We start from the raw sequence: 72,089 nt of genomic DNA, 5'->3' as shown, positions 1-72,089 counted from the left end.
GAAAGTATAAGGAAAGTGCCATATACTAACCCTGTGAAACAACACTGTGGAGGAACCATATGTCAATTAACGTCTTGTTTCACCATGTAGAAGTGTTTGAAAACCTATTCTGGGCACTATAAGGAAAGTGCTACACACCAACTCTGTGCTCAACACTGTTGGTGAAAACATCTTTCAATTGATGTCTTATTTCACTAAGTTAGAGGTGGTTGAAAACCTAGGCTTAGAACTATAGCAAAACTGTTATATACTGAACTCTGAGAAACAAAACTCTGGAGAAACCTTAATAACATCTTGTTTACCTAAGTTTGAAGTGTTTGAAAATCTGTTGTGGGGAAATATACAAAGTGCTATATTCTAAATTCTGTGAAACAACATTGTGGAGAGACAGTCTTTCAAATAACATCTTGTTTCACTGTGATATGTTTTGGAAACCCTAGGCCAAGAAGTATAATGAAAATGCCATACACTCAACGCTGTGATACAACAGTGTGGAGAAACCATCTTTCAACTAACTACTTGTTTCACTAAGTTAGAAGTGTTTGAAAACCTACACGAGGAACTGTATAGAGCGTGCCATATGCAGAACTCTGTGAAACAACACTGTAGAGAAACCATGTTTCAACTAACATCTTGTATCATTAAGTTAGAAGTGTTTGAAAACCTATGTGGGGAACTGTAAGGAACCTAAGTATCACACGTTCACCTCTGTGAAACAACACTGTAGAGAAACCATGTTTCAACTAACATCTTGTTTCACTAAGTTAGAAGTGTTTGAAAACCTATGTGAGGAAACTATGGAAAATGCCCAATATTCAACTCTGTGAAACAGCGCTGTAGAGAAACCATATTTCAGCTAACAACTTGTTGATGCAAGTTAGAAGTGTTTGAAAATCTAGGCCTAGAAGTATAATGAAAATGTTGTACACTTATTTCTGTGAAGTAACACTGTGGAGCAACCATCTTACAACTAACATCTTGTTTCACTAAGTTAGAAGTGTCTGAAAACCTATGCAGGGAATTATAAGGAAAGTGCTATATGCTCAATTATGTTGAAACAACACTGAGTAGAAACCATCCTTAAAGTTTTGTTTCACTAAGTTAGAAATGTTTGAAAACCAAGGCCTAGAAGTATAATGAAAGTGCCATATACTCAACTGTGTGAAACAACACTTTGTAGAAACAATCTTTCAAGTAACATCTTGTTTCACTAAGTTAGAAGTGTTTGAAAACCTGTGCATGGAACTATAAGGCACTGCCATACACTGAACCCTGTGAAAGAACACTGGAGAAACCATCTTTAAACTAACATACCAAATTAACGTTAATCTTGTTTCACATACAGCATACAATAACCAACATATAGCCAACACTCACCAAAAACACACCACACATATCCCACTTGTACACCACACATAAACCTCACCCAATGCCTATGTAATACATAAACACTAAACATATAGCACACATGAAACAAACCACAACATACCTAAAGTACCATACACATTCACACCTCATGTAGAACACCCATGTGCTCTTTCTCATACTGCTTATAAATCACATAGACATATACCACATTTGCACTACACCAATTTACTTGTAACATACATAACACACATACATCACATACACCAAATATAAATCACAGACCAAACACCACACATATACTACACTACAAACACAGTACACATATTCCACACAGATGCTTCACCTATACCACACACAGAAATACACTACTCATACACCAGGAATTTAGTGCTTATGAACCACATAAATACACACATTTGACCCATACACCACACACCTAACCAACACAACCCCCACACTCCACATATACAATTCTGAACTACATATGTATACGCAGCACAGACACCACAAATACAGAATCCACATATACACCACACATGTAACATGTGTCACGTGTCACACCCACAACACATACACAATTATATGGCATGCCAGCAAACACACCACACCTTCACCACTGGAACTACACAGAAACCACACAAATATCACACAAATATTAGACATATCACATATATGCCACATGTACACCCCACATATACTACATATACACCTACAACACACATGCCACCAAACTGATACTTCACATACTCACTGGATACACACTACACACACACCACATACACCATCACACACACACCAAAATTACATAAACCAACAACCATACATATAGCAATTGCACACACACAACACATTTGCTACACACAAACACCACTCAAACACTATTCACACACCACACATATCATGCACACACATTACACACAGACATCAAACATACCCACCACACATATATCAAACAAAAACGTAACACAGACATTATGCACATACATATTGCACATACTACACCTATAGCACACACACATGTCACACACAAAACACATATAAAACAGACTAACACCATAATACACTATAGATATATGTCATACACACACCAAATATACCCCTGAAATGCATGATATATAATCACAATTTTATTGCACATACCACACACACACCCTACATGCATCGCACATAGAAAGCTTAATTCACAAACACAGCATAAGCACACAACAGACAACATATATACCATACAGATAACAGTGTCACCAAACATCACACATATTCTTCAAACACATACATCACATGCGCCACACATATAACACATACACCACACATACCTCACATACCATTCACGTATACCACACCAACAAACACACCACATATTCACTGCATATGCTCTCCACACACCTCACATTTATTACAGACACACAACACATTCAGTAAGCATATAATACATGTACACATATAGCACATAATGCCACAATCCTCATACCACACACACCAGAAACATGCACACACACAAAATGAAGAACACATACTGCATATATACTGCACCTCACACACACAAAACATGTAATTCTAACACCAAACACAAACCACATATATGCAGAACACATACATAATACAAGCCACACACAGACCACATATACTATATACACTCACAGATATCCCAGAAACACCACTCACACACTATACAAATATCACATACACATCACACATATAACAACCACCAACCACACTTATTCCAAACACATGTATAGCACACACACACCACACTAATACATCACCCACACCATAGCTATACCACCACACTACACATTTGCCACACACATGCTACACAAAACACACACACATAAACTTCATTACACCACCATACAGCATAGATACATCACACACACTCCACACATATACCTTCCAATACATGCCAAATAAATACCACAAATATACATCATATTTTCACTGCACACACACCACATACATGTCACATTCACCATACATTAAGCACAAATTTACAAATGCACACTGCACACACAACAGACACAAAACCTACACATCATACACACCCTAACTTAAACCATTCACATACACACATATACCACACTCACATACTCCATACAACAGACACAAAACCTACACATCATACACATCCTAACTTAAACCATTCACATACACACATATACCACACTCACATACTCCATACATTCACAGCTCATACACTATGCACACAGCATAGGAACAACACATATACATTACACACACACACACACACCACACAAAACACCCATACCACACCTACAACAAGCACATACCACACATGACATACAAACCAGGCATACACAACCACACGTACATTGCACAGGTACCACACACAAAAACTCCACATGTACACCACCCACACTCCACACATATACCAACACACAACATGCAATACCCCTCACACATTACACATATGCCCCCAGCACCATACATATATGACACACCACATATGCCACAAATACACCACACATATACCACACAAACAAGGTGTATATTAAGCAAACATATATGACATACCCAAAACAGACAACACACACCATAGACAGCACACACTCGCCACACACTGTCAGTACCACACACATACATACACCAATCATAATCATGCATATACTACACATGTACACAGTACCCACAACATGTACTACCCACGTGACACACACATACCACACATATACATACCACACACATGATGCATATACCACAAAATAACCACACATGTCCCACACACATGTAAAGACTCCACATACAACCTCTACAGCGAAAACACACCAACACAACATATTCTTCCACACCCACATAAACCACAAAAACGCCACTCACATAACACATATACCACATGCACAGAAACAAAACACTTAAACGAAACATACAACATGCAAAACACACCACACATAATACATGACACACTTGCATCACACACCAGACAACACACATATGACACAGACATGCCACACATACACCATAGATATGCCTCCCACACACCTCATATATACCACACCCATGCCAAATATACACCACACACAACATATCCACCACAGTTCCATGCTACACACACCACACATCGCACATGTACCATATATAGAAAACATTTCACTAAAACACCTTGTGTACACAATTCCACAGCACATACATTACACAGACACTGTAATGTCACCGCACCTTAAACATGTACCACAAACACACATACCACACATATGCCACTCACTGTCACACATATAACACACACACATACTCACACTGCACAGGCCACACACCACATATACTCCACATATATACCACACTCACAATTTGTATATACCACACAGTTAACATATACTGCACAATAACCAACATATAGTAAACACTAAGATCTACACATACACTGCACTCACACCACAGATGTACCACATACACATACACATGCACAATACACACAAAGCAAGCCCTACACATACACTGCAGACATTGAACATATTCAACACACACACTCAAATACACCACACAAATACCACTCACAGGAGCACATACATCACACACACACCTTCACCACAAATACACAACACATATACCTCACACACGCTCAGCAAATGCACACCACACACAACACACATTCCATACCCACATAACAGATTCCACTTATTTTCCATCCATACAACACACACAGAAAATCCATGCACCATACACAACACACCACTCACACCCCACACATACACCATACTTACACATCAGTACACACACACCATATATACCCCACACAACCGTCAAATAGACACCACATACACAACATGTACATCACAATTTCACCACACACACTACACATACCTCACATGCACCACACATTTGGCATTCATATTTCACAGATCCCACACACAAGACACCTAACATATACACCACAACACATATTCACCACAATGTCACAGCACATACATTAAACACATACCACACACACACCACACATACACCATTCATTATGATGCATATAACAATGTATAATATACACACAGCATGCATATGCCACACACACTACACCTACAGCATTACCACACATATGCTTGTACAAGCATGCTACACACAGAACATATATGCCACACACAACATATATACCACACACACAAACAGTATACACATCACGCAATAACCACCCATATGGCACACACAAACTACGAATACACCACATTCACACCACAGATACACCATGCACACAAATATCACACATACAATACACACACACCAAAAAACCATACAGACATAATATACATATGCCACATATATGCCACACACATACCACACACACTACTTACACAGAAACACACTTTATGCACAGGCCAAACACACACTACACATATGCAACACATACATTACACATACACCACAAATATACCACACACACAGCACATGCACCCCAACACACCACCTACACACATTATACATACACACACACCACACATGGAAACACGCACACATACGTCACAACCACCATACATTCACCACACATGTGACACATAAACCAAAGATACCACAGTTCACATACACCACACAACATACATACCATGTACAAAATACACCATATACAAAATACACTTACGTTACACAAACACTACACATATTGCACAGACACCTGACATACACCATATATATGACATGCATATATTACACAAACCACTCCCTCAACACACAAAAGCACATAACTACACACCACACACACACCACACACACGACATGTGTACCACCACATTCACATCAGACACTTCAAACAAGCATTGTACATACCACACACAAAACGCATACAACAAAACCCAACCAGATACCACACACCACATGCACCGCACACACACCACATATAAATCAAAAGCACCCAACTTAAAACACACACAATATACATACACCACACACACTAAACATGCACCACAAACACACCACACAAAGCAAACACATACCACACAAACAGCACAGGTGTAATGTAGATTTACACCATACATACACAATGGGTAAACCATACACAGCACACATATTCCCTATACACGTGACAAATATGCACAACTCACATATTCACTATAATTTCACTGCACGCACAAATGCACACAACACACTGCACATAAATCATACCTAATCCACACACACACAAGACATATATCTCACACACAAACACCAGATACACACCACACAACTACCACATATATGCCATACACACCAATGCCCACACATCAAAAAATCAAAAAATCTACAGATACAATACAAATTCCACAGATAAACCAAAAACACACCACACATAGAAACTCGACACACACATCACAAACACTATGCATGCACAACACATACAACACATGTTAACCACACATACGACACACCACAAATACACTACACATCAAACACCACATATAAGCCACAAGTGCATACATATACCAAAACCACACCATAAACCACACATATATCACATGTGACACACAAACTAAACACACTACAAACAGCAAACATAGACCACACACAACACATACACCACTTACAGGATTCATATAACCCATATGTCATATTTGTACCATACACAAACTGCACCAACAACACACATATAACATATACAGATATATACCACACATGCACCATAGTTACACCACAAACACACCACATTTATACCAAACCACATGCTAAATATACACCACACAACATATACAATATAATTTCACCACTCACACACAAAATACACACACATTGCACACATACACCATACCTCATCCACACATATACAACACATATACCTGATAGATGCACACCACACACACACACCAGACATATGCCACACACAAACTGTGCACACCAAAACAACAGATACAGCACACACATTACATACATACACCACACATCAAAAACACACCACAAATAACACAACATTACATAAATACAATACATACACCACACTTGATGCACATACACAATACTCATACACACATCATGCACACCACATATACCACCTACACACACCACACATAAGAAACATAATATGCCCACATATACTGTAAGCACAATCAGATACATGACACATACACCACATACACCATGCAGATGCCACACACACAAACTCCACATATACTTCATACACACTTCATATATACCACAGCTCATACCACACATACATCCACACATCACAGTCATAACATGCATATACTACACACACAAGGACAACCAAAATTCACTGCACACATACCACACTTATACCACACACACATCAAATACACACCATGCACACCACAAGACACTTCACAACCCACACGTACACCACTTCCACTCTATCCCATCACCCATAGGAAGCATACCACCACAAATATATATTACCTACATCACACATAAAATGCCAAAACACCACACAAAGACCACACACTGCACATAAACTACACATACACTACATATACACAACACCCATACCACTCATGTACTGCATATGAAAGACATACACAGCATGTCATGTCACTTACACTAAACACACAAAATACGTGCACAACATACAAAACATATAAATTACACACACAATACATACACCACCCCCACACACACACCACAAATATACCACATGCACACCACGCACACCACAGACACTCCATATATACCAAATACACACCACACATGCACTGCCCAAACCATACATATGCCACATGGAAACACACATACACCACACCCACACCAGACATATACCTCACATACATCACACCTATACCGCACATATGCGCCACATACGTGTCACACACACCTCACATATCAAACATACATCACATATACACCACACATACATTACACACTCTCACTCATACACAGCACATGCATGGCATACACATAGGCATACCATACATATACCAGCAACACACCAATGTATACCACGCACACCCTCCACAATATACCACACATACACCACAAACAGACCAACACTATTCCACACACACACTCCACAGATATACCACCCTCTAAACACATACAACACACGCACACACCATACATATACCACACACACACACCGTACATACCACAGACACCCCAAACAGCACATATACAGCCCACATATACCACACATAAGCACTCATTCCAAACACAAACACACCATATACTTACAATCACACCAAACATACACCACGCCCCTCAAACATATCCTCTGAACACACACCCATGCCACACAGAAAGCACACACATGATACATACACCACACACAACTGCATGTACCACACTTCCACGAGAAAAATATACCACACACATTTACCACATGCAAATCAATACACAACACATGAAGCACTCACACACCACCCATATAACACAGGCATCACCCATATAGCATTCACAGACCACAGCTATAACACACACAACAAATACATGACACACGCACTGCACAACCCCCACACATAAAATAACAATACACTAGGGGCACTGGTGTGGCTCAGTTAAGCATCTGGCTTTGGCTCAGGTCATGATCTCATGGTTTGTTAGTTCGAGCCCCGCATTGGGCTCTGTGTTGACAGCTCAGAGCCTGGAGTCTGTTTTGGATTCTGTGTCTCCCTCTCTCTCTGCTCCTCCCCTGCTTGTGCTCTCTCTCTCTCTCAAAAATAAACATTGAAAAAAATAATACATGCAACACAACCCACACTGGACAAATACACCACACACACCACTTACACACACATGAGAAACACAACACATGCAATATACACAGCACAGAGACTGTATGTACTCACCACACACATGCAACACAAACCAGAAACAACACCACAAAACACAAATCAAATCCATACCATGGGGACAACCACAATTATGCAAATGCCACACTCAGTGTACACACACATACTACACCCAACACACATGTGCAAATGTATACCACACATATACACACAACAGATATACTACACATTTTATACACAGACCACATGTTTACCACACACACAAACTACACATACACCACACACAGGCAACATATATACCTCACAAACACAAAGACTTCCACAAAACACAGGCCCACACAGACACCACAGACACACTACACATATTCCACACACATGTACACCATACAAATACCACTTACATACCACACACATATAACACTCACACAGATGATACATGTCCCAGCACAGCATAGCTACACTATTCATACGCAGTGCATGCATCACACACATGCACTCCACACACACATAGAACTATAATAATGTATACACTACATATATGTCACACACACAACCTGAACCTACACACCAGGTAACACTGAACATGTAGGACACACATACTCCACACACACTGCACACAAACCACACATAGACAACATACTTACATGCAACACATGGAGCACACACACTGCACATATACCACACACACAATACACAAACAACATACATGTACCATGCACACACAAGCCAAACACACACCACACATACATTGTACATATAAGACACATTTCAGAAACACACACCACACACACAAAAGACATGAAACACACCACACATACCAAATGAGCCACAATTTCAGTACATGCATATTACACTAATACATCACACACACATACCTCACATGCACCAATCCTTACCATAAGATACCACACACACGACATGCACACACCACACATAAACCACACAGATGACATGCAAACCATACTTACCACATGCAGCACACATATTCTACACAAACTTCCACACGTATTTGCCACACACAAAACAAAACCACACAAACACTATACATACACCACATGGACACCACACACACACCACGCATATATTACCCACATGCATGACACACAACACACAAAATGTACATACACTACAGACTCACCGTACACACCACCCTCACAACATATGCAACACGTAGAAGACACACCAAAAACATCACGCATATACTGCACCCATGTGTATACCACACACAAAACATAGATCAGCTATTAACCAAAAATATACTACATCCAAACATGCACACACCTCATATATATCACAAAGATTGCACATGTCAAACACCCCACACACAACACACATATACCACACACTGAACACACATATACCTAATACATGCCACATATTTGCCAAACACTACACATACATGAGAGACAAACCACACATGTATCTCACAAATACCACACACACACATCACACACACATAACACATGACCCACGCCTATATTACTCACACACTACACACACACACACCACACAACCCATACAGCACATGGAAATAATGTACTCTCCACACACACCACCCCCTCACAATGCATACCGCACATACACAAGCACTAACCACACATATAACACATACGTCATGCACACTTCACACCCACACACCACACAAACACCACACCCATCACAAAAATACCAAGCAACACACACACCAGATATACACCACACACACATACACCACACACAACCACACATACATCTCTCACACTCACACAACACATATAGCACACACACCAAAGACACAAACCACACATACAACACACACACACACACACACACACACCATGCCACAAATATACCAACACAAACAACACTTACACAAATACCACATGTAAATCAAAAGGAAAACAACACACACACCACACATATACCAAATACATACCGTACATACCACACACACTTACACAAAGAATATTCAACCCACAAACTCCACACATACACCATACTCACAACACACATTCACCCCAACACGACATACCATATACATACATACCAAAGGTATATCACACAAACACACACCATAGATATACCAATACACACCAAACATATACCACACACAGACATCAAACACCATATATACACCATTATACACAGCACAGATATAACACACACATGTAATACATGCAACACACAGCATACAAATTACACACAAACACCACACATTTACCACACGTACCACGTTACACAAACACAACACACAAACACAAAACATTTATCAAAAATATACCACACGACCACACATACAACATACTCAAGACACTTCAAACTCATATACACACACCCTGCACTACCACACACACATTAGCCACACGAATACTACATACACACCTACATCACACATATATGATGCACACCATGCATACATTACACACACCACATATGCATATACACCACATATGCAATACACCACACACTCATTATGTATATACCACAAATATATCCAACACAGATCATATGTGCCCAATATACCCAGTTATATCCCCTCAAACAGTATTACCACACTCAACATATATATAACACACAATTACCAAACAAACCACCACACATATACCATATACACACACACTCCATATATACACCACACACACCAAACATACACCACATATACAGACGATACATGCCACCTCCTTCACATATAAACTACATGTATGCCACACACACTGCACATATAGACAGAAGCATAACACATATACCACACAACTACACCACATCTGCACTGAACACACAGCACACATATAGTACAAACACCTCATATGATACATGATTACCACACAAACACATCACACATATGTCACATACACACCAGACAGATATCTTCCACAATTTACTACACACTATACACATACAACACAAACACAAATACACCCCACACATATACCACACAAATGCACTCTATACGTACACTACATACACACCAAACATATACCACACAAAACACACTTATAGTACACAGATACCACATATACAACAGACACACCATGATAATCCTTACATACATGACATACAGACATCACAAACACCACACACATCACACTTATATTACACAAACTCCACCCCTATGCCACACCACAAAAGCACACATACACCACATATACAACACACATGCCATACAAAGACCACACACGAGCATATATTTTATGTAGAGCATACACACATGACACATATACCACAATCACAAGATGCATACCACACTTATAGCACACACAAAGACACATATACCACCTAAAAACCACTGACACACCATACACACACCACACAAATGCCACACACAGACACAAACCACATATACACCATGCATACCATACATACAGAACAGACAAATGCACTCAACCACAATCACCCCAAATGTATACCACACCACACATGTACCTCCTGACACACATTGTAGACACCATACACACCTTGTGGTTAACCGCCCAAGACTACACTGTTCAAGTGCCTTTCATGTAGCCTTTCACATCTATCTTATAGAAATTTTGTTGAAACATTCTTTATTAGTGTGTGTTGGGAGAGCTAATATGGAAGCAGTGTAGTCTTGTCCCTTGAACATAGCTAATAACTAGGAAATCATTCTAAATATTCCAGAAACCAATGTGAAGACTGAAAGAACAAAGTACACAAGTACACAACACGGGGAAAAAAGAAGCTACATCAAAGAAGGTAGAAAGTACAGAAAGGTAGTTTGGGGGAGGAACAGATCAAGGGTGCTGCAGAGGAGAGGGAGCCCTCACTGGGGAAAAGGGTGAGAGGAAAAGGAGCACGCAGGGGAACACACAAGGTGAGCATTTCCCCAAATACACATGAAAAGATGCTCAACATCACTCATCATCAGGGAAATACAAATCAACTACAATGAGACATCAACTCACACCTGTCAGAAGGGCTACAACACAAGAAACAACAGGTGTTGGCAAGGATGGGAAGAAAGGAAAACACTCTTACACTGTTGGTGGGAATGCGAACTGGTACAGTCACTCTGAAAAACAGTATGAAGTTTCCTCAAATGTTAAAAACATGGACTTCTCAGAGTCATGTGTTTGAGCCATTGTTGGGCTCTGCACTAGCAGTGTGGAGCTTACTTGGGATTCTCTCTCCCTCCCTCTCTCTGACCCCCCCCATCTCAAATAAATTAATTTACAACAATTGCCATTTAAAAAGTAGAACTCCCCTATGATCCAGCAATTGCACTACCTGGTATTTACCCAAAGGATTCAAAAATACCAATTCAAATGGATATATGCACCCTGATGTTTTTTTGCAGCATTATGAACAATAGCCAATTATGGAAAGGGCTCAAATGTCCATTTAATGATGAATGGATATATGGCACAAAAACAGACACATAGACCAATGGAATAGAATAGAAACCCCAGAACTAGACCCACAAACGTATGGCCAACTCATCTTTGACAAAGCAGGAAAGAACATCCAATGGAAAAAAGACAGCCTCTTTAACAAATGGTGCTGGGAGAACTGGACAGCAACATGCAGAAGGTTGAAACTAGACCACTTTCTCACACCATTCACAAAAATAAACTCAAAATGGATTAAGGACCTGAATGTGAGACAGGAAACCATCAAAACCTTAGAGGAGAAAGCAGGAAAAGACCTCTCTGACCTCAGCCGCAGCAATCTCTTACTCGACACATCACCAAAGGCAAGGGAATTAAAAGCAAAAGTGAATTACTGGGACCTTATGAAGATAAAAAGCTTCTGCACAGCAAAGGAAACAACCAACAAAACTAAAAGGCAACCAATGGAATGGGAAAAGATATTTGCAAATGACATATCAGACAAAGGGCTAGTATCCAAAATCTATAAAGAGCTCACCAAACTCCACACCCGAAAAACAACCCAGTGAAGAAATGGGCAGAAAACATGAATAGACACTTCTCTAAAGAAGACATCCGGATGGCCAACAGGCACATGAAAAGATGTTCAGCGTCGCTCCTTATCAGGGAAATACAAATCAAAACCACACTCAGGTATCACCTCACGCCAGTCAGAGTGGCCAAAATGAACAAATCAGGAGACTCTAGATGCTGGAGAGGATGTGGAGAAATGGGAACCCTCTTGCACTGTTGGTGGGAATGCAAATTGGTGCAGCCACTCTGGAAAGCAGTGTGGAGGTTCCTCAGAAAATTAAAAATAGACCTACCCTATGATCCAGCAATAGCACTGCTAGGAATTTATCCAAGGGATACAGGAGTACTGATGCATAGGGGCACTTGTACCCCAATGTTCATAGCAGCACTCTCAACAATAGCCAAATTATGGAAAGAGCCTAAATGTCCATCAACTGATGAATGGATAAAGAAATTGTGGTTTATATACACAATGGAATATTACGTGGCAATGAGAAAAAATGAAATATGGCCTTTTGTAGCAACGTGGATGGAACTGGAGAGTGTGATGCTAAGTGAAATAAGCCATACAGAGAAAGACAGATACCATATGGTTTCACTCTTATGTGGATCCTGAGAAACTTGACAGGAAACCATGGGGGAGGGGGAGGAAAAAAGAAAAAAAAAAAAAAAGAGGTTAGAGTGGGAGAGAGCCAAAGCATAAGAGACTTAAAAACTGAGAACAAACTGAGGGTTGATGGGGGTGGGAGGGAGGGGAGGGTGGGTGGTGGGTATTGAGGAGGGCACCTTTTGGGATGAGCACTGGGTGTTGTATGGAAACCAATTTGACAATAAATTTCATATATTAAAAAAAATGATGAATGGATATAGATGTGATACACACACACACACATACACTCACAGTGGAATATTACTCAGCCATGAAAGAGAATGAAATCTTGTCCTTTGCAATGATGTGGATGGAGCTAGAGTATTATGCTAAGCAGTATAAGTCAGTCAGGGAAGACTTATACCATATGATTTCACTCATGTGTGGAATGTAAGAATCAAAACAAATAAATGATCATGGGCGAAAAAAGAGATCAGCAAACCAAGAAATATACTCTTAACTCTAGAGAACAAACGTGGTTATCAGAGGAGACATGGGTGGGGATTGGGTTATACAGGGGATGGGGATTATAGAGTGCGCTTTGTGATGTGCACTGGGTGTGGTATGGAAGGGTGGATGGAATTACTGAATTCTACACCCGAAACTAATATTACACTATATGTTAACTAACTGGAATTTAAAACTTTAAAAAATATTCTACATAAGCCATAGGGAAAGGCCCCGTGCTTAAGATCAAAGCATCACTGTGCTTCAAGTGACAATCCTGTCCCTCATAGACATACATAGTAACACTTTCCCCACAACCTCTCTGTATAAACACTTGGGTTTTACTGTTGAAAAGTACCCTATACCCCAAGAGGGTTTTCAAAAGCCTTTGGGAAGTGTAGTTAGAAGTATTCTTAAACCCTTGTGTAGAAGCACTAGGAAATGGCTTACCATTAGGTGCCTAAAAGCACAGTGTAATTAAGCATTCTTAATGTAGCTTTAAGTGTATATCTAGGAGTAACTTTTGTTTAAACCCTCTATATTCATATGAGGGAATGTCCATGTTCTTAATTCCCAGAAAAAAGCTTTTCTTAACACATTTGCGAATTAGCTTCTCATAAACATCCAGTAAGAAGTGTGCTTACATCCATTTGTATGAACATGGGAATACCCATGTGCTGAACTGCTTGAAATATCTGTGTTGTAAATGAGAATTTCAAATTCCTTTTAAATACCTGTAATCACAAGTGTTCTTAAACTTATTTGTATAAACGCTATGGAAGGGACTAACTATACAGTGCTTGATATGTCTTTCATTTGGCTTTTAAAGTCAAATGGGTATTTGTTTAAAATCTCTTTATTATCAAAAGGGAATGGCCATGCACTTAATTGCCACAAACACCATTGTGGCTAAGGCATCTTTGAGTTAGCTCCTTAGATTTATCCAATAAGAAGTGTGCTTATATCCTTCTGTATAATCACTAGGAAATGTACAGGTGCTTAACTGCCTGAAACAGCCATGTGCTCCGTAAAATATCCAAATATTTTTTAAAATACATGAAGTAACCAGTGTTCTCAAATTTCTTTGTATAAACACTTATCCTTAACAGCTTAAAACTACCCTATTTCAAGACTGGTTAATGACTTTCAAATAAACTCATTGAAACACTCTGAGGAATAGGAAAAGGCCAAGTGTTTAACTGATTAAAAGTACAGCCCTTTCCAGGATAGGGAACGAAGTCCTTGTTCCACACTCCTGAGCTAGTGCCAGCAGAACCCAATAGCTACAGCTGAACTGTTGCTGCCTCCCTCAACTGATGCAAAATGTGGGAGGGACACAGAACATCAGGAATTTCTGGCTCCTGAAGAAAGAATGCAAGCTTATTGCTGATGGGGCTCTCTGGTATAGTCCTTCAGAGGACTACCCTTGCCTAAGCCCACAGGTATTTCTTATTCTGGAACAAAAATGTTGATAGGAATCTGTGCTGAATACTCCATTGTCAACAATCTCTAAATCTCAGGTCTGATGAGGAATTCTGGCAGTCTGTGTCTCCATTTCCATCACTTAGCCTTTAAAAAAATTTTTTTAACATTTATTTATTATTGAGAGGCAGAGACAGAACATGAGCAGGAGAGGGGCAGAGAGAGGAGGAGACACAGAATCCGAAGCAGGTTCCAGGCTCTGAGCTGTCAGCACAGAGCCCGACGCGGGGCTCGAACTCACGAACTGTGAGATCATGACCTGAGCCGAAGTCAGACGCTTAACTGACTGAGCCACCCAGGCACCCCAAGCTTATTTTTTTTTTAAGTAATTCTGCCTGGAATCTATTCAAATTCAGTGTCTTAGAGTAATATCTTCATCTTTCAGTTTGTCAGTCAGGTCATGTCCTTGTGATGGTGATACAGTTACTGCATTTGGCCCTTTTCAATTTGGTTTCTGTATTATGTGGTAATATATAAATGTAGGGACTGTGAAGGTGCCCAGGGAGTACACTTGTAGGTAGGCTAAGCCAGAGGTTGGGGGAGGATCCCACCTCCTGTGTGGGAAGAGGAAGGGAAGACAGATACCTCCTTACTATATTTGACCCGTGTCCCATTAAATGTAGAACTTTGACTCACTTTGTAGTCATTTCTATCCCATTGCTGATTTTCTAACTTGGTCTCAGTTCACACTCCAAGACCATGGGGCTGTTTCATACACAACCAAGGTTCAAGGATTGGAAGCGAGTTTTCAGGAAGTTCCTGAGTCAATAGAGGCCTCTCAGAGTCTGATATCCCAGAGGACAGCTAGCCCTCCTGTCCCTGAGCCCTTGGTGCTTAGCAGGCTACAGTAATCCTGGGAGTGGGTAGCCTCATGGCTCCTGCTCCTTTTCTCTCTTTCTGAAGAAGAGACAGTTTATGCATGTGCAGTATGCTCCATGACCTGATCTGCGCACAAAAAGCCCTTTGAATAAATAGTGTAGCAAGGCCTCATTCCCACCTCTTGATCATCACATGGAAGCACATTCTTCATATCTCACAGCACTGCCGTCCTTATCTACTGATATCATGGGCAGAAGCACACTGAAATCCAGACTTTCCCTTTATTTCTTAGGATAGAATGTGGGTCTCTTGCTCACAGGGCTCTAAGGGGCATCCTTTGGAGTACTCCTGTAGCCTAATTCCACAAATGGTTCTTTTTTTTTTTTTTTTCAACGTTTATTTATTTTTGGGACAGAGAGAGACAGAACACGAACGGGGGAGGGGCAGAGAGAGAGGGAGACACAGAATCGGAAACAGGCTCCAGGCTCTGAGCCATCAGCCCAGAGCCCGACGCGGGGCTCGAACCCACGGACCGCGAGATCGTGACCTGGCTGAAGTCAGACGCCCAACCGACTGCGCCACCCAGGCGCCCCCACAAATGGTTCTTCTGATTCCTGAGCAGACCAGCTTGCTAATATATCGTGGTAGTCAATTTATTCTAGACATCCAACTCTCATCCTTCATGAAGAACCCAGGCCCTCTGTATATCAATTTTGACCACATTGCTTTATTATCCATCAAATTCCTGTTGGGTTCCATACAAATTCTGTCCTTCAGAGTAATATCTCCTGTTTGCAAATGTCCACTCTGGACCAACCCCTGTGACTGTAGGACAGGTTGACCTAAAGGTGCCCTGGCATTTTGTTTCATGACTATATGGACATCCAGAGCCCTAAGGCATTGGAAGGGATCTAGCTGAGAACTGTTTGTATGGAGGCTGGGCCAGAGGTATTAAGGGGGAGCTGGTCTTCTTGATAGGCCTAGGGGGAAATACGTTAAATATCTCATTTTTACATTGATCGCATTCCCATTGGATGGAAATATGAATGAAGTTTTGTTCTCTCTGTAACCATTCCCTTTCCCTTACCGTATTTCTGACTATGTGGTTATTCCCTCATAGGAGCCATGGAGCTGGCAGTCACTTAACAAGCAGCAAGGGATGGGCATTGGGTTCCTACTATGTCCTACACTCAGGTACAGCCATCAGCATCTGATATCATGAAGGAGAAAATAGCCCTCCTAGCCCAGACCTTGGTGCTTGGCTATTTGTAGCAACGGGTGGCAAAGGGAGGCATTTGCCTCATTGCCCTGCCTGATTGAGGTGCCTTCCTTCTGAAAAGCAGACACTTCACAGAGGAGCAGTAGGCTTCAGAAGCTGGTCAGCACAGAAAGAGCCCTTTACAGGAAGATGGCATCAATGCCCGTTTCCACACTTTTGAGGAACAGCGGGGGGCACCTCACAGCTATAGCACAGTCACTGCTCACTCCAGTCCTAGGTACTTCCTTCTTCACGTAATTCCCCTTCTAATTTCTGAAGATCTCTGGCTCTCCTTATACACCTTTATACATCTTTACTCTTTCGTAGAAACAAGGTTCTTACCAGAATCCATTCAGAGTTAGTGTCTCAGAGTCATAGTCTCTGTGTTCCACCTGGGAGTCTAGTCCAGTCTTTGTGACTGTGGGAGATATTTTGCTACAGGGGTCCCTCTTAGTTAATTGGGTTTCAGAAGTCTGTAGCCATCTAGAGGCCCAGGGAATTTTTAGGTGCCCAGCAGATGTTTGTATGTAGGCTGGGACAGAGATTTGGGGAAGGGAGCTGGCTTCCTTCTGGGCAATGGAGGAAATGAATTAAGGTATCTTTTTTTCATTTTGATCCCAATTCCCATTGGAAATGTTGAGCTTTGGCCCTTCTTTCATCAATTCCTTTCATCTTGCTGTATTTTTCACTCTGTTTTTTTCTCCCTTAGGATTATGAAGCCATCACTCACTCAGCTGGCACCCCAGGGTATGCTGCAAACTCCCACTCTGGTTCTGTGCTCAGTGAGACCTATCAGTGTCTGCTATACCAAAGGAATGATGGCCTTTAGTCCCTGAGTGCTTGGTGCTTGGCCTGTTGTGGTATGGAAGGTGAAGGGTGCCAGCTTCCCTCACTCACCTGGATGATTGAGTGACCTTCATTGTGAGATGCAGTTTGTACATGGGCAGTATGGACCAGGAGGTCATCAGCACAGGCTGAGCTTTTTCCAGGAATAGGAAACAAATTTCTTGTTCCAGACTCCCTAAGTAAGAGCCATCAGAACCCAATAGTTACAGTTCAACAATTGCTGCCTCCATCAACTGGTGGAAATAGTGGGAGGGACAGACAAAGCCAGACATCTCTGGCTCCTAATAAAAGAATGCAGGTTCTTGCTGACAGGGCTCCTAGGTGTAGTCTTTCAGAGGGCTTCCTTTGCCTAAGCCCACAAGCATTTTTTATTCCAGGTGCAACCATGTTTATAGGAGACTGCGCTGGGTACTTCATTCTCAACACTATCCAAATCCCATGTGTGATGACGAACTCTGGCAATGTGTGTCTCCATTTCCATTACTTATCCCTTTTGTCAAAAAAAAAAAAATGGTTCTGCTTGGAATCTATTCAAAGTCAGTGTCTTAGAGTAATATCTTCATCTTTCAGCTGGGAGTCTGGTTGTGCCCTTGCAGTGGTGATATGGGTATTGCAGTGGGCCCTTCTCAATTTGGTTTCAGAATTATGTGGTCATCCTCAAACCTAGAGTCTGTGGTGAAGGTGCCCATGGAGAATGCTTGTGGATAGCCTAAGTCAGAGGTTAGGCGAGACCCTACATTCTGTGTGGAACAAGAGGAGGGCAAGATAGATATGTCCTTCCTCAATTTGACTTTGACCATTTGATGCAGGACTTCTACTCACCTTGTACTCAGTCATTCACATCCCTTTGCTGCTTTTCTACCTTTGTCACGGTTCACACTCCAAGACCACGGGGCTGTCTGAACACAACCCATGTTCAAGTTTTGAAGGCAAGTTTTTAGGCAGTTCCTGAGGAAATAAAGGGATCTCAGAGTCTGATATCCCAGAGGACTGCTGGTCCTACTGTCCTTGAGCTCTTGTAGTTTAGCAGGCTACTATAGCATTTGTAAATAATTGCCCTTGCTTGTAAACAAGGTTCTCCCTGGAATCCTGTCAGAGCCAGTGACTCAGAGTCATAGCTTCTATTTTTTAAAATGTTTATTTGTTTTTGATAGAGAGGGAGAGATAGAGCATGAATGGGGGGAGGAGCAGAGAGAGAGAGAGAGAGAAGCTGAAGTAGGCTCCAGGCTCTGAGCTGTCAGCACAGAGCCCAGTGTGGGGCTCAAACCCATGAACACTGAGATCATGATTGGAGGTGAAGTCAGATGCTTAACCAACTGAGCCACACAGGCTCCCCTCATATCCTTCCTATTAAGTGGGGAATCTGGTACAATCGTGGTGAGTGGGTGGGAGGTTTGGCCACAGGACCCCTGCAATTTGGTTTCAGAATTTGTGGACATCACCAGGCCTAGGGCATCTGCAGGTGCCCAGTGGAGAATGCTTGTGTGTAGGCTAAACCAGAGGTTTTAGGAAGGGAGATGGCCTCCTGTCTGGGTGAGAGGAAATTAAGAGAGATATATCCTTCCCAGGTGGATCCCAGTCCCATTAGAGATGCAGAACTTTGGCACTGCTTGTACTCTTCCCCATCCCATTGCTGCTTTTCTAGCTAGGTCTCAGTTCATATTCCAGAAGCATGGAGTCACTTACACAGCCATGTCTGTATGAATGGTGGTGGTTTCCGAGTCCATTCCTAAGAAAATTGAAGGTTCTCTGAGTCTGATAGTTCATAGAGAGGTGGCCCTTCAGTTCCATAGTACATGTTCTTGCTTAGCTGGCCAGGGTATGCATGAACATGGGTAGCCTGTTGGCCTCCCTACCCTCAATAATGGAGATCCCTTCATTCTGAAGAGCAGCAGGTTTTCATGTGGGCAGGATGTTCCAGGATCTGCTCATCACAGAAAGAACCTTTAGATGGAATACTGCACCAAGTCCCACTTCCAAATACTTGCCCATCAGCCACAAGCACACTGTGCTACTACTGTATCACTGCTGCCCCTATGTACTGAGGGAAAGGTCAGGACACATACCCAAAGCCAGGGATTTCCCTCTGATTCTGAAGGAAAATCTGAGAAGACTTCTTGCTGTCTGGGCTCCCAGGTGGAACTTATAGTGGGCACCCTTGGTCAAGTCCACAGCTGTTTCTCATTCCTGAGTCAGCGATCTGGGGAAGACTGTGCTAATTATAGTCACTCTCCACATTATCTCATTCTTATCCCTGATGCAGAACTCTAGCCCTCCCTGTATCCATTTGCACCCCTTTGCTCTCTGAGCCCTCCCTGGGGTTCATTCCATGTGATTGTCTCAGAGTCATACCATTGGCCCTCAACTGGGGATTCTGGTCCATTCCTTATGACTGTGGCATGTTTGCCCAAAGGGCTCCTGGTTCTTCAGCAGGATATTTTCCCCTATATGATTGCTCATCTCTGCATGAGTCTTGCATAGCTCAGATTTATGGCCAAGTAGGCCTTTGTTTTGTTTTTGTTTTTGTTTTTCCAGGGACATATCCACAGATCCTCCCAGGTTTTCAAGCATCTTGAAAAGACAAGAATAACTGTAAAATGGGAAGTTGTTATAATATCTGAAAGATGCTCAAGGAAAGATCTATTTATTTTAAACCAATGCAACCTTAATGATATAGGGATAGACAAGGCAGCCCTGTTGTAGAGCCTCCTCTCTGAATTTCTTCCAGGCATATTGGACACTAGCCAGCATCTTTACTCGGCACATCCTCATTATACGTTATTTTTGGCTTTGTTCAACACATCACATTATTCCCATTTCATGTGAGGGTAAACATGTGAAGGCACCATAATCCTACAAATGTGGGCTGGGAGAAGTGAATGGGTAAGGAGGCAAACACCAGGTGCTACTCTATATGCCAGTCCCTGCCTTCTGCCATTGTCCTTAGGGCTGTTGTGGAACTGGTCCTGCAAGCCAGAACTGTCACTGTTGCTACTGTTGAGTATGCTGAAGGAAGACAGTACTACACAGGCCAATGCCATGGTTGCCACACCATGGCCACAGAGTGGCTTTGCTGGGCCACTGAGGCTGCTATGGAACTGCCTGATGCACAGGGCTTTTCATGCCTTGGCACCTGACACAGAAAACTCCTTGTAGCTATGACCTGTACCCACCACAGATGCCTGTGGTCCCCCTGTCCCCTCTGTGCCCCAGCTGGAAGGCTAATCCAAGTCTGAGTAAGTGCAAGTGCTGCCATTAGTAGTGGCTGTCCTGCCTTGGTTGCTTCCCACCTCCAACATGCACAGGCTTGTGTGAAAAACTATCCCTGGGCCCTGGCTGAGTGAGTGACACCCCCATTGTCCTAAGTCTGAACAGGGACATCATTAGACATTGAGCCATGGGAAGGGAATGGTCATAGGGAGGGCCAAAGTTCAATATTTCCAATAGGAATGGGACCATTCTGGAAAGGGCTATGTAACTTATGTCCCTTCAGCCAGGAAAGGAGGACAGCTCCCTTCCCAGCCCTCTCACCCAGCCTAAGGGCAAATGCTGCCTTCTGGGTCGATCAAGTGCCCTAGACCTCTAGATACCTGCATAGTTTTTAACACCAACCTGACAGGGGCCCTGTGGCCAAACCTATCACACAGTTGCAAAGACTGGACTAGGATCCCCAGCTACTGAGAGACTACATGGAATGGACCCCAGAGAAGACCTAGTTTGAAAATAGAGCAAAGGGGTGAAAAAGATCCAGAGGGGGCCAGAGTTCTTCATTAGTTATAAAAATGGGATGATGTGGAGAATGAAGTGACTAGTGCCATCTCCCAGCAAGCCGGCTGTCTCAGGAAGAAGCAACACCTGTGGGCTTTGGTGAAGGAAGCCCCATAGAGGCTACATCTGGGAGCCCTGTCAGCAAGGGGCCTGCATTCTTCCTCCAGAAAGGGAGGAAAAGCCCTAGCTTTGGGTATGTATCTCGCCCTTCCCATTAGTAGACAGGGGTGGCAGTGATTCAGTTGTGGCTGTTTGGGGCTCCTGGCTGATGGTCAAGTGGTTAGAACCCAGTCTAGGTGCAGTATTTCATTCAAAGTCCCTTTGTGCACTGATCATGGCCTGGAGCAGAGTGCACATGCATGAACCATCTACTCTGCAGGATAAAGGCACCTCTGTTAGCCAGGGGAGGGAGGCCAGCTGGTTACCCATCTCCAAAATTACCTTAGCTGGCTAATAGCCACTCCCCCAGGGACAGAGGGGTCTGCTTTCCTCTGGGATGCCAGACACTGACTGTGAACTGACTGGGATTTCCACATTGGTTTTTGGACATGGGTTGTGTAGCTGACACAGCCCCATGGATGCTGGAATGTTCTAATTTAAACACAGTATATAGCTCTGAATGGCTCCCAGGTAGAACTTTGTTTTTGTTATTTTGGTTTAGTTAGTTAGTTTGTTTATTTATTTATTAAATATGAAATTCATTGTCAAATTGGTTTCCATACAACACCCAGTGCTCATCCCAACAGGTGCCCTCCTCAATACTCATCACCCACCCTCCCCTCCCTCCCACCCATCAACCCTCAGTTTGTTCTCAGTTTTTAAGACTCTCTTATGTTTTGGCTCCCTCCCTTTCTAACTTTTTTTCCCCTTACTCTCCCCATGGTCTTCTGTTAAGTTTCTCAGGATCCACATAAGAGTGAAAACATATGGTATCTATCTTTCTCTGTATGACTTATTTCACTTAGCATAACACTCTCCAGTTCCATCCATGTTGCTACAAAAGGCCATGTTTCATTCTTTCTCATTGCCACATAGTATTCCATTGTATATATAAACCACATCTTCTTTATCCATTCGTCAGTTGATGGATATTTAGGCTTTTTCCATAATTTGGCTATTGTTGAAAGTGCTGCTATAAACATTGGGGTACAAGTGCCCTTATGCATCAGCACTCCTGTATCCCTTGGGTAAATTCCTAGCAGTGCTATTGCTGGGTCATAGGATAGATCTATTTTTAATTTTTTGAGGAACCTCCACACTGTTTTCCAGAGAGGCTGTACCAGTTTGCATTCCCACCAACAGGACAAGAGTGTTCCCGTTTCTACACATCCTCGCGAGCATCTATGGTCTCCTGATTTGTTCATTTTAGCAACTCTAACTGGCGTGAGGTGGTATGTGAGTGTGGTTTTGATCTGTATTTCCCTGGTGAGGAGTGACGTTGAGCATCTTTTCATGTGTCTGTTGGCCATCTGGATGTCTTCTTTAGAGAAGTGTCTATTCACGTCTTCTGCCCATTTCTTCACTGGATTATTTGTTTTTTGGGTGTGGAGTTTGGTGAGCTCTTTATAGATTTTGGATACTAGCCCTTTGTCCGATATGTCATTTGCAAATATCTTTTCCCATTCTGTCAGTTGCCTTTTAGTTTTGTTGATTGTTTCTTTGTCAGTGCAGAAGCTTTTTATCTTCATGAGGTCCCAACAGTTCATTTTTGCTTTTAATTCCCTTGCTTTTAGGGATGTGTCAAGTAAGAAATTGCTGTGGCTAAGGTCAGAGAGGTTTTTTCCTGCTTTCTCCTCTAGGGTTTTGATGATTTCCTGTCTCACGTTTAGGTCCTTCATCCATTTTGAGTTTTTTTTTTGTTTGTTTGTTTTTGTTTTTTGTTTTTTTGTTTTTTTTTTTTTTTTTGTGAATGGTGTAAGAAAGTGGTGTAGTTTCATCCTTCTGCATGTTGCTGTCCAGTTCTCCCAGCACCATTTGTTAAAGAGACTGTCTTTTTTTCCATTGGATATTCTTTCCTGTTCTGTCAAAGATTAGTTGGCCATACTTTTATGGGTCCAATTCTGGAGACTCTATTCTATTCCATTGGTCTATGTGTCTGTTTTTGTGCCAATACCATGCCGTCTTGATTATAGCTTTGTAGTAGAGGCTAAAGTCTGGGATTGTGATGCCTCCCACTTTGGTCTTCTTCAAAATTACTTTGGCTATTTGGGGTCTTTTGTGGTTCCATACAAATTTTAGGATTACTTGTTCTAGCTTCAAGAAGAATGCTGGTGCAATTTTGATTGGGATTGCATTGAATGTGTAGATAGCTTTGGGTAGTATTGACATTTTAATATTTATTCTTCCAATCCATGAGCATGGAATGTTTTTCCATTTCTTTGTATATTCTTCAATTTCCTTCATAATATTTCTACAGTTTTCAGCATACAGATCTTTTACATCTTTGGTTAGGTTTATTCCTAGGTATTTTATGCTTCTTGGTGCAATTGTGAATGGGATCAGTTTCTTTATTTGTCTTTCTGTTGCTTCATTGTTAGTGTATAAGAATGCAACTGATTTCTGTACATTGGTTTTGTATCCTGCGACTTTGCTTAATTCATTTATCAGTTCTAGCAGACTTTTGGTGGAGTCTATCGGATTTTCCATGTATAATATCATGTCATCTGCAAAACGTGAAAGCTTGACTTCATCTTTGCCAATTTGGATGCCTTTGATTTCCTTTTGTTGTCTGCTGATGCTAGCACTTCCAACACTATGTGAAACAACAGCAGTGAGAGTGGACATCCCTGTCGTGTTCCTGATCTCAGGGGGAAAGCTCTCAGTTTTTCCCCATTGAGGATGATATTAGCTGTGGGCTTTTCATAAATGGCTTTTATGATGTTTAAGTATGTTCCTTCTATCCCGACTTTCTTGAGGGTTTTTAGTAAGAAATGATGCTGAATTTTGTCAAATGCTTTTTCTGCATCGATTGACAGGATCATATAGTTCTTTTCTTTTCTTTATTAATGTGATGTATCACATTGATTGATTTGTGAATGTTGAACCAGGCCTGCAGCCCAGGAATGAATCCCACTTGATCATGGTGAATAATTCTTTTTATATGCTCTTGAATTCGATTTTCTAGTATCAAAGTAAAATAGAATTTGAAAACATTTACATAAAAGCAAAAAATATAGTAATAAAAATTAAATAAAAATATTTTTAATAGAAATTGAAAGTAAAAATGAAGTTTTTCTCTTTCTGCATTCAAGAAAAAGAAAAGAAATGAAAAAGAAAAAAAGAAAAAGAAAACAGGAAATTGAAAATCTGAAAAGGTGAATACACTGAAGTAGACTAAAATAAAATGATGAAAGTAATGTAGAATTTGAAAAAATTTACACAAAACTAAAAAATATAGTAATAAAAATTAAAGGAAGATATTTTTAATAAAAACTGAAAATAAAAATGAATTTTTTCTCTTTCTGTATCCAAGAAAAAGAAAAGAATTGTAAAAGAGAAAAATAAAAAAGAAAGAAAATTGAATAGATGAAACTGCTAACAGATTGAAGTAGGACTGAAATTGCTTCGTTTCCCCCTAGAAGTCGGTCTATGTAGCTTTTTATAGTCCATAAATTAAGCCAGGAGTGAGACTTGTGTTCTTGACGAGCGAAGTTGGCCCAGTTGGGCGGGGCTCAGTGTAACAGCTCTGCTCTCCACTAGGTGGTGCTGCTAGTCTACTGGGGTGGATTGTTGAGGCTCTGGTAGGTGCGTATGCACATGCGCGGGAGCAGTGAAAATGGCGCCACCCAGCTACCCAGTCTGTTCTCTGGATCAGCAATTGCACACCCATCCTCTGTCTTCAGCTCTTGTCCACTTCCCACTTTTTCACTCTCCATGACCAGGTCTCAGGCAGTACCTCTCTCCCAAGTTTTGTTTTTTTTTCCCCTGGCCCCTTAATTCTGAAGGACTGTGGCTTTGACCTGTTCTGCCCCTCTGCAGGAGGGTCTCACCAAGTAATGGCCAAATGAGCAATGGCTGAATATTGGCTGCACCAAGGAATGCCCTCTGGACCCTGTTGTTGCCAGTGCCCCGAGACTGTGGCCAGGTGCCAGCCTGTCCCAGAAAATGTTTGAGAGACAGTGTAGCAGCAGTGTTTCAGGGACTATGGAAAATCACAGCACACATCTGGCACCAGGCTTCACCCTTAACGACTTGACCCAGCACCAGCGAATGTGGCTGCCTTCTGGGGTATGCTGGGACCAGGTGGCTTCAACAGTCTCTACCAAATGTCCTTCCAGCAGTGGAACCGCTTTTTCCTGTGTGGCCCAAGAACCTCGTGGACCCCACTCTGTTCCTGGGGATTCACCCTTCCCACCAGATCACCACCAGGTATCAAGCTGTGGATTTGCAGCCTTTGTGCTCCTCTTGTTTACAGTCTTAATGGAATTTAAACCCTCTCCTTTCTCCCTTTTTAGTTTAGTCCCTGCGGCTGTTTCCAATTCTCCATTTTCTCTCCAGCTGCTTTTGGGGAGGGGTGCTTTTCCCATACTCTCCCCGCCCCCCCAGTCTCTGCCCTCTCTCTGCCGCAAAAGTTCCCTACCTTTCACGGCTTCTCGATCCCCAAGTTCAGCTCTCTGCATCATGTGCCTGCTGAATTTTGTGGTTCAGATTGTGTAGATTGTTGTGTTAATACTCCAGTAAGTTTTCTAGGTGTGTAGGATGGTTTAGTGTTGGTCTGGCTAGATTTCATGGACATGAGACACACAAAAACTTCCATGCTGTTCCGCCATCTTGGCTCCTCCCCGAATCTCCAGAAAAATACTTCTGAAATGATGAAGATAATTATTGCATACCACAAGCCCTTTTGAACAATAGGTGTATGGGGGCCTTGAAATGTGCTTTCTTGGACAATATCCTGTCACCACTGATATATGTTAGCAGGTTGGTTATCAGTCCTAGAGTTAATAATGATGTTGAGTTGAAGTGAAATCATATTGCCAGTCCTGAAGTTATTAGTAGGTCTGAGAGAGCTCCCATGAGTTGTCATGGGCTTGGGTTAACTATGTGATATGTGTGGGTTTGGTGGATCATTAGGTGTTGTCATGTAGGTATAGGCTTACTAACAGGGTAAAGACATAGGCTTGAATAAGGGCCATAGCAAATTCAAGAATTGTTAGTAAGACAAGAATAATAAAGGTAATGAGAGTGATAGTGGTGCTGATATTTATTAGGGCTAGAGTAGCCCGTCCAACTCAGTGAATTAACAGGTGATCTGTTGTGATATTAGCTGTGAGTTGTACGGCCAAAGCTATTGGCTGGATAAGGAGACTAATGGTGTTGATGACTACAAGTATAGGGATTAGGGGAAAGGTGTTCCCTGAAGTAGATAGTGAGCTAAGGGTGCTTTCGTTTTATATCGGAACCTGGTGACTACGGTGCCAGCTCACAGAAAAATGGCTATTCCTAGGTTTATTGATAGTTGGGTGGTAGGTGTGAATGAGTGTGGTGATAGGCCTAGTAAATTTGTTGAGCCAATGAATAGGATTAGGGATGTTAATATTAGAGCTCAGTTTTGTCCTTTGTAGCTATGGATAGCTAGTATTTGTTTTGATGTCAGTTGAACTAATCATTGTTGTAATGAAATCAGATGGTAATTGACTAGTCAATTAGGTGAGGAAATAGAATGCCTGGGAATAGAATAATTAGGATAACAATAGGTAGTCCTATTATTATTGGGGTAATGAAAGAGGTGAATAGATTTTTATTCATTTTTTTTTTCTCAAGGGTTAGGTTGTTTTAGTGTTACTGAAGATTCGGGTCCTAAATTTCTTGGGTGTGAATGTTTTGAGATTTTTAGTTGAAATATAATAAATAGCATTATGAATATTGATATGATAGTGATGAATCAAGCTGATGTATCTAGTTGTGGCATATCATTAAGAGATTTAAACTCCCAATCTTTAACTTAAATGGTTAATACTTATTTAACTTCTTAATAATTTTATAGTATAGATGCTGATCATTTTTTGAAGTATGTTAATGGAGCCAATTCAAGAACAATAGGTATAAAGCTGTGGTTTGAGTCACAGATTTCAGAGCATTGGCCATAATATAGTCCAGGTTGTTGCCCATTAGTGTTGTTTGATTTAGTCAGCCTGGGATGGCATCAGGTTTTAGATCTAGGGATGGGAGGGCCATGAGTGCAGGACATTTTCTGATGAGATTAGTATATGAACGGTTATTTTTGTTGGAAGTACTACTTGATTGTCAACTTCTAGCAGTCGCAGTTCTCCAGGTTTTAATCCTTGAGTGGGGATTATGTAGGAATCAAAATTTAGGTCTTCGTAATCTGTATACTCATAACTTTAGTATCATTGATGCCCTACAGTTTTTAAGGTTAGAGAAGGGTTGTTGATTTTGTCTATTATGTAAAGGATTTTTAGAGAGGGTAGGGCAATAAGAATTAAAATAATAGCCAGCAGGATTGTTCAGACAGTTTCTACTTTTTGGGCATCTATTGTGCTTGTATGTGTAAGTTTGGTTGTTAGTATTAGTGAAATGATGTAGAGAACTAGGGAGCTAATTAGAAATACAATTATTAATGTGTGATCATGAAAGTGCAGAAGTTCTTCTATACTAGGGGATGTAGCATCTTGAAAACTTAGTTGAAAGGGATATGGCATGGAGACACAAAGGATTTAAACCTATAATTTAACTTTTACAAAGTTATGTAATCTTTTTACTAATGTCTCTTTATTGAGAAAGACATAGTGGTTATGACATTGGCTTGAAACCAGTTCTAGAGGGTTCAATTCCTTCCTTTCTTATTTTAAGGACATGTAGGTTGGGTCTTCAAATATATGGTATGGAGGGGGACATCCATGTAATCATTTGAGATTAGTTTAGTTAATTCTACTATTGCTACTTCTCGTTTGAATGCAAAGGCTTCTCAAACTATAAATATTATTAATATTACTGCTGTTAGTGAAACCAAAGAGCCTATTGAGGAGATTGTGTTTCAAGTTGTGTATGCGTCTGGATAATCAGAATAACGAGGTATTTCAGATAATCCAAGGAAATGTTGAGCGGAAAACATTTGTTTCCGTTATATTAACGCCTACAAATATAATTGTGAAATGAATTTTTGCTCAGGTATTATCAACAGTATATCCTGAGAATAGGGGGAATTAGTGAACAAAACCTCCTATAATAGTGAATACTGCTTCTATTGATAATACATAATGGAAATGGGCTACTACATGGTACATATCATGAAGAAAAATGTCTAATGAAGAGTTTGCAAGACTGTTAGGCCCCCTACGGTAAATAGGAAGATAAAGCCCAGGACTCATAATATAGCAGGGGATCATTCAATGTTTCCTCCATGAAGAGTAGCAAGTCAGATAAATACTTTTACTCCAGTAAGAATGGCAATAATTATGGTGGCTGATGTAAAGTATGCTCATATGTCAATGTCTATTCCTACAGTAAATGTATGATGGGCTGATACAATAAAACCTAGGAAACCAATAGATATTTCTGCTCATACTATTCCCATATAACCAAAGGGTTCCTTCTTGCCTGAATAGTAAGTAACAATATGTGAAATTATTCCGAAGCCTAGTAAAATTGGAATATAAACCTCTGGGTGTCTGAAGAATCACAATAAGTGTCGATATAAGATGCAACATCCTCCTCCAGCAGGATCAAAGGAAGTGGTATTTAGGTTTTGATCTGTTAGTAATATGGTAATTCCAGCCGCTAATACTGGCAATGATAGGAGTAACAGGACAGCAGTAATTAAGATGGATCAGACAAAAAGGGGTGTCTGATATTGAGATATGGCAGGGGTTTTTATATTAATGATTGTAGTAATGAAGTTAATAGCACCTAAGCCTGAAAAGACACTTACAAGATGTAAGGAAAAAATTGTTAGATCCACGGATGCTCCTTCATGGGCTAGGTTGACAGCTAGAGGGGGATATACAATTCACCAGGTTCCTGAGCTGGCCTCTACTATCAATGATGTGAGCAGGAGTAGGAAGGATGGAGGGAGAAGTCAGAAGCTTGTGTTATTTTTGGGGGGGAGTGCCATATCAGGTGCTCCAATTATTAATGGTACTCATCAATTCCCAAAGCCTCCAATCATGCTTGGTATTACCATAAAGAAGATTATTACGAATGCATGGGCAGTGACAATTACATTATAGATTTGATCATCTCCCAATAGAGTGCCCGGTGCCAAGTCCAGCTTGAATTAGAAGCCTAAGGGTGGTTCCTACTTATGCCAGCTTAGGCACCAAATAGGAGATAGAGAGTGCCAATATCTTTGTGGTTAGTGGAAAATAGCGGTTTATAAACTTAGGTAAAATGGCCTAGTAAAGCATTAGACTATAAATCTAAGAACAGAGTTTTAAGTCCTCTTTTTGCCAAGCTCTTTGGTAAAGTATCATATTGAATTGAAAATTCAAAGCAGCAGCTTCAATGCTGCCGGGACTTCTCCTGCCTTTTTTCCCTAGGTGGTGGGAGAAGTAGATTGAAGCCAGTTGATTAGGGTATTTAGCTGTTAACTAAAATTCCAAGGGATGGAAGCCCACCAATCTAGTAAGGGCTTAGCTTAATTAAAGTGTTTGATTTGAAATCAATTGATGTAATATAGATTCTTGCAGTCCTTAGAATAAGGTGTGCAGGAGTTAAATCGATATGACTTACTTAGGGCTTTGGAGGCTCTTGGTCTGTTTGGACCTAAACTCCTAATCCAGGATGGATAATATTGGTGTGAATGGGAGTAGTATGGTTGAGGTTATGATGACAGGGGATAAAAAAGTTATTTTTTTGTACTTTCAAATTGTCATTTTATTTGTGTATTGTTCGTTGAGGGGAATATGGTTAGTGCTGTGGTGTATGTTAGTTGTATATAGAAGTATAGGTTGAGTAATGCTGTGATAGCTAGTAGTGTGGGTATAATAATTATCCCATTTTTTGTTAATTCTTGGATAATTATTCATTTGGGGATCAATCCTGAGAGTGGCGGGAGACCTCCTAAAGATAATATTAGTATCAGAATGAGTGAGGTGATCAGGGGTGTTTTACTTCCTGTTTGTCATAGGGATAGTGTTGTTGTGGTGGAGCTGTGTATGAATAGTATGAAGCTGGTGGGTGTTATAATGATGTAAATAGCTAGGTTTAGAATTGTTATTGTAGGGATGTATAGTATGATAGCTGTTATTCAATCTATATGGGCGATTGAGGAGTATGCTAGGATTTTTTGTAGTCGTGTTTGGTTGAGTCCCCCTCATCCTCCGATTAGGACTGGTATGATAGCTCTTGTTAATGGTAAATTGGGGTTAATGGCAGGTGAGATTTGGTAGAGGACGGATAGTGGTGTGATTTTTTTGTCATGTCAATAGAATTAGGCCTGAAGATAGGGAGATTCCTTGTGTAACTTCAGGAACTCAGAAGTAAAATGGAGCCAAGCCCAGTTTTACTGCCAAAGCAGTGGTTTTTATAATTGATGCTATGGGGTTGAGTTTTTTTTTATATTATTCATTGTCCTAAATATAGAACATTGATAATTATTCCTGTCATTAGGAGTATAGATGCAGTTGTTTGTGTTAGGAAACATTTTGTAGATGCTTCTATGGCTCATGGGTTAAATATTTTTTTTATGAGAATAGGGATAGTGGCTAGTATATTTATTTCAAAGCCAATTCAGATTATTAGTCAGTGAGAACTTGTTATTGTGATTATGGTTCCTGAGATGACAGTTGAATCATAATAATGAGAATGGGGGTTTAATTAGTATGGGAAGGATATAAACCAACATTTTCAGGGTATGGGCCTGATAGATTATTTAGCTGACCTTACTGTAGAATATGGTGTAATATGGTGGCACGAAGATTTTTGAATTCTTAGGATTAGGTTCAAGTCCTGTAATTCTAGAAATAAGATTTAAACCTCTAGTATTTACTCTATCAAAGTAACTCTTTTATCAGACATATGTCTTATGTTTGAGGTGAAATGCTTGCTGTGATGATGGGCAAGGATATATGTCACATGCATAGGGCTAGGGTGAGGGGTAGGAAGTTTTTTCATAAAAGGTGTATCAGTTGGTTATATCAGAATCGTGGGTAGGATGCTCAAATTCATAGGAATGCCATTGTTAGGAGTAGAGTTTTAATGGTGAAATTGATGGTATATAGTTCTGGTATATATGGGTTGTGGGATACTCCAAAGAATAGAATTGTGAGAATATTCATTATGATGATGTTAGCATATTCCGCTAGGAAAAATAGGGCAAGGGGACCTGTTGCATATTCTATGTTGAATCTGGAAACAAGCTCTGATTCTCCTGTTAGATCGAATGGGGCTCAGTTGGTTTCTGCTAATGTTGAGATGAATCATATTATGGCTAGGGGCCATGTGGGAAGAATTAGTCATATGTGTTCTTGGGTAGTAATTAGTGTGGCTAGTGTGAAAGACCCATTTATTAGTAATACTAATAGGAGAATAATGGCTAGTGTAACTTTGTATGAAATTGTTTGGGCTATGGCTTGTAGGGCCCCAATTAAAGCATACTTAGAATTTGAGGTTCATCCTGACCATAGTATTGAGTAGACAACGAGGCTTGACATAGCTAATATGAATAGTACTCCTAAATTTATGTTGAGTGCGTATGGCATGGGGAGAGGAATTCACATGGTTAGGGCTAATGAGAGAGCCAGGATAGGTGCTATGATTAATATAGATATAGAGGATGTAAGCGTTCTTTGGTGAAGAGTTTTATGGCATCTGCAATGGGTTGGAGCAGACCATGTGACCCCACAATGTTTGGTCCTTTGCGAAGTTGTATATACATTAGTACCTTACGTTCGACTAATGTTAGGAAAGCTATGGTGAGGAGAACAGGGATAATTAATGAAAGAATATTGATTATAAACATGTTATTAGGGAGAGGAGTTGAACATCTGATTATAAAGGTTTAAGTTTTAGGCAATTACCGGGCTCTGCCTCCCTAACAAACCCAAACTCTCCGGAGATGTAAATAGATAAACTTTGGAGGTTAAGATTATATCATCTATTGGGTTGAAGGTGCTTTGGTAAAGTAGGCCTCATTTCTCTTGTCCTTTTGTACTGGGAGAAATTGTTTAATAGATAGAAACCACCTGGATTTCTCCAGTCTGAACTCAGATCACATTGAACTTTAATCATTGAACAAACGAATCTTTGATAGCTGCTGCACCATCGGGATGTCCTGATCCAACATTGAGGTCATAAACCCTGTTGTCAATATAGACTCTAAAATAGGATTGCGCTGTTATCCCTAGGGTAACTTGTTCCATTTATCAAATAGTTTGGATCAATAAGTGATGTTATACTTTTGACTGGTTAGTCTAGATCTGAATCACTTGGAGGTTGTTTTATTCTACGAGGTCACCCCAACCTAAATTGTTGGCTCATGTGGAGGTTTGTTGTTTCTGTCAGCTGTGTTGGTGTAGTCTCCTTAGCCAATTAATTAAAGCCCCATAGGGTCTTCTCATCTTATTGTTGTATTTCCGCCTCTTCACAGGAAGTCAATTTCACGGATTGGAAGTAAGAGAGTAAAACCCTTGTGTGGCTGTTCATACAAGTCCCTATTTAGGGCACAAGTGATTATGATACCTTTGTACAGTCAGGATACTGCAGCCATTTAATGAATGTCACTGGGCAGGCAGTGCCTCTAATACTAGAAGTGCTAGAGGTGATGTTTTTAGTAAGCAGGCAGGGTTTATGTTTGCCAGGTTCCTTTTACTTCTTCTAATCTTTCCTTGGTTGCATGCCTGTGTTGGATCAACAATTGGTTTGATATTTAGTTTATAGGCTAGATTATTTTTATCTTGTTGTTAGCTACCAGTGGTTATCTGCTCTGGCATAAGGAGCAGGGGAAATATTTCTTTTTATTCATATTAGCATTATTGCTTCTATTGCTAGATAGATTAACCCAGTATTGAGTTAGGAGTTGATTGCATATTTTTGATATTAAGATGTTTTAATTATTGAGTTTGAATGCTTTCTTAATTGATGGCTGCTTTTAAGCCAACTATGGTTATGTTTATGCTTACTCTCTAAAAATGGTTGTATCCTAGTTCTAAAAAGCTGTACCTTTTAAGATTATATTTTAAACTTACATTAGAATTTTTGGGGTTTTGGGGCACCTGGGTGGCTCAGCCGGTTAGGTGTCTGACTTCAGCTCGGGTCATGATCTCATGGTCTGTGAGTTCGAGCCCCACATCGGGCTCTGTGCTGACAGTTTAGAGCCTGAAGCCTGCTTCAGAGTGTCTCCCTCTTGCTCTCTGCCCCTCCCCCACTCACACTCTGTCTCTCTCTGTCTCTAAGATTGAATAAATGTTAAAAAATTTAAGAAAAAAAGAATTTTTGGTGTTTTTAGGTAAGTTTAAAGTTGAACCAGGGGCGCCTGGGTGGCTCAGTCAGTTAAGTGTCCGACTTCGGCCCAGGTCATGATCTCACAGTTTGTGGGTTCAAGCCCCGCATCGGACTCTGTGCTGATGGCTCAGAGCCTGCAGCCTGTTTCGGATTCTGTGTCTCCCTCTCTCTCTGCCCCTCCCCCACTCTCTCCCCTTCAAAAATAAACGTTAAAAAAAATTAAAGTTGAACTAAAATTCTGTTCTGGGTAACCAGCTATCACCAGGCCTGTTAGGCTTTTCACTTCTACCTACAAATCTTCTCACTATTTTGCAACATAGCTGAGTTCATCTTGTAAGGATTGTTCATAGGCAGCTTATCTGGTTTTGGGGAGCCTAGCTTAAGTTCTCTTTGTTAGGTTATTCTAGATAATTCATTATGCAAAAGGTACAAGGGGTAATCTTTGCTGTATAGTGCTCTCAATTTTTCTTTCATCTTTCCCTTATGGTATTTTCTATTTAGCCTCAACTTAACTTTCTATCTCCTATACTTTTAAGAATTAACTAAATGTTTTGATTTAGTGTTTTATGTTAGTTGAATTTATGGTTGTTTGGGCTAGTTTTGGCTCAAGATGGTCAGTTTGATATGAAATATTCTGGGTGTAAACAAGATGCTTTATTTAAGCTACATCTTGTTTATCCAAGCACACTTTCCAGTATGCTTGCCCTGTTATGACTTGTCTCCTCTTGTGTTTTTTATAATTTGAATAGATTGCCTTTGAGTTTTTTCACTTGAGGAGGGTGATGAGAGGGGTGTGCGTGCTTCATGACCCAGTTCAATTGAGCTCTCTATTCTAAATTTACTACTGAATCCTCCCTTCGTTCTTAATTTCATAAGAACTTTCGCTGAAAAGTGTTCTAATATAGAAAATGTAGCCCTTTACTTCCCACCTCATAAGTTATACCTTGACCTAACTTTTTTAGGTTAAGATACTTGTGCTTACTTTTCTTTTTTTTTAGGGTTTGCTGAAGATGGTGGTATATAGACTGGATTAGCAAGGGGTGATGAGGCGCATCAGGGTTTATCAATTATAGAACAGATTTCTGTAGAGGGATACAAAGTTCTTTGAGTTTTAAGCTGTTGCTAGTAGTTCTCTGGTGGATAGATTTATTTAGTTAGCTAAGTTTAGGGATAAGCATGGTGGGGTATCTAATCCCAGTTTGGGTCTTAGCTATCGTGTGGTCGAAGGTGTTACAGTTACTTTCGTGCTATATTTTTATGTTAACTGTAGCTTTTTACTGCCTAGTTAACATTTAACTTTAGCGTGGAATGCCTCTATAACACACTTTACGCCGTAGGTCTGTTAGATCGGGTTAATCATATGACCTTGGAGGCTGGTACGAAATTTACCAACGCTTGTTTAATATGACTTAGTCGACCTTTCATTCATGGTTTAATTTTTATCACTGCTGTATCCTGTGGGAGGGGTGGCTAAGCAAGTATCATGAGCTACATTGTTGTGTACTTGATACCCGGTCTTTTAGATCATTAACGATTTAGAGGGCATTTCACCAGGGTGAGGAGGCTTGCATGTGTAATCCTATTAATACCTAATAGAAAGGCTAGGGCAAAACTTTTGTGTTTATGGAGTCTGACAACTCATCTAGGCATTTTCAGTGCTTTGCTTTGTGTGTTTAAGTTACATTAACAAGGGATATATTGGGTTAGTTAATTGGTTTAATGGAATTAGTTGTGAGAGAATATTGCTCAATAAGGACGAATTAGAGCTTAAGGTTTTGTATATATAGATAGCTGTGAATTGATGTGTAACACTGGTATTTTTAGCTAATGTTTAGTTGGGATTTTTTTTGGTGTATTTATAAAGACTTATACTTAGGCCTTATGTTTGGATGCGAATTTAGTCTTGTTTTTGGGGTTTGGCAGGACAATAATAAATATGTATTCTCACCATAGGGTTACTGGGCATAAGTGGGGTTGGTTAAACTAATTGCTTATCTGTTGGATAAATACGTGTATATGTGTGTATGTGTACATGTACAAATGTGTGTGTATGTGTACGTGTGTGTATGTGTATACATGTGTATGTGCATGTGTATGTTTACATCCATGTGTGTACATATGTGTGTGCGTGTGTGTGCATCCCACTGAAACGTTGAAGTTAAAGTGTATGTTCAGTAACCATTGCCTGAATTGCACCTTATTTGTGTGAGCATGGAGACACAGCATAGTGAATAAACCCAGCTACAAGTTATTTGACTGCATCAAGACCTTTACGGTCATAGCTGAGTCATAGCAATATCCCCTCCTAAAAATTAAAAGATACCAAATGCATGACACCACAGTTATGTGTGAAATTGGCTAATTAGTCATTAGTCAATTGAGATGTCCTATTTGAGATGGCTGTAGGATTAAAGAATTAGAATGGCCCTGAGGTAAGAACCAGATGCCAGTATAGGTCCAGAATAGAAACCCCCACGTTGAAATGGACCCTGACTGAGAAGAGGTACATGTTCAAGCAAGGATTGCTAGTTTCTCAAGCTAGGTGATTAAGCTTTTTTGGACAGTTGAGATCCATAGAGAGACTGCTCATAAAGCTGGCTAATGCACGATTATACATAGTATGTCTTATGTAATATTAATAGATGCATTGTACATGCTTCGGTTTGCATCATAATGGGAAAATGACATACTGGACAAGCACAGAATGAAAGTATGCAATATATGAATTATGAAAGTTGTGGGGTCGATTTATGGTATTGCAAGGAATAGTTTAAAAAGAATTTAAGAGTTTAAGAGTTTAATAAAAGAGTTTAAGAAGACCATGGAGGAGAGGAAGGGGGGAAAAAAGTTACAGAGAGAGAGGGAAGCAAACCATAAGATACTCTTAAAAACTGAGAATAAACTGAGGGTTGATGGGGGGTGGGAGGGACGAGAGGGTGGGTGATTAGTATTGATGAGGGCACCTGTTGGGATGAGCACTGGGTGTTGTATGAAACCAATTGGACAATAAATTTCATATTAAAAATTTTTTTCTCAAGATCCACATATGAGTGAAAACATGGTATACATCTTTCTCTGACTGACTTATTTCACTTAGCATAATACTCTCCAGTTCCATCCTCATTGCTAAAAATGGCCAGATTTCATTCTCATTGCCAGGTAGTATTCTATTGTATATATAAACCACATCTTCTTTATCCATTCAGCAGTTGATGGACATTTAGGCTCTTTCCATAATTTGGCTATTGTTGAAAGCACTGCTATAAACATTGGGGGTAGAGGAGACCTTGTTTCTACAAAAGAGAAAAGATGTGTTAAGATGTATAAGTAAGGCCAGAGTTCTTCAGTGAATGGAAGGGGAATTATTTGGAGAAGTATCTTCCCAGCTCCAGGTCCTGGAACCTAGCTGTGTGAAGAAAAAGAAGAAACACCTGAGGGCTTAGCACAAGAGCCCTCTACAGTCTCCACCTGGGAGCCCTGTCAGCAACAGGCCTGCCTTCTTCCTTCAGAAGGACCTAGAGAGCCCTGGAGCTTTGCCTGATTTTCTTGCTTTTCCCATCAGGGAAACAAGTGAGCAGTGACTGTGTTGAATCTTTAAGGTGCACCAACCTGTTACTCAAAAGTGTGGAAATGGGTGTTGGTGTCATCTTCTTGTAAAGGAGAAAATTGGAGACTACTGCTCCTGTGTGCACTGCTTTTCAGAAGGAACGCACCTCGCTTCGCCTGGGTGGCTCAGTTAAGTGGTCAACTTTAGCTCAGTTCATGATCCAGAGGCTTGTGAGTTTGAGCCCCTCATCAGGTTCTGTGTTGACAGCTCAGAGTCTGAAACCTGCTTCAGATTCTGTGTCTCCCTCTCTCTGTGCCACTCCCCCACTCATGGTTTGTCTCAAAAAATGAAAACAAATTTTAAAACACAAAAAAAATTTTTAAAGAAGGAATGTAACTCAGGCAGGGAAATGAGGCAAGCTGTCTCCCCCCTCCTCCCCTTACTACAAACAGCCAGCATCAAGCTCAGGGATAGGATGGCTGTTCTCCTTTGGGATATATGATGCTGATGGTTGTCACTGAACACAGGACAGAGTGGGAACATCACGCCCATCCCTTGGTGCCTGCTGAATGAGTACCAGCTCCATGACTTCTAAGGGTGAAGAGATACATAGTCAGAAATACAGGAATGTAAAGTGAATGGCTGCATGGAGGACCAAAGTTCATTCAATATTTCCATCCAATAGGAATGTGATCAATGTGGACAGGAGATGTTTAACTTCATTTCCACTAGGCCCAGCAAGGAGGCCAGCTCCCATCTAATACCCATCAGAACCCTGCCTCCACACAAGTAGTTTTCGATTGGATACCTTCCAATGCCTTAGGGCTCTGGATGTCCATGTAGCCATGAAACCAAAATCCCCTTTGGCCCAACCTGTCCCACAGTCACAAGAGTTGGTCCAGATGGGACATTTGGAAGCTGGAGATATTACTCTGAAAGACTGAATTTGGATGGAACCAAAGAGGATTCTTGATGGATAAATAGCAATGTGGTGAAAATTGATGCACGTAAGGCCAGAGTTCTTCACTAAGGATGAAAATTCGATAACGTTTAGAATGAATGGACTAGCATAATATACTAGCAATCTGGCTTGCTCAGGAATCAGAAGAACTTTTTGTGGGCTTTGGCTACAGGAGAACTCCAAAGGATGCTGCTTGGAGCCCTGTAGGCAAGAGACTCACATTCTACCTTAAGGAATAGAGGGAAACTTTAGCCTTTGCAGTGCTTCTACCCATCTTATCAGTAGATAGGGGCATCAGTGACACTGAGATACGAAAAATGAATGACGTCTTTGTGCACTATTTATTCAAAGGGTTTTTTGTGCACTGATCATGTCATGGAGCATACTACACATGCACAGACTACCTGTTCTTCAAAATGAGGGTATATCCTACAATTAGGGATGGGATTCCATGTGTCTACCTATTCCCACAATTACTGGAGCCTGCTAAGTACTTAGGGCTCAGGGACAGGAGGGCTAGCTGTTTTCTGGAAAATCAGTCTCTGAGAGCCCTCCATTGGCTAGGGAACAGCCTGAAAATTCACCTCCAATCCTTGGACATTGGTCATGTAAGAGATAGCCCTATGGTTTTGGAGTGTAAACTGAAACCTTGTTATAAATGTAGCAATGGGAAAGGAATTACAAGGTGAGTGAAAGTTCTGCATTCAAATGGGCACGGGTCCAGTCAAGGAAGGAGATATCTATCTTCCCTTCCTCTTTTCCCACATAGGAGGTGGGATCCTTACAAAATTTTGGTTTAACCCACCCACAAGCATTTCCCCTTGGCACCTTCACACACTCTAGGTTTGGGGGATGGCCACAGAATTCTGAAACCAAATAGAGAAAGACCCGATGCAATACCTATAGCACCATCACAAGGACACCAGCAGACTCCTAATCAGAAAGAAGAGGATAGTACTCTAATACACTGGTTCTGAAAAGATTCAGGCAGATACAATTTTCCAAAAAAGGGCTAAGTGATGGAAATGGAGATACACACTGCCAGAGTTCCTCATCACACATGAAATTTGGAGAACATTGACAATGAAATACCCAGCACAGTCTCCTATCAACCTGGTTGTATCCGAAATAAGAAATCCCTGTGGGCTTAGGCAAAGGGAGCCCTCTGAAGGACCACACCTGAGAGCCCTGTCAGTGAGAAGCCTCCATTCTTTCTTTAGGAGCCAGATACATCTGGCTTTGTCTATCTCTCCCACTTTTTCCATCAGTTGGAGGCAGCAATGGTTGAGCTGAAGTTATTGGTTTCTGCTGGCTCTTTCTCAGGAGTCTGGAAAAAACTTAATTCCCTATTCCTGCAAAGGGCTCATGCTTTGCTGACAATCTCCTGGTCCATACTGCCCATGTGCAAACTGTCTCCTACTCTAAATGAAGGCAACTCACTCATATTGGTGAGTCAAGCTGCCTCCCCTTCACCTTCCATACTACACCAGGCCAAGAACGAAGCATTCAGGGACTAAGGGCCATATTTCCTTCGTTAGAGCAGACACTGATAGTTCTTACTGAGCAAAGGGCCAGAGTGGGAGTTGCGGCCTATGCAGGAGGGACTGCCAACTGTGTGAGTGATGGCTCCATGTTTCCTAAGGCAGAAAAAAATCCATAGACAAAACTTCAGCAAGGGGAATGGAATGAATACAAAGAGGACCAAAGATCAACATTTCAAGTGGGAATTAGGATAAACTTGATGAGGGCATGTCTTCATTTCCCCTCAGACCAGAAGGAGGCCAGTTCCCTCCCCAAATCTCTCCCCAACCTACACACAAAAATTTTCTGCAGGACACCTTCAAATGCCCTGGGCCTCTGGATGTTCACATACTTCTGAAACGCAGTTAAATAATTATGAGGGGGCTCTGTGGCAAAATATCTCCCACAGTTACAAGGACTAGACCAGACTCCCAGGTGGAAGGCAGTGGGTGTGACTCTGAGACATGACTCCTAATGAATTCTGGGAAGACCTTGTTTCTAAAAAAAGAAAAAATATGTGTAAAAATGTATAAGGAAGGCCAGAGCTCTTCAGTGAAATTATGTGGAGAAGGAACTGCCCAGCCACAGCTCCTGGCAACCTGGCTGTGTGAAGGATAAACACCTGTGTGCTTAGCAAAAGAGGCCTCTACAGTCTCCATCTGGGAGCCCTGTCATCAAAGCCTTCCTTTTTCCTTCAGAAGGACCTGGAGAATCCTGAGGCTTTGTCCATTTTTCTTGTTTTTCCCATCTGGGAATGGAGTGAGCAGTGAGTGTGTGGTGACTGTGAGGTGCCACCATCTGCTGCTCAAAGGGTGGATATGAGGGACTCCTGGGTGGTTCAGTCAGTTAAGTGGCTGACAGGCTCAGGTCATGATCTCACAGCTTGTGAGTTCAAGCCACGTGTCTGTCCTGAGAGGTCAGAGCTTGGAGCCTGCTTTGAATTCTGTGTCTCCCTCTCTCTATGCCTCTCCTTCACTCGTGCTTGGTTTCTCTGTCTCTTTTTAAAAAGTGTGGAAATGAGCATTTGTGCAATCTTCAGTAATCTTTCTGTGCTGACTAGCTTCTGAAGCGTACTGCTGTGTGAAATGTCTGCTTTTCAGAATGAAGGCACCTCAATCAAGTAGGGCAATGAGGCAAGCTGGCTCCCTTTCCCCCAACTCTTGCTGCAAATAACCAAGAACCAATCTCAAGGATAGGAGGGCTGTTCTCCTTTGAGATATTGGATGCTGATAGCTGTCATGGAGTGTGGGGAGAGTGGGAACCCAATGGCCATTCCTTGGTGCCCACTGAGTGAGTGCCAGCTCCATGGCTCCCAAGCATATAGACACACATAATCATAAATACAATAAGAGAAAGTTAATGGCTGAAGGGAGAAGCAACGTTTGCTCAATATTTCCATCCCATGGGAATGTGATCTGTGTGGAAAGGAGATGTTTAACATCATTTCTCCTAGGCCCAGCAAAGAAGCCATATCTCCCCTTAATACCTCTGGCCCAGCCTCCACATAAACAGTTCTCAGATGGACACCTTCCAATACCCTAAGGTTCTAGATTTTCATGTAGTCATGAAACCAAGATGCCACGTCCCCTTTGGCACAACCTTTCTCACAGTCTCAAGGGCTGGTCCAGATTGGATATTATTTGAAATACTGAATTGGTATGTATACCAAGAGGATTTTTGATAGATGAAAATGAAATTGGTGAAAATTGATATGCAGAGGGCCAGAGTTCTTCATTAAGGATGAGAATTGGATAATGTTTACAATAAACTGACCACCACAATATATTAGCAAGCTGGCTTTCTCAGGAACAGAAGAATTTTTTGTGGGCTTTGTCTACAGGAGTACTCCAAAGGATGCTGTTTAGAGCCTTGTAGGCAAGAGACCCACATTCTACCTTAAGGAATAGAGTGAAACTTTGGCTTTCACAGTGCTTATGCCCATTGTATCAGTATATCTACTGTGACATCAATGATAGAGATATGAAGAGTGTGCTTCCATGTGATGATCAAAAGACAGGAATGAGGCCTTTGTGCACTATTTATTCAAAGGGATTTTTGTGCGCTGATCAGGTCATGGAGAATACTATACTTGCACAAATGGTATGTTCTTCAAAATGAGGGTATCTTCATTTATTAAGGGTCAGGAATCCATGTGGCTACCCATTCCCACAAGTACTGTAGCCTGCTAAGCACTGAAGGCTCTTCTGGGATATCAGACTCTGAGATGACTCCATTGGTTCAGGAACTGCCTGAAAACTTGACTCCAATCCGTGGACCTTGGTTGTGTAAGGGATAGCCCCATGGTCTTGGAGTGTGAAGTGACACCAAGTCAGAAAAGCAGCAATTGGATAGGAATGACTACAAGGTGAGTCAAGTTCTGCATTTCAATGAGCATAGGTCAAATTGAGATAGGAGATATCTATCTTCTTTTCCTCTTGCCCCACCCAGGATGCAGGATCCCCCCCTCACCTCTGGTTTAGCTCACCCATGAGGATTCTACCTGGGCACCTTCATACACCCTAGGTTTGGGAATGGCCATATAATTCTGAATTCAAATTATGAAGGGCCCAATGCAATGCCTATAGCACCATCACAAGGACACCACCAGACTCCCAAGTTAAAAGAAGACTATAGTACTCTAAAACACAGTCTCTGAATACATTTCATGCAGAACCATTTTTCAAAAAAGGGATAAGGGGTGGAAACAAAGACACACAGTGTGAGTTCTTCATCACACATGAGATTTGGATAATGTGGAGAATGAAGTATTCAGGACATTCTCCTATCAACTTAGTTATATCTGGGATGAGAAATGCATGTAGCCTTCAGCAAAGGGAGTCCTTTACAGGGCCACACCTGGGAGCCCTATAAGCAAGGAGCCTTCATTCTGTTAGAAGCCAGGAATTATGGCTGTCTCTGCCCCACTTTTTCTATCAGTTGATGGAAACAGTAGTGGTTGAGATGTAGCTATTGGGTTCTGCTTCTTAGAAGTCTGATACAAGAACTTCCTTCCCTATTCCTGGAAAGGGCTCTTTCATGTGCCGACCCCCTCCTGGTCCATACTGCCTATGGGCAAACTGTCTGCTTTGCAGAATGAAGGCAACTCCATCAACCAGGTGAGTAAAATAAGCTGACTCCCTTTCACCTTCCATACCATAGAATGGCAAGCAGCAATCACTTGTGGACTAAAGGCCATCTTTCCTTTGTATAGCAGATGCTACTAGCTCTCAGTGATCACAGAACCGGAATGAGAGCACTCCACCTACCCCAAGGTGTCAGCTGAGTGACTGACAGTTCCATGGCTTTTGAGGGAGGAAAAACATATTAAGAAATAAAACAAGGCCAAAGCTTGAAATTTCCAATGGAAATTGGGATCAACTTGGAAAGGAGCTGTCTAACTACATTTCCCCTCAGCCCAGAGGGGAGGCCAACTATCTCCCCCAAGATCTGGCCCAGCCTACACACAACTTGCTTGGCAAGTTGAAAATGCCTTGAGCATCTGGATATCCACATAGTTTTGAAATCAAATTAATTAGTTAAGAGTGGGCCCTGTGGCAAAACCTCTCCCACAGTCACAAGGACTGGACCCAACTCCTAGGTTGAAGGCAGAGGATATGACTCTGAGACACTCCCTCTCAATGGATTCAGGGAAGGACTTTATGCTTCAAAAAGTGCAAAGAAATGTAAAGGTGTATATGGAAGGAAAGAGCTCTTCAGAGATTGGAAAGGAGTTGTGTGGAGCCAGTGCCCAACACAAGCTCCCAACAACCTGGCTGTGTGAAGACGAAGAAGAAACACCAGTGGGCTTAGGGGAAAAAGTCCTCTACAGTCTCCATGTGGGTGTCCTGTCAGCAACTGACCTGTATTCACTCAGAAAGGCCTGGAGAGCACTGGAGCTTTGTCTGTTTTCTTGCTTTTCCCATCAGGGAGTGGAGTGAGCAGTGACTGTGCTGCACCTGTGAGTTGAGTCCAGCTGCTGATCCAAAGTGTGAAAATGGGCATTGGTGCCATCTCCTTCTAAAGAGCTTTCTTTGCTGACCAGGTCCTGAGCTTACAACTCCTGTGTGAACTGTCTGCTATCAGGATGAAGTCACTGCAATCAGACAAAGTAATGAGGCAAGCTGGCTCCCCTTCCCTACCCCCAGCCCCATTCCAGAGAGAGCCTACCACCAAGCTCAGGGATAGGAGGGTCATTTTCATTTGGGATTAAGACAGTGATGGCTGTCACCAAGTGCAGAACAGAGTGGGAAAAATCCGCCCATCCCTTGGTGCTGGGTAATTGAGTGTCAGCTTCTTGGCTCCAAAGGGCAAAGAAAGATATAGCCACAAGTGTAGTAAGGGGAAGAGAATGGCTGCACAGGGGACAAAAGTTTGTTTGCCATTTCCTTCCAATGGGAATGTGAACAATGTAGAAAGGAGAAGTTTAACTTCATTCCCCCTCATCCTAGAAAATGGGCCACCTCCCACCTAATACCCTTGGCTCAGTCTCCACACAAAAAGATCTCAGCTAGATCTCTTCTAATGCCTAGGGCTCTGAATGTCCATGTAGTCATGAAAGTAAAATGCCAGGGGCACTTCAACTCAACCTATCTCACAGTCACAAGGGCTGGGCCAGGATTGACATTTGCAAGCAGAAGATATTACTCTAAAAGCCTGAATTTATGCACCCCAAGAAAAACCTAGATTGATAATAAAGCAATGTGGTAAAAATGGATATATGCAGGTCCAGAGTTCTTCATTATGGGTGAGAATTAGCTAATGAGAATAAAGTGACTAGCAGAATGTATTAGCAAGGTGGCTGGCTCAGGAATCAGAAGAACCTTTGGTGGGCTTTGGCTAAAGAGTCTTCTACGGACTGTCTCTTGGCTCCCTGTGAGCAAGAGGCCTACATTCTACCTTAAGAAAGAGGGAAACCTTTGGGTGTTGGCATGCTTCTGTTCATCAGATCAGCAGTGATTATGGGGTATTAAAGTATGTGCTTCCATCTGATGACCAAGTGGTGGGGATTAGGCCTTGGTGCACTATTTCTTCAAAAGGCAATTTGTGTGCTGATCAGGTCCTGGAGAATACTGCATATGCACAGAGTGTCTGTTCTTCTGAATGAGGGTATCTCCATCAGTTATGGGCAGGAGTTAATGTGACTAACCATTCCCACGATGACTGTAGCCTGCTAAGCACTGAGAGGTCAGGGCTGGGAGGGTCAACTGTCCTCTGGGATATTAGACTCCAAGAGCCCTCTAGCTCAGGAACTGACTGAAATGTCGCCACCAATACTTGGACCCTGGATGTGTATGTGACAGCCTCCATGGTCTTGGAGTGTGAACTGACACCAAGTTAGAACAGCAGAAATGGGATAGGAATGACTATGAGGTGAGTCATAGTTCTGCATTTCAAACTGGCATGGGTAAATCTAGGAAGGAGATAGCTATAGTTCCTTTCTCTTGTCCCACAAGGGAGGCGGGATCCTCCTCTAACCTCTGGCTTAGGCTGCCCACAAACATTCTCCCTGGGACCTTCAAATACCCTAGGTGTTTGGATGGCCACAAGCCTCTAGAACCAAGTTGAGAAGGGCCCAATGCAAAACCTATATCACCATCACGTGGACATCACCAGACTCCCAAATTGAAAAAAGGTGATATTACTCTCAGACACTGGATCTGAACAGATTCCAGGCAGAGCCTTTTCTCCAAAAAAAGAGCAAATTTGTGTAAATGGAGACCCAGAGTGCTAGTGTTCTTCTTTAGAGTTGACACATGGGGAATGTTGAGATTGAAGTACCCAGCACAATGTCCTACCAACCTGGTTGTCTCAGGAGTAAGAAATGCCTAGGCTTAGGCAAAGGATCCCTCTACAGAGCTACACCAGGGAGCATTGTCAGCAAGAAACCACTATTCTTTCTTCTGGAGCCACAATTTTCTAATTTTGTCTGTCCTTCCCACTATTTCCTTCAATTTTCAGAGGCAGCAGTGCTTGAGCTGTAGTTATCGGGTTTTCCTGGCTCTTGCTCAGAAGACTGGAACAAGGACTTCATTCCCTGTTCCTAAAATGGGCCTTTCCTGTGCCAATCCTCTCCTGGTTCATACAGCCCATGTACAAACAGTCTGCTTCTCAGGATGAAAGCAACTCAGTCAACCAGGTGAGTGAATAAAGCTGGCTTCCCTTCACCTTCTATACCAGAGCAGGCCAAGCGCCATACACTCAGGGACTAAAGGCCATCATTCCTTTGGTTGAGCAGACACTGATGGCTCTCACTGGGCACAAGATCAAAGTGGGAGCTCATGGCCTACCCCAGGGTGCCAGCTCAGTGAGTGACAGTTCTATGGCTTCTATGTGTGAACGAAATTTTTTTAGACACACAGCCATGGTAAGGAAATGGCTAGGAGGAGGACTAAAGCTCGACACTTCAAGTTGGAATAGGATCAGTCTGGAAAGGAGATGACTCACTTCATTTCCTCTCAGTCCATAAAGGAGGCCAGTTCTCCCCAGAAACCTCTGGTCCAGCATACATAGAAACATTCTCTACTGGGCATCTTCCAATGACTCAGGCCTCTGGATGTCCATATACTTCTGAAACCAAATTAAGGGGCTGTCCTGTTACAATACCTATTCCACAGTCACAAGGACTTCACCACTTGAGAAGCAGAGGATATTATTCTGAGAAACTCACTAGGAAGGAACTCCAAGGAGATGCTACTTTGAAAATAGAGTACAGGGGTTCAAAATTATTGCCAGCAGCTAGAGTTCTTCATTAGAGACTAGAATGGAGACTGTTGTTAATGAAGCGACTAGTACAACCTTTTAGCAAGTTGACTCTCTCAAGAAATAGAAACTCCTATGGCCTTTGGTAAAGTGCCATATACAGAACTTTTCGAAACAAGACAGTACAATATCTTTTCACTAATATCTTGCTTTTTACTAAGATAGATGATTTCGAAAATCTTTGGCTGGAAGTATAACAAAAGTTCCATGGACTCAAGGTTGTAAAAGAACACTGTAAAGAAAACATCTTTCAACTAATGTAAGCCAGGCTACGTTTTAGGAAAGTAGTTGTCCCAATGTTCTTGACAGAGAGAAAAAGGACCTTTATGGCATCTAGGAATGAGGCTCTGCTCTAGGAATTCTGGGTTTTACCTGGGGCCCTCCCATCGGTGCCCTGGATTTCATGATTTTTGGTCTGAGATCCCATGATTTTACAACAAGGTCACTCAGTGTTTGAAAAATTGGAGGCCAGGCTGCACTTCATGAGAGCAGGGGGATTGCAACCATGTCCAATCTGCTGAAAAGGGCTTGTGGGCATTTTTACATTCAGGAAGGAGGCTCTGCTAGGGAGTTCCAGCTCGTGCAGGATGCAAACCAGGTGGTGGTCAAGGTATCATGAGATGTGGCCTGAGGTCTCATGCAATTTGCCCTTGGGGCATGCAAGGTGTGTCAACCTGGAAGCCAGGCTGCATTTCAGGAAATCAGCCATGTTCCCAATGGTATCGGCCCTGCAGAAAAGGAATTCTGGGCCTTTTCTACTCCTGGAAAGAGCATCAGCTAGGGAATTCCAGTTCTGTTGCATGCCCGCCTGATGGGTGCCATAGATCTCATGATCTTGGCCTGTGATCTCCCCAGATTTCGCCCTGGGTCATGCAATTGTTGTCAAAATGGAATCCAGGTGACATTTCAAGTGAGCAGGAGTTGGGCACTACCAACTGTGTGGGACCTGCTGAATAGGTCTTCTGGGCCTTCTTTCCCTCCAGGAGTCAGGCTTGGCTAGCATGTCCCCACACTTGAGGGGTAAGTGCCAGAGGGTGCCCAAGATCTCATGAGATTTGCCCAAGGGTCATGCAAGGTGTGTCAAAAGGGAAGCCAGGCTGCATTTCCGGGATCAGAGGTGCCCTTAATGGTCCCAAATCAGCAGAAAAGAGATTGCAGGACTTTTTCCCTCCAGCAACGAGGCTTGGCTCTGGAGTTCCTACACTTGCTGGGGGCCCACCAGTTGGCCACTGGGGTCTCGCATGATTTGGCCTGTGATGTCATGAGGACTGCCCCTGGTGCATGCCAAGTGTGTCACAATGGAAACCAGGCTGCATTTCAGGAAGTCAGTGCTCCCAAAGTTTCTGAAAGAGCAGGAAAGTAATTTAGGACCTCTTTGACAACCAGGAAAAAGGCTTGGCTAAGGAATTCTGGAGTTACCCTGGCATCCGCCCATTGGCTCCCTAGGTCACAAGATTTGACGTGAGATCCACGAGATTAACTCTGTTCATGCCAGGCATGTCCAAATGGAAGCTTGGTATCTTGTCACGTGATCAGGGGGTTTGGAATCCTGTGTAATCTGCCCAAAAGCCCTGGTGGGCATTTTCCCCCATGAAGGAGGCTCTGCTAGGGTGTTCCAGCTCGTGCAGGGTGCACACCAGTTGGCGGCCAAGGTATGGGGAGATGTGAGCTGAGGTCTCACGCGATTTGCCCCTGGGGCAGGTGATGTGTGTCAAACTGTGAACCAGACAGCGTTTTAGGAAAGCAGCCATGTTCCCAATGGTCCAGACCCTACGGAAAAGTAATTCTGGGCCCTTTTCTCCTCTTGGAAAGAGGCTTGGCTAGGAAATTCAGGTTTTTGTCGGGTGACTGCCCAATGGCACCTGAGTTCTCATGATATTTGGCCTGAGATCTTGTAATATTTAGCCCTGGGTCAGGTAAGGTTTGTCAAAATGGACAAACTGGCCAGGGGGCATTTTGGGGGAGCAGGATTCGAGTGTTCCCAACTGTGTGGAATCTTCTGAACAAGACTTCTGAGCCTTCTTTCCCTCCAGAAGCCAGGCTCTGGGGGTGTCCCAGTGCTTAATGGTTAAGTGCCAGAGTACACCTGAGATCTTGGGAGATTTGCCCATGGGTCATGCAAGGTGTGTCAAAAGGGAATCGAGGCTGCATTTCAAGGGATCAGAGGTGCTCCCAATGGTCCCAAATCAACAGAAAAGCAATTGCAGGACTTTTTCACCTCCAGGAAAGAGGCTAGGCTATGGAGTTCTAGCACTTACTGGGGGCCTGCCGTTGGCCACTGAGTCTCGGGATATTTAGCCTGTGATGTCATGAGGTTTGCCCCAGGGGCACACTATGTGTGTTAACATGGAAGCCAGGCTGCCTTTCAGGAGAGCTGTGGTCTCAATGTTCCTGAAAGAGAAGAAAATGAATTCTGGGCCTTTTCCACACCCAGGAATGAGGCTTAGTTTGGGATTTCCAGCGTTTCTCTTGTTTCTACCTATTTGTGCCCTAGATCTCATGATATTTGGCCTGAGGTCCCATGAGGTTTTCCCTCGGTCTTGCAAGTCACTTCCAAACTGAAGCCTGTCTGCCTTCCAGGAGAGCAGGGAGATTGCAACCTTGTCAAAATTCTGAAAAGGCCTTGTGGGCATTTTTCCCTGCAGGAAGGAGGCTCTGTTAGGGAGTTCTGGCTCTTGCAGGTTTCACACCAGACGGTGGCCATGTTTCCCCGAGGTCTGGCTGGAGGTCTCATGTGATTTCCCCCTAGAGTACATGACATGTGTCAAACTGGAAGAGAGGCTGCCTTCCAGGACAGCAACTGTGTTCCCAATGGTCCCAACTGTGTGGAAAAGGAATTCTGGACCTTTGTCACTTCCAGGAAATAGGCTTGGCTGGTAAATTCTTGTTCTTCTCTGGTGCCCACCAATTTGGCACTGAGATCTAATATTTGGCCTGAGAACTCACAGGATTTAGCCCTGGGTCACCCAACGTTTTTCAAAATGGAAGCCAGTCTGCCTTTCCTGGGAGCAGGAGTTGATTGTACTCAATTGTGTTGTAAGTGCTGAATAGGCCTTTTTCGCCTTCTTTCTCTCCAAAAACCATAGTTGGCATGGCTATCCCAGCTCTTGCAGTGTGACCACCAGGAGGTGCCCCAGGTTTGGCGAGTTTTGCCCTGGATCTCGTGAGATTTATCCCTGGGTCAGGCGACCTGTGTCCAAATGGAAAACAGGCTGTGTTTCAGGGGATCAGGAGTGTTCCCAACAATTCCCAAGTCAGGGCCTCCTTTTGTCTCCATGAATGAGCCTCGGCTAAGTTGGTTCCATATCTTGCCAGGTGTCTCTTGAGATTTCAGGAGATTTGCCCTGAGATATCATGAGATTTTCTCCTGGCTAAAGCAAACTGCTTCCAAGTGGAATCCAGACTGACTTTCAGGGGATTATGGGTGTTCTCCATGATCCTGCATCTGCCAAAAATTCCTTGCAGGACACTTTTACTTTGAGGAACAAGGCTTGGCTAGGGAATTACTGCGTTCCAGGTACCTGCCAGAGGGCCCCTGAGATCTTGTGCAATTTGATCCTGGATCACTCTAGGTGTGTTCAAATGGAAGCCTGGCTGCGTTTCAGGGAAGTAGGTGAATCCCCAATGGTCCCGATTCTGAGAAAATGTTCTTGAGGTTATTTGTTGCCTGTAGGAACCCGGTTCAGCTGTGGAGTTCTGGCCTTGCTGTCTGCTGCCTGATGGTGCCCTAGATCTCTCGAGATTTGCCCCCGGGTCGCATGAGTTGTGTCCAAACGGAAGCCAGGCTGTGTTTCAGGGGAGCAGGGGTGTTCCCCATGGTCCTGATTCTGCAGAACAGCAATTGCAGGGCTTTTTCATCTCTAGAAATGTGGCTCACCATGGAATTCTGTCACTTGCCTGGTGCCTGCCAAATGGCCACAGCGATTACACGAGATTTGTCCTGACATCTTGCAACATTTGCCCCTGGGTCATGTGAAATGTGACTAAGTGGAAGCCAAGCTGTGGTTCAGGGGATCATGGATGCTCCCAACAATCCCAAATCCACAGAAAAGCAATTACTGGCCTTTTTCTCCTCCAGGAACAAAGCTTGGCTATGCAGTTCTGGCACTTTCTGGGTGTCTGCCAGTGGGGATTGAGGTCTCACAAGATTTGGCCTGTGATATGATGAGATTTGACCCTGGGGCATGCCAAGTGTGTCAAAATGGAAGCTAGTCTGCCTTTCAAGAAAGCAGTGGTGTTCCCAATGTTCCTGAATTAGCAGAAATGGAAATCTGGACTTTTTCCATGACTCAGAATGAGGTTTGGCTAGGGAATTCCAGTTTTTGCCTGTTGTCTGCCTAGTGGTGCCCAAGATCTATGAGATTTGTCCTGAGATCCCATGAGATTTACCACAGGGTCACCTTAGTTTTGTTAAAATGGAAGCCAGGTTACATTTCAAGGGAGCAGGGTGATCCCAACCATCTAGAATCTGCAAAAAGGTCTTCCAGGCATTTTTCCCTCCAGAAAAAGAGCCTTTGCTAGCGTGTTTTGGCTCTTGCAGGGTTACCGCCAGAAGGCGCCCAAGGTCTTTGGAGATTTGCCCTTTATCTCATGAGATTTGCCCCTGGAAATTGAGATGTGTGTCAAAATGTAAGCCAGGCTGTCCTTCAGGGGATAAGGGGTGCTCCCAACATTCTCAAATCCTCGGAAAAGCAATTTCAGGGCTTTTTCACCTCAGGAATGAGGCTCGCCAGGGAATTCCAGCACTTGCAGGGTGCCTGCTAGATGACGACAGTGATCTCATGAGATTTCTCCTGAGATCTTGTGAGATTTGCCCTTGGGTCTTGTGAAGTGTGACCAAATGGAGCCAGTCTGCGTTTCAGTGGAGCATGGGTGTTCTCAACAATCTCGCATCTATGGAAAAGGAATTCACAGCCTCCTTTGCCTCCAGGAATGAGCCTCCTCTAGGCAGTTCTAGGTTTTGCAAGGTGTCAACCAGATGGTTCCTGATGTCTTGGGAGATTTGGCCTGAGATCTCACGATATTTGCCCATGTTAAGGGAGCTGTTTCTAAATGGAATTCAGGCTGCCTTTCAGGAGAGCAGGTGTTTTCTGCACAGTACTGTATCCTTAGAAAAGGACCTCTGGGCCTCTTTTCCCACCAGGAATGTGGCTTGGCCATAGAGTTCTGGCTTTTGCAGGGTGCCCACCAATTGGTGACCAAGATCACATGACATTCAGCCTGTGTAGGTTTGTTCCCAACTTTGAGAAACCATCTTGCAACTAATATTTCAGTTTTTGAAAACATACTCGTGGAAATATAAGGAAAGTACTCTATATGCAACTCTAAGCAAAAACACTGTGGAGGTGCCATCTTTAAATTAACAACTTGCTTACATAAGTGAGAAATGTTTGACAACCTCTACATTGAATTCCCAGAAAGTTCAGTATACTCCACTTTGGGAAAAGACATGGAGGAGGAATTATCTTTTGAATAACATTTTCAGCAAGTTAGAAGAGTGTGAAAACCTAGGCCTATGGAGATATCACAAAACTGCCATATACTGAACTCTGAGAAACAACACTGTGGAGAAACTATCTTTCAACTAACATCTTGTATCACTAAGTTAGAGGGGTTTTCAAACTTATTCATGGAATTAAAAGGAGAGTGCTGTATACTCCATTCTGGTAAACAATCTGTGTTGAGATACAATCTTTCAACTAACATCATGTTTCATGAAGATAAAAGTGTTTGAAAATCTAAGTGGGGAACTGAAACAAAAATACTATATAGTCAACTCTGCTAACAAAACAAAACAAAACCCTATGAGGAACCCATCTTTTGACTAACATCTTGTTTTACGAAGTTAGAAGGGTTTGAAAATATTGGCCTGGAAGTATTATAAAAGTGCCACATATTGAACTATGTGAAAGAGAAACAACACTGTGGAGAATGATCTTTCAACTAACATCTTGTTTCACTAAGGTAGATGTGTTTGCAAACCTCAGTGGGGAGCTGGAAAGAATATGCTATATATTTAACTCTTAAAAAACGTGGGGAGAAACCATCTTTCAACTAACATCTTGTTTCACCAAGGTATAAGTGTTTGAAAACCAAGCCATAAAATTATTAAAGTACCATAATTCAAGCTCTGTAAACACTGTGGAGAATCCATTTTTCAACGAACGTCTTCTGTCACTAAGTTTGAAGTCTTTGAAATCCTAGGCCTAGAAGTTTAACTAAATTGCCATGTACTCAATTCTATGAAACGACATTGTGGATAAACCATCTCTCAACTAACATCTTGTTTATTAATTTAGAAGTGTTTAAAACCCTACGAAGGAAATTTAAGGAAAGTATTCAGCTCTGTGAAACAACACCGTGGAGAAACAATCTATCAACTAACATCTTGTTTCACTAAGTAAGAGTTGTTTGAAATCCTGGGAAAGGAACTATAAGGAAAGTGCCATATACTCAATTCTGTGAAACAACACTGTGGAGAAACCATCTTTCAACTAACATATTCTTTCACAAAATTAGAAGTGTTTGAAAACCTAGGCCTAGACTATAATTAAAGTGCAATATACTCAACTCTGTGAAGGAACACTGTGGAGAGACAATCTTTCAACTAACATCTTGTTTCACTAAGTTGGAAATGTTTGAAAACTTAGGCCTCGAAGTATAACTAAAGTGTCATAACTCTATTCTGTGACTTAACACTGTGGAGAAACAATCTTTCAACTAAAGGAAAAGCTTTTGAGAACATATGTGGAGAACTATAAGGAAAGTGTCATATATTCAACTCTGTGAAACATCTCTATGGAGAAAGCAACTTTCTACTAACATCTTATGTCACCAAGTTAGGAGTGTTTGAAGATTTTTACAGGGAATTATAAGGAAAGTGCCATATAGTCCACTCTGTAAAACACTGAAGAAACTATCTTTCAACAAACATCTTTTTCTCTAAGTTGGAAGTGGTTGAAAACCTAGGTGTAGAATTATAACTCAACTCTATAAACATATAACAACATATAAACAACACTATGGAGAAACAATCTTTCACCTAACATCTTGTTTCACTAAGTTAGAAGTGTTAAAAATGTAATGAAAAACTATCTTTAAACTAACATCTTGTTTTACTAAGAAGTGTTTGAAAACCTATAGGGGGAATGTAAGGGAAGTGCCATATACTCTAGGAAATAATAAAGTTGAAAAACCACACCACACAAACAAGGCATATATTAAACAAACATACATGACATAAACAGAACAGACACACAATACATGTACTACAGACACGACACACACTGCCAATACCAGACACAAATACACATGCACCAGTCATTAACATGCACACACTACACACACGTACCCAGACATTACCCACAATCCACATACTGGAAACATTACACCCACATACTATACATATATATACCACACATGACACATAAATCACATAGTAACCACACGCATCCCACATAAAGACCACACATACAAACTCTAAAGCAAAAACACACTACATTCCCACATTCACATAAACTACAGAAACAGCACTCACATAATACATACACATCACACACAGAAACAAAACACCTAAGCCAAATAGCAAACATAAAACACACATGCCAAACACACATCATACATATACCAAATATATATCCTACACATGCACTGCACACACACCAAGCATCACCCATACAACACAAATAGACATATGCCACACAGACACCAGAAATATACCTCCCACACATCCTACATATACAACAACCATGCCAAATATACACCACAGGCAATATATCCATCACAATTTCACGTTACAGGGGAGGAGCCAAGATGGCAAAACAGCATGTTTTTTTTTTGTGTGTGTGTTTTGCATTCATTAAATATAGCCAGACCAACACAAACCATCCTGCACACCTAGAAAACTGATTTGAGATTAACACAACAGTCTGCACAACCTGAACCACAGAACTTAGCAGGTGCATGGCACAGAGAGGTGAACTGGGGAAGACAGAAGCCACAGAAGGCAGGGAGCTATTTTTGCATGTGGAGAGAGGATGGAGATGGGGGAAGAATACAGGAAAAGCACACCTCCAAAAGCAGCTGCAGAGAAATGGAAAAGTGGAAATAGCCACAGGGACTGAACTAAAAAGGGAGAAAGGAGAAAGGAGAGGGTTTATATTCCATTGAGACTCTATAAACAGGGGGAGCACAGAGTCTGAAACTCTGCATCTCGATACCTGGCGGTGCTCTAGTGAGAAGGGCGAATCCCCAGGTGCAGAGTGAAGTCCATGGGTCTTCGGGCCATATGGGGAGAAGTGGTTCCTCTGCTGGGTGGACATCTGGTAGAGGTTGTGTGGCTCCCTCAAAGGCAAAGGCCCCAGTGGATCTGGGTGAACAACCACATTTGCTGGTGCTGGAACAAGGTCATTGGGGGTGAAGCCTAGTGCCATTTGTGTTGTGATTTGTCATAATCCCTGAAAAGCTGCATGATCACATGCTACATGATCACATGAACTTTTCCTGGGGCAGGCTGGCACCCAGCCACAGTCTGTGGGCATCTTCTGCAGCATGGTCCTCTGAATGTTCCTGGGTGCAGCCAGCACCTGGCCATTGCTTGGTGAGACCCTCCCTCAGAGGGACAGAATGGGTCAAAGCCACAGTCCCTCAGAAATAAGGGATCAGGAAACACAGCCACATCTGAGATAAAACTCAGGATGGAGGTGCTGCCTGAGGCTTGGTCACGGACAGTGTAAAGTGGGGAATGGATGGAAGCTGAAGACAAAGGACAGGTGTGTGATTGCTGATCGGGGAGAGCAGAGTTCTGATACTAGAGACTGCATAGCTGGGTCTCATTTCACGCTAACATTTTCACCATTTTCACCATTTTCACGCTACCATGCATGCACATACACACCTACAAGCACCACAACAATCCACCCAGTAAGCTAAGCGGCACCATCTGGTGGAGAATGGAGCCATTGCACTAAGCCCTGCCCAACTGGACCAACTTCGCTCTTCAGGAACACAAGTCTCCCTGCCTTCTTAGTTTACAGACTATAAAGCACTTCATAGTTTCACCCCTAGGGGAAAAAGAAGTAATTTCAGTCTGTTCACTCGTCCATCTATTCAATTTTCTTTTTTCCCCCCTCTTTTTTGTTTGTTTTCTTTGTCTTGAATACAGTAAAAAGAATTTATTTTTATTTTCAATTTTTATTAAAAATATTCTTTAATTTTTTCTACTATATATTTTTTACTTTTCTATAAAGTTTTTCAAATTCTATTTACTTCCATCATTTCATTTTATTCTATTTCAGTGTATTCATTTTTTAAAATTTGCAAATGATTTCCTTTTCTTTTTTTCCCCTTTTTTTCTCTAATTTATCAAGCCCCTTTCAACATCCAGACCAAATCACACCTAGTATCTAGCATCACTTATTTGATTTGTGTGTGTATGTTTTTAATTTTTAATTTTAATTTTTAAATTTTAATTAAAAAATTTAACCTCATTCTTTTTCTCCTTTCAAAACGATGAAATGAAGTAATTCACCCCAAAAGAAAGAGCAGAATACAGGTCGGATTGGGGCCAACATGGTGGAGAAGTAGGGGATCCATACCTCTTCCGTCTCTCAAACAAAGAAGTGCTGAAGCCAAAGGACTTTGAACCCCAGAGTCTGGGAGGAAAAGAGACAGAATCTACCAGGAATAAAATGGGTCAACTGGAGAAAAGATAGGAGTACTCCAAGGAACAAATCAAAGCACACCTGCTGGAGGGTCCAAAATATCACTACAGGTAGGATAATAAAATAACCAAAGTCACAACAGAGAGCAAGTAACAATCTCCAAAAAAACACCTCCTGGGGCCAGGCCCTGGACAGTTTTTGACCCCCTTTTAATATAGCAGTGTTCGCAGGTGGAGAAAATGCTACAAGCTTTTAAAATGCATAAGGGACAGAAAACTAGACAAAATAATGAAACGGAAGAATTCTCAAAAGAAATTCGAGGAAGTAGCGACAGCTAACAAATTGATCAAAACCTACTTAAGCAATATAACTGAACAAGAATTTAGAATAATAGTTATAAAATTAATTTCTGGCTTGAAAGAAGCATAGAGGACAGTAGAATCTATTGCTACAGAGATCAAGGGACTAAAAAATAGTCATGATGAATTTAAAAATGCTATAAATGTGGTACAAAGTAAAATGGAGGTGGCCATAGCACGGATTGAAGAGGCAGAGGGGAGAATATGTGAATTAGAAGATAAAATTATGGACAAAGAGGGGCGCCTGGGTGGCGCAGTCGGTTAAGCGTCCGACTTCAGCCAGGTCACGATCTCGCGGTCCGTGAGTTCAAGCCCCGCGTCAGGCTCTGGGCTGATGGCTCAGAGCCTGGAGCCTGTTTCCGATTCTGTGTCTCCCTCTCTCTCTGCCCCTCCCCCGTTCATGCTCTGTCTCTTTCTGTCCCAAAAATAAATAAATGTTGAAAAAAAATTAAAAAAAAATTATGGAAAAAGAGGAAGCTGAGAAAAAGAGAGGTAAAAAAATCCAGGAGTATGAGGGGAGAATTAGAAAACTAAGTGATGCAATCAAACGGAACAATATCCATAACATAAGAATTCCAGAAGAAAAAGAGAGAGAAAGGGGCTGAAGGTGTATTTGAACAAATCATAGCTGAGAACTTCCCTGATCTGTGGAAGGAAGAAGACATTGAAATCCAAGAGGCACACAGAGCTCCCTTCAGACGTAACTTGAATTGATCTTCTGCACCACATATCATAGTGAAACTGAAAAATACAAGGATAAAGAGAGAATTCTGAAAGCAGGTAGGGATAAACGGGCCTTAACATACAAAGGTAGACACATAAGGGTAGTGGCAGACCTATCTACTGAAACTTGGCAGGCCAGAAAGAAATGGCAGGAAATCTTCAATGTGATGAACAGAAAAAATATGCAGCCGAGAATCCTTTATCCAGCAAGTCTGTCATTCAGAATAGAAGGAGAGATAAAGGTTTTCCAAAACAAACAAAAACTGAAGGAATTCATCGCCACTAAACCAGCCCTACAAGAGATCCTAAGGGAGACTCTGTGAGTGAAATGTTGCAAGGACCACAAAGTACCAGAGACATCACTGCAAGCATGAAACCTACAGATAACACAATGACTCTGAATTCATATCTTTCAGTAACAACACAGAATATAAGTGGACTAAATGCCACTTATATAGTGCCAATCAAAGGAAATATGGTATCAGGTTGGATAAAAAGCAAGACCCATCTATTTGCTGTCTACAAGAGACACATTTTAGACCTGAGGACACCTTCAGATTGAAAGTGAGGGGATGGAGAATTTATCATACTACTGGAAGTCAAAAGAAAGCTGGGATAGCCATACTTATATCAGACAAACTAGACTTTAAATTAAAGGCTGTAACAAGAGATGAAGGGCATTATATAATAATTACAGGGTCTATCCATCAGGAGGAGCTAACAATTATAAATGCCTATGCGCCGAATATGGGAGCCCCCAAATATATAAAACAATCACAAACATAAGCAACCTTATTGATGAGAATGTGGTAATTGCAGGGGACTTTAATACTCCACTTAAACAATGGATAGATCATCTAGACACAGGATCAATAAAGAAACAAGGACCCTGAATGATACATTGGAACAGATGGACTTGACAGATATATTTAGGACTCTGCATCCCAAAGCAACAGAATATACTTTCTTCTCAAGTGCACACAGACCATTCTACAAGGTATATCACATACTGGGTCACAAAACAGCCCTCAATAAATATAAAAGATTTGAGATCATACCATGCACACTTTCAGGTCACAATACTCTGTAGCTTGAAGTCAACCACAGGAAAAAGTATGGAAAACCTCCAAAAGCATGGAGGTTAAGAATGAATGGACCAACCAAGCAATTAAAGAAGAAATTTAAAAATATATGGAAAAAAATGAAACTGAAAATACAACAATCCAAATGCTTTGGGATGCAGCAAAGGCAGTCCTGAGAAGGGGTTGCAATACAGTGCAATCCAGGCCTATCTCAAGAAACAAGAAAAACCCCAAATACAAAATCTAACAGCACACCTAAAGGAAATGGAAGCAGAGCAGCAAAGACACCCCAAGCCCAGCAGAAGAAGAGAAATAAAAAAGATCAGAGCAGAAATAAACAATATAGAATCCAAAAAAAAAAGTAGAGCAGGTCAATGAAACCAAGAGTTGGTTTTTTGAAACAATAAACAAAATTGATAAACCTCTAGCCAGGCTTCTCAAAAAGAAAAAAGAGAAGACACAAATAAATAAAATCACGAATGAAAATGGAATTATTACATCCAATTCCTTAGAAATACAAGTAATTATCAGGCAATACTATGAAAAATTATATGCCAGCAAACTGGAAAACCTAGAAGAAATGGACAAATTCCTAAACCCCCACACACTACCAAAACCCAAATGGGAAAAAATAGAAAATTTGAACAGATCCATAACTAGTGAAGAAATTCAATCAGTTATCAAAAATCTCTTAACATATAAGAGTCCTGGACCAGATGCCTTCCCTGGGGAATTCTACCAGACATTTAAAGTAGAGGTAATACTTATTCTTCTCAAGCTGTTCCAAAAAATAGAAAGGGAAAGAAAACTTCCAGACTCATTCTATGAAGCCAACATTACTTTGATTCCCAAACAAGAGACCCAGCAAAAAAAGAGAACTACAGGCCAATAGCCCTGATGAATGCAGGGATGCAAAATTTCTCAAGATACTAGCAAATCAAATTCAACAACACATAAAAAGAATTATTCACCATGATCAAGAGGGATTCATTCCTGGGATGCAGGGCTGGTTCAATATTCACAAATAAATCAATGTGATGCATCACATTAACAAAAGAAAAGAACCGTATGATCCTGTCAACAGATGCAGAAAAACATTTGACAAAATTCAGCATCATTTCGTAATAAAAACCCTAGAGAAAGTCGGGATAGAAGGAATATACTTAAACATCATAAAAGCCATTTGTGAAAAGCCCACAGCTAATATCCTCAATGGGGAAAAACTGAGAGCTTTCCCCCTGAGATCAGGAACACGACAGGCATGTCCACTGTCACCACTGTTGTTTCACATAGTGTTGGAAGTTCTAGCATCAGCAATCAGACAACAAAATGAAATCAAAGGCATCAAAATTGGCAAAGATGAAGTCAAACTTTCACTATTTGCAGAAGACATGATACTCTACATGGAAAACCTGATAGATTTCACCAAGAGTCTTCTAGAACTGATACATGAATTCATCAAAGTTGCAGGGTACAAAATCAATGTATAGAAATCAGTTGCATTTTTATACACCAATAATGACGCAAGAGAAAGAGAAATAAAGAATCTGATCCCATTCACAATTGCACCAACAATCATATAATCACCTAGGAATAAACCTAACCAAAGATGTAAAAGATCTGTATGCTGAAAACTACAGAAAGTTTATGAAGGAAATTGAAGAAGATACAAAGAAATGGAAAAATATTCCATGCTCATGGATTGGAAGAATGAATATTGTTAAAATGTCAATACTCCCAAAAGCAATCTACACATTCAATGCAACCCCAATCAAAATTGCACCAGTATCTTCTCAAAGCTAGAAAAAGCAATCCTAAGACTTTTATGGAACCACAAAAGACCCCAAATAGCCAAAGTAATTTTGAAGAAGACCAAAGTGGGAGGCATCACAATCCCAGACCTTAGCCTCTACTACAAAGCTGTAATCATCAAGACAGCATGGTATTGGCACAAAAACAGACAATAGACCAATAGAATAAAATAGAGACCCCCAGAACTGAGCCTACAAATGTATGGCCAACTGATCTTTGACAAAGCAGGAAGGAGTTTCCAATAGAAAAAAACAGTCTCTTTAACACATGGTGCTGGGAGAACTGGACAGCAACATGCAGAAGAATAAAAGTAGATCACTTTCTTACACAATTCACAAAAATAAACTCGAAATGGATGTGAGACATGAAACCATCAAAACCTTAGAGGAGAAAGCAGGAAAAAAACCTCTTTGACCTCAGCTTCAGCAATTTCTTACTCAACACACCCCCAAAGGCAAGGGAATTAAAAGAAAAAATGAACTATAGGGACCTCACGAAGAAAAAAAGCTTCTGCACTGCAAAGGAAACAATCAACAAAACTAAAAGGCAACCAATGGAATAGGAAAAGATATTTGCAAATGACATATCGGATAAAGGGTTAGTATCTAAAATCTATGAAGAACTCACCAAACTCCACACCCAAAAAAAAACAAATAATCCAGTGAAGAAATGGGCAAAAGACATGAATAGACACTTCTCTAAAGAAGACATCCAGATGGCCAACAGACACATGAAAGATGCTCAGTGTCGCTCTTCATCAGGGAAATACAAATCAAAACCACACTCACATGCCACCTCACGCTGGTCAGAGGGTCTAAAATGAACAAATTATGAGACTGTAGATGCTGGAGAGGAGATGGAGAAATGGGAACCCTCTTGCACTGTTGGTGGGAATGCAAACTGTTACAGCCACTCTGAAAAACAGTGTGGGGGTTCCTCAAAAAATTACAGATCTACCCTATGACCCAGCAACAGCACTGCTAGGAATTTACCCAAGGGATACAGGAGTGCTGATGCATAAGGGCACTTGTACCCCAATGTTTATAGCAGCACTTTCAACAATAGCCAAATTATGGAAAAAGCCTAAATGTCCATCAACTGACGAATGGATAAATAAGATGTGGTTTATATATACAATGGAATACTATTTGACAATGAGAAAGAATGAAATCTGGCCATTTTTAGCAATGAGGATGGAAATGGGGAGTATTATACTAAGTGAAATAAGTCAGGCAGAGAAAGATAGATACCATATGTTTTCACTCATATGTGGATCCTGAGAAACTTAACAGAAGACCTGGGGGGAGGGGACGGGGGGAGAAAGTTACAGAGATGTAGGGATGCAAAGCATAAGAGACTCTTAAATACTGAGAACAAACTGAGGGTTGATGGAGGGTGGGGGAGAGGGGAAAGTGGGTGACGGACATTGAGGAGGTCACCTGTTGGAATGAGCACTGGGTGTTGTATGAAAACCAATCTGACAATAAATTCTATTTAATAAAAAAAAGAAGCCTCAAAAAAAAAAAAAAAAAAGAAAAAGAAAAGAAAAGAGCAGGAAGAAACAAGAGCCAGGGACTTTAACAAGGATACAAGCAAGATGTCTGAACCGGAATTTAGAATCACGATCATAAGAATACTAGCTGGAGTCTAAAATAGATTAGAATCCCTTTCTGCAGAGATAAAAGAAGTAAAAGCTAGTCAGGATGAAATAAAAAAATAAAAAAAAGAAGTAAAAGCTAGTCGGGATGAAAAAAAAAATAAAAAATGCTAAAACTGAGCTACAATCTCAAAAGGATGCTATGGCAGCAAGAATGGATGAGGAATCATCGATATAGAGGACAAACATGCAGAATAATGAAGCAGAAAAAGAAAGGGAGACTAAGGCAGAAGAGCATGATTTAAGAATTAGAGAAATCTGTGATTCTTTAAAAAGGAACAACATCAGAATCGTAGAGGTCCCAGAATATGAAGAGAGAGAAAAAGGGATAGAAGGGTTATGTGAGCAAATCATAGCAGAAAAATTTCCCAAACTGGGGAAACACGCAGACATCAAAATCCAGGGAGCACAGAGGACTCCTATTAGACTCAACAAAAACTGACCATAAACAAGGCATATGATAGTCAAAATCACAAAATACTCAGGCAAGGAAAGAATCATTAATGCAGCCATGGGAAAAAAGTCCTTAACCTACAGGGGAGACAGATCAGGTTTGCAGCAGACCTATCCACAGAAATTTCACAGGCCAGAAAGGTGTGGCAGGATATGTTCAATGTGCTGAATCAGAAAAATATGCAGCCAAGAATTTTTTATCCAGCATGGCTGCTATTCAAAACAGTAGGACAGATTAAAAGTTTCACAAACAAAAATTAAAGGAGTTCATAACTACTAAATCATCCCTGCAAGTAATTTTAAGGGGGACTTTCTACATAAATAAATAAATAAATAAATACCAAAAGCAATAAAGACTAGTAAGGACCAGAGAACACTGCCAGAAACTCCAACTCTACAAGTAAGATAATGGCAAAAAATTCATATCTTTCAGTACTCACTCTAAACGTCAATGGACTAAATGCTCCAATCAAAAGACATAAGATAACAGAATGGATAAGAAAACAAAATCCATCTATATGACATTTACAAGAGACCCACTTTAGAAGTAAAGACACCTTCAGATTAAAAGTGAGGGGATGCTATGATCATGCTAATGGCCAACAAAAGAAAGCTGGAGTAGCCATATTTATATCAGACCATCTAGACTTTAAAATAAAGACTGTAACAAGAGATGAAGAAGGGCATTATATCATAATTAAGGGGTCTATCCACCAAGAGGACCTAACAATTGTAAAAATTTATGCTCCAAATGTGAAAGCACCCAAATATATAAATCAATTAATCACAAACATAAAGAAACTCATTGATAATAATACCATAATAGTAGGGGACTTCAACACCCCACTTCTAGCAATGGACAGATCATCTAATCAGAAACTCAACAAGGAAACAATGGCTTTGAATGACACACTGGACCAGATGGACTTAATAGATATATTCAGAACATTTCTTCCTAAAGCAGCAGAATATACATTCTTCTCCAGTGCACATGGAACATTCTTCAGAATAGACCATATGGTGGGACACAAATCACCCCTAAGTACAAAAAGATTGAGATCATACCGTGCGTATTTTCAGACCACAACGCTATGAAACTCAAAATCAACCACAAGAAAAAAATTGGAAACGTAACAAATACTTGGAGACTAAAGAACATCTGACTAAAGAAAGAAGGGGCTAACCAAGCAGTTAAAGAGGAAATTAAAAAGTATATGGAAGTCAGTGAAAATGATAACACCACAACCCCAAACCTCTGGGACACAGCAAAGGCAGTCATAAGAGGAAAGTATATAGCAATCCAGGGCTTCCTAAAGAAGGAAGAAAGATCTCAGATACACAACCTAACCTTACGCCTTAAGGAGCTGGAAAAAATACAGCAAATAAAACCCCAAACCAGAAGAAGACAGGAAATAATAAAGATTAGAACAAAAATTAATGCTATCAAAACCAAAAAAAAAAAAAAAAAAAAAAAACCCAAAACAAAACAAAACCAGTAGAACAGATCAAAGAAACCAGAAGCTGGTTCTTTGGAAAAATTAACAAAATTGATAAACCACTAGGCAGTTTGATCAAAAAGAAAAAGGAAAGGACCCAAATAAACAAAATCAAGAATGAAAGAGGAGAGATCACAACCAACACAACAGAAATAAAAACAATAAGACAATATTACGAGCAATTATATGCCAATAAAATGGGTAATCTGGAAGAAATGGACAAATTCCTAGAAATGTATACACTACCAAAACTGAAACAGGAAAAAATAGAAAATTTGAACAGACCCATAACCAGTAAGGAAATCAAACTAGTAATCAAAAGTCTTCCAAAAAACAAGAATACAGGGCCATATGGCTTTCCAGGGGAATTCTACCAAACATTTAAGGAAGAGTTAACACCTATTCTCTTGAAACTGTTCCAAAAAAATAGAAATGGAAGGAAAACTTCCAAACTCTTTCTATCAAGACAGCATTACCTTGATTCCAAAACCAGACAGAGACCACACTAAAATAGGAGAACTATAGACCAATTTCCCTGATGAACATGGATGCAGAAATCCTCAACAAGATATTAGCCAACCGGATCCAACAATACATTACAAAATTATTCACCACGACCAAGCAGGATTTATACCTAGGATGCAGGGCTGGTTCAATATCCACAAAACAATTAACGAGATTCATCACATCAATATAAGAAAGGACAAGAACCATATGATCCTCTAAATAGATTCAGAGAAAGCATTTGACAAAATACAGCATCCTTTCTTGATAAAAACACTCAAGAAAGTAGGGATAGAAGGAGCATACCTTGAGATCATAAAAGTCATATATGAATGACCCAACGCTAATATCATCCTCAATGGGGAAAAACTGAGAGCTTTCCCCCTAAAGTCAGGAACAAGACAGGGATGTCCACTGTCACCACTGTTATTCAACACAGTATTGGAAGGCTTAGCCTCTGCAATCAGACAACACAAAGAAATAAAAGGCATCCAAATTGGCCAGGAGGAGGTCAAACTTTCATTCTTCGCAGATGACATGATACTCTATATGGAAAACCCAAAAGATACCACCAAAAAACTGCTAGAATTGGTTCATGAATTCAGCAAAGTTGCAGGATACAAAATCAATGCACAGAAATCGGTTGCATTCCTATAAACCAACAATGAAGCAACAGAAAGAGAAATCAAGGAATCGATCCCATTTACAGTTGCACAAAAAACCATAAATTACCTAGTAATAAATCTAAAAAGAGGTGAAAAATCTATACACTGAAAACTATAGAAAGCTTATGAAAGAAATTAAAGAAACAAAAAAAGGGAAAAAGATTCTATGCTCCTGGATAGGAAGAACAAATATTGTTACAATGTCGATACTACCCAAAGCAATCTACATATTCAATGCAACCCCTGTCAAAATGACACCATCATTCTTCACAGAGCTAGAAGAAACAATCCCAAAATTTGTATGGAACCAGAAAAGACCCCGAATACACAAAGCAATCTTGAAAAGGAAGACCAAAGCAGGAGGCATCACTTCAAGCTATACCCAGACTTCAAGCTATAGTACAAAGCTGTAATCATGAAGGCAATATGGCACTGGCACAAGAACAGACACTCAGATCAATGGAACAGAATAGAGAACCCAGAAATGGACTCACAAACATATGGCCAACTAATCTTTGACAAAGCAGGAAAGAATATCCAATGGAATAAAGACAGTCTCTTCAGCAAGTGGTAGTGGGAAAACTGGACAGCGACATGCAGAAGAATGAACCTGGACCACTTTCTTACACCATACACAAAAATAAACTCGAAATGGATGAAAGACCTAAATGTAAGACAGGAAGTCATCAAATCCTCAAGGAGAAAGCAGTAAAAAACCTCTTTGATCTTGGCCACAGCAACTTCTTACTCAACACGTCTCCAGAGGCAAGGGAAACAAAAGCAAAAAGTGAATTACTGTGACCTCATCAAAATAAAAAGCTTCTGCACAGCGAAGGAAACAATCAGCAAAACTAAAAGGCAACCAACAGAAAGGGAGAAGATATTTGCAAATGATATATCAGATAAAGAGTATCCAAAATCTATAAAGAACTTATGAAACTTAACACCCAAAAAACAAATAGTCCAGAGAAGAAATGGACAAAAGACATGAATAGACACTTCTCCAAAGAAGACATCCAGATGGCCAACCAACACATGAAAAAATGCTCCACATCACTCATCATCAGGGAAATGCAAATCAAAACCACAATGAGATACCATCTGACACCTGTCAGAATGGATAACATTAACAACTCAGGCAACAACAGATGTTGATGAGGATGCGGATAAAGAGGATCTCTTTTGCATTGCTGGTGGGAATGCAAGCTGGTGCAGCCACTCTGGAAAACAGTCTGGAGTTTCCTCAAAAAACTAAAGATAGAACTACCCGACAATCCAGCAATTGCACTACTAGGCACTTATCCACGGGATACAGGTGTGCTGTTTTGAAGGGACACATGAACCCCCATGTTTAGAGAAGCACTATCAACAATAGCCAAAGTATGGAAAGAGCCCAAATGTCCATCGATGGATTAACGGATAAAGAAGGTGTGGTATATATACAATGGAGTATTAGTCGGGAAGCAAAAAGAATGAAATCTTGCCATTTGCAACTACGTGGATGGAACCAGAGTATTATGCTAAGCAAAATTAGTCAGAGAAAGACAAAAATCATATGACTTCACTCATATGAGGATTTTAAGAGACAAAACAGATGAACATAAGGGAAGGGAAACAAAAATAATACAAAAATAGGGAGGGGCACAAAACAGAAGAGACTCATAAATATGGAGAAAAAACTGAGGGTTACTGGAGGGGCTTTGGGAGGGGGAAGGGCACAATGGGTAAGGGGCATTAAGGAATCTATTCCTGAAATCACTGTTTCACTATATGCTAAATAATTTGGATGTAAATTTTAAAAACTAAAAAATAAAATTAAAACAATAAAAAAACAAAATAAAAGTATGTGGCTTTAACTGTAAAAAAAAAAATTAGAACCTTGTGCAGAGATTGTGTTATGCACGTCATTGTCAGCTTCATTCTGCTCTCCTTTGTAATGAAGCATTTTGGCCCTCTATTTCCCTCCTTTTGCTCTTTTTTTTTTTTTTTTCAAACGAGTATCTTTCTGGAGTCCATTCAGAATCAGTGCCTCAGAGCAATATCCTCCACTTTAAACTGGGGACTCTGTGTGAGTCCTGGTGACTGGCATAGATTGGCAACAGGACCTCTTGTAACTTCCCACTCTGTTCACAATGAGAGTAGCCCTCACGTATGGGCATATGAAGGTGCCAATTTGGCTATGGGTGGATGTGTGTAGGAGGTCCCAGAAGTTTGGGGAGGCACTGGTCTTACACATGCAGCAATGAGAAATTAAGGTAAATATACATGCCCAGCATTACCCCCTTCCCATCTGTCACGTAGATCCTGGCCTTCTTGGTAGCCATTCCCATCCATCTGCTATTTTCTATTTAAATTTTTTTTAAACGTTTTTATTTATTTTTGAGACAGAGAGAGACAGAGCCTGAACGGGGGAGGGTCACAGAGAGAGGGAGACACAGAATCTGAAACAGGCTCCAGGCTCTGAGCCGTCAGCACAGAGCCCGACGCGGGGCTCGAACTCACGAACTGTGAGATCATGACCTGAGCCGAAGTCGGACACTCAACCGACCAAGCCACCTAGGCGCCCCGCATCTGCTATTTTCTAAGTGCTTGGTCACATTCATGGACCACTGGGCTTCCACTGACTTCACTCAAGCAGAACCCAAGGATTGGTGCTGCACTCCCACTCTGGTCCTTTTCTATGTGAGAGCAAACAGTAACTTCCAGTCAAAGGAAGGATGGCCTTCTTGTCCCTTAGTGCTTGGTGCTTGGCCAGCCCTGGTAAGTGCAGTGAAGGATAGACATGCCTTCATTCTGAGTCAAACATGATTCCCATATACACCATATGTTTTAGGACCTGGTCAGAACCAAAAGGGACCTTTCAAGAATTATGGCATCAGGTCCAGGCTGCAAACACTCGATCACCAGCTAGGTGTAGGAACCCCTTACCTCCAAATCAATGGTGCTTCTCTTTCCTGAGAGGAAGGATAGGAAAAACCACCGAATCCAGCATTTCCTGTTTCTGAATGAACAATGCAGGCCTCCTGCAGAATTTCACTCTTGGGTATTGCCAATGGAGTTTTCCTTTTACACTAGCCCTCAGGTCTTTATTACTCCCCAGAGAGCCATCCTGCCAGGAGACAGGAGTAGGCCCTGAATTCTAACTTTAGCCCATTCTCTTCTGTAATGAAATCCTTTGGAGCCCAGGTTACCTATTTGCATTTTAATGCTCATTTTTTCAAAGTAGGTCCTACCTGGGAGCAGTTCAGAGCACAAGCCTCAGAAAAATGTACTCTGTTTGAACTAGAATATTGCAGGATCCATGGGTCTGTGTTAGATACACAGCACAGGCCCAAACATTGGTGTGGAGTTCCCAGCCAGTTCCTGAGCCTATTGACAGCTCTCATTGTCTAGTATCTCAGGGGTAAGCAGGTCCCTCTTTCTCTGGGGACTTGGTGCTTAGTCAGCTAGAGTCATGATAGGTATGGGTAGCCAGCTGGCCTCCCTCCCCTGGCTGATGAGGTGCCTTCATCCTGCAGTTTAGGTGGTTCACGCATATGCCCTCTGATTCAGGCTGTGGTTAGTGCCCAAAAGGCTTTGAAGTGAGTGTTGGACCCAGACCGGGTGCTGACCATTTGACCATCAGTCAGAAGCCCCAAACAGCTACAAGTGAACCACTGCCACCCCTGTCCTCTATTGGGAAAGGGTGAGAAACAGACCCAAGCCAGTGCTTTCCCTCTTTTTCTGAAGGAAAAATGCAAACCCATTGCTGACAGGGCTGACAGCCTTTAGGGGCTCCCTTCACCAAAGTCCACATGTCATGCTGATTCCTGTGAGAGCCAGCATGCAAGGAGATGGCCCTAGTCACTTCATTCTCCACATGATCCCATTGTCATTCCTATTGAAGAATTCTGGCTATCTGTGGATCCATTTTCACCCCCTTGCTCTGTTTCCACAATACGTCCCCTCTGAGGTCCATTCCATGTAGTCACTTAGAGGAATATCCATGGAGTTCAGCTGGACACTCCTGTATCATCCTTGTGACTGTGTTATAGGTTTGGCCACAGGACCCTGGCAAGTTGGAGGCAAAGCCAGGCAGGCATTCAGAGGCCAAAGGCATTGGGAGTGCCCAGGTTAAGTCATTTGCAAGTAGGCTGGGCCAGATGACTGGGAAGGGAGCTAGACACCTTTGTTGGCTGAGGGGACAGGAATCACACAGCCCCTTTCCAAATTGTTCCCATTGCCATTGGATATGTGGAACTGGGGCAATCCTTATGGCCCTCCCATGGTTCTTTATCTCTTTCCCTGTTTGGGCATAGGAGCCATAGGGCTGTCACTCACTCAACCCGTGCCCAGGGATAGATTATCACACCAGCCTGTGCATGTTGCAGGTGGGGCCCAAGCAAGGCAGCCCACCCACTAGTAATGACACACTTGCACTTACCCCATCTTGGATTGATCTTCCATCTGGGGCACAGATGGGCTGCAGGACCACAGGTATCATTAGTGGGTGCAGGTCACCACCAATAGAGATTCCTCAGTCAGGTGCGAGGGCACGAACAACCCTGTGCATCAGGCAGTGGCAAAACAGCTTCACTGGTCCAGAAAAACCACCTATGTTCATGGTGTGGCAAGCATGGCATTGGCCTATAAAGTGCTGTCCTCCTTCAGCATACTCCATAGTAGCAATACTGAGAGTCCTGGCTCGCAGGACTAGGCTCTCAACAGCCCAAAGGATTGTGGCAGAAGGCAGGGCCTGGCACATAGGGTGGAACCCATTAGAGCAGATCCTGGTGTTTGTCTCCTTACCAGTTCACCTCTCCCAGCCCTCGTTTTCAAGATAAACGTGCTCTCACACATGTACCCTCAGATGAAATGGGTAAGCATGATATGATGTGGTGAAGAAAGCCAGGGATAACTGATAATGAGGATGTACTGAGGATTCAAGATGCTGGCCAGTGTGCAATATGCCTGCAATAAATTCAGAGGTTGGTACTAGAGCAGGGTTGCCTTGTTTATTCAAATATCATTAGGGTTACATGGGTTTCAAATAAATACTTCTTGCCCTGAGCATCGAGATACTGTAACAAATTCTATAGTTATTCTTGTCTTCTCAATGCTTGAAAGCCAAGAGGCTCTGAGCATCTTCCGTGGCAAAACAAAAGCCAAAACACAGGCCTACTTGGACAAAATCTGAGTTCTGTGAGACCCATGCAGAGATGAAACATCATACAGGGAAAACTACCCTGCTGAAGAGTCAGGGGCCCTTATGCCAAACATCTGCCACAGTCACCATGACTAGACGAGAATCCCCAGGTCAAGGCCCAGG

General features: G+C 41.6%; 1 long non-coding RNA gene and 1 pseudogene across 1 annotated transcript; one reads left to right on the top strand and one right to left on the bottom strand.

Moving 5' to 3' along the window:
• Positions 1-29,157: 29,157 nt before the first annotated feature.
• Positions 29,158-34,423, bottom strand: LOC123604235 (annotated as a pseudogene).
• Positions 34,424-36,609: 2,186 nt separating this feature from the next.
• On the top strand, positions 36,610-56,438 carry LOC123603358. The gene is made up of 3 exons (XR_006714849.1): positions 36,610-36,883; positions 48,027-48,031; positions 56,428-56,438. It is a non-coding gene; the product is annotated as an uncharacterized LOC123603358 (long non-coding RNA).
• The last annotated feature ends 15,651 nt before the right edge of the window (positions 56,439-72,089 follow it).

The sequence above is a fragment of the Leopardus geoffroyi genome, chromosome E1 (assembly GCF_018350155.1).
Source record: "Leopardus geoffroyi isolate Oge1 chromosome E1, O.geoffroyi_Oge1_pat1.0, whole genome shotgun sequence".
Taxonomy (NCBI): domain Eukaryota; kingdom Metazoa; phylum Chordata; class Mammalia; order Carnivora; family Felidae; genus Leopardus; species Leopardus geoffroyi.
This window is presented reverse-complemented; position numbering and strand designations above follow the sequence as displayed.